The 72,089-nt window shown below is 38.5% G+C and overlaps 2 protein-coding genes across 3 annotated transcripts; one reads left to right on the top strand and one right to left on the bottom strand.

Moving 5' to 3' along the window:
- Positions 1–47,300: 47,300 nt before the first annotated feature.
- Positions 47,301–48,166, top strand: LOC136230903 (uncharacterized). The gene has a single exon (XM_066020102.1). It carries the CDS (start codon positions 47,310–47,312, stop codon positions 48,039–48,041), a length of 732 nt encoding a protein of 243 aa, XP_065876174.1. The 5' UTR covers positions 47,301–47,309; the 3' UTR covers positions 48,042–48,166.
- Positions 48,167–60,028: 11,862 nt separating this feature from the next.
- Positions 60,029–65,467, bottom strand: LOC136229179 (uncharacterized). 2 transcript variants are annotated; one of them, XM_066017776.1, is made up of 7 exons: positions 65,269–65,467; positions 64,526–64,801; positions 64,270–64,337; positions 63,078–64,185; positions 60,893–62,896; positions 60,528–60,582; positions 60,029–60,361 (listed from the first exon to the last, which is right to left on the bottom strand). In XM_066017776.1, the coding sequence occupies exons 2-7, from the start codon at positions 64,653–64,655 to the stop codon at positions 60,208–60,210; spliced, it is 3,519 nt and encodes a 1,172-aa protein (XP_065873848.1). In that variant the 5' UTR covers positions 64,656–64,801; positions 65,269–65,467; the 3' UTR covers positions 60,029–60,207. The 2 variants fall into 2 exon arrangements, with proteins under 2 accessions (XP_065873848.1, XP_065873847.1); XM_066017775.1 differs by having other exon boundaries at positions 64,526–64,713.
- Positions 65,468–72,089: the final 6,622 nt, after the last annotated feature.

The following is a 72,089-nucleotide window of genomic DNA, read 5'->3' as shown; positions in this document are numbered from 1 at the left end:
GGCGGACCGGGGGGTGGACAACCTCATGGCGACGTAAGCGGTGATTGGCGCCGAAAGCAACCAATCGTGGAATCAAGCTGCTCGGCAGGACCGGAGCTCGGAGATATGGAAGAGTCGCCACCCACGAATGGGAAAATGAACACCGATCCCTTGCGGGAGACCGGTGTGGGTTCGGGAAACTTAGGTACGAGCCGAGAAGGCTAGCTCCTTTCCGGAGAAAGGCTACTAGGCACCCCGACATCGCCCGGTTATGAACCACCGGCCTCCTACTCAGCATGTTAGGCGATAACGGACTAATCGTATACTTCTTTAAGTTTAAAATTCATTTGAAACCTTTTCTTTCTTTTTTCAGAAACCGTTTTGAGCATATATTATTGGAAAGCCATATTAGTAAAGAATCACCCATTTATATTATACATACACAGAGAAGGGGGAAGAAAGAAGTGATTTATTTACAACTTTATTTAAATGTCATGCCGTGTGTTTATTCTACACTAACTTATTTTCCCAAAACGAGTTTATTTACATGGTTCGCACCTTAATCACCGTTGGAACGATTTAAGTGCGTTTTAAAACCCCGATTAGTGAAGTTTACTCGAGTCGCCGTTGGAACGACTCAAGTGCTTTGGAAACGTTTGAGACAAAAACCTTTAGTTAAGAAAACGTGGTTAAACATACAAGTCAATTTTATTTTGTACAAATCCTTTAAGAAAATGATTCAAAAACTCTATTATTCACAAAGAAAGCGATTTTAATTACCATGTTCACTTAATCCGCCTTTGGAACGGATTAAGGTTTTAAAACGTGGTGTTTTGAGAAACGATTTTGAAATGTCAAGAAAACTCTATTTATTGAGATTAAGAACCTCTAAAAATTCATTAGTTTAAATAATTAAATTGAAAACTCCTTTGTGACTTATTTTCCCCTTTTCCTTAATGAATCTTTACTTGTCATAATTAAAACAATAAACCATTGAATCACAAGTCACTCCCAAATAAAGCCCATTTGAAATAGGGACCCATAAATGGTCCAAAAGAATAAAAGAAATAATATAAACATATATATATATATATATTTCAATCAAAAAGAGAATATGAAATAAAAGTTAATGGAAAAAGATTATATTATACATATATGAAAATACTAAACATAACACATTTATACTTTAAACATTTGAAAATAGTAACTAAAACTCTTAAATAAGAAAATAACATTTATCCCCAAAATAGTTTTTCTTAATAATAATTGATATAGCCCAAAATATCCCAAAACTATATATATACATAACTAATATAGTTTTAAATGTAAAAAATAATATATATTCACCCTAATATCTACTAATTATCCCCCAAAATGCCCAAGTAAATAACATTTAAAATAAAATCTAATATAACTCAAATGAATGAAAAAGAGAATATATATATACATATACTTATAATTAAAAATAGAATGAAAAGTGATATAAAAAATATCCTAAATAATTATACATACTAAATGTCTAAAATAATTTGAAAACATATATTACATAACTATACATATATGTATAAAGGATTAAAAGCTTGAAAGTTAAGAAAAATGGACTAAAATGGCATTTTCTACATTTTGGCAGATTTACCGACGGAAAATCCATCGGTAAACAACAATTAGTGACAGAAACGGCAAATTACAGCAGCACTCCAATTATTTCCAGATTTATTCAAAAGCTTTAAATTAAATCTAATTCAATCGTTTTGGATTTCCGAACTACCAAAAATGGATCATAGTCAATAACGGAAATTTCTAAAACGACGTTTTTATTTTAAAACGTTATTTGGAAGTTCTTTGAATTAAAACTTATAATTACAACGTTTTCAATACCCGAACTACCTTTTTATCGGATCACGGTTCGTATTGGGATATCAAAACAAGGTTTTTTATTTTAAAACAAAACCGAATTTTATTCAACACGAGACGAGAATTAAATAAATACGCTAATTAAATAAAACGTGATAAAATAAATGAATAACTAAATAAATAAAAACTATAACATAAAAAATAAATAGAAGAAGAAAATAAATAAAATAAAATAAAAGAGTCTAGTCCTCGGATAATACCTTAAATTCGGTATCTGACAGTTGAAGCCGATTGATTCCACGAGTCGTGATTTTCCGTTTTTTTTTTGTGTTTTTTAGTAAAAATTTAACTTTGGAAAATTTGAATTTTTTTGGGAAAAAAAATATTTTCTCCAAAAAAATTGACTTTCTCTCTCTAAAAATGTTTAGAGTGAGAAAGCTCCAAAAATTTCCCTCCTCTTTGCATTGGGATCCGTGCCCCTTATATAGGGAAACGGGTCCTGAAAACTTTGGGCGACGCCCGAGCAAAATTGAGCGTCACCCAAAGTCGTTGGGCGGCCGCCCAACATCATGTTGGGCTACCGCCCAACGATTGTTGGGCGATCGCCCAACGATTGTTGGGCGGTCGCCCAACAGCGTTGGGCGAGCGCCCAACGCGCGGTTGGGCAAGCGCGCCCAACTGCCGTTGGGCGTCCGCCCGACGCGGTTGGGCGCTCGCGCCCCCCCTACCTTTGGGTTTCCGGCCAACGCGATTGGGCACTCGCTCAACGGCCGCCGGGGCGCGCCTCGCGCCGTCGGGCGTGCACGCCCCGCGGCCGTCGAACTCGCGTTCCGCGTCGTCGGGCGTTCACGCGTTGTGACCGCCGAACGCGTGTTCCGCGCTGCCGGTTGCACACGTCCCGTGGCCGACGAGCGCGCGTCCCGTGCCGCCAAGCTCGTGCCTTGCTCGGACACCGAGTGCGTACTATTCATGGTTGGGTGCGTGCGTCCGACAGACGTCGAGCGCGTGCTTTGCGTCGTCGAGCGTGCATCCGACTGTCGTCGAATGCGCGCCGGCCGCCGCTAAGCACTCGCACCGTGCCGTTAAGCATTCGCGAGCTATCCGATCGACAACTGCGACCGACTGTAACTTATTTATTTTATTATTTTTGAAACTTTCGAAATCAATCGCTTCAATCGTCTTGTTTTTAGGTTTTCGTCACAGGTCCTCCGACTCGGTGTCTACAATAGGCTGGGCTATGTATGGATCGACAGATCCCTTGTATTTAAATTCAAACGTTCCTCATGTAATGGATCTGATGATTGTGGACATTTGGGAAAGTTCCTCGGATGAGGAGGATACTGATCGGAGGATTCCTATCAATATTTGGGATGAATCTGATGATGTGCCGGAAATCGCCGTCATGACAAGATCAGGTCGAGTGGCCGAGGGAAAGGCACCTGTGGTTGAGACTGAGATAGGGGAAGGATCGGCTCCCAAGCCAGATGACCAAGTCCTCGAGCAGTTGAAGAAAACACAAGCTAAGTCTACGGTGTGGGAAGTCCTATGCCATTCCAAGTACCACCGTGAAAATCTGATGAAAGAGCTGCAGAATTTGGTTATTTCTACCGATACTGAGCCGGCAGCATTAGTAGGGGCAATTATGGCCCGGAAGAAGACCGAAATCACGTTCATTGACGAAGATCTCCCAGAAGAGGGGAAGGCTCACAACAAGCCTTTGTACATCCGAGCTGAAATTAACGGGAAGAAGACTAGCTGTGTGATGGTTGATGATGGATCGGCCATTAATGTTTGCCCACTAAAACTTTTGTCCAAGTTGGGAGTAGAAAGAGGAGATTTGACTGCCTCGGAAATCATGATCAGGGCCTATGATGATAGTCGTAGGCACATTGAAGGAGTTTTTAAGGCTAAGCTGAAAGTGGGGCCGCATGAGGAAGAAACTGAATTCACGGTGCTGGATATACCGGTGACGTTTGCCGTGTTATTGGGACGTCCATGGTTCCATAAGTTGGGAGGTGTGCCCTCCACGCTCCACCAAATGATCAAATTCCCCTTCGGGGAGGAGATAGTAACGATCAGAGTTGAGAAATTGAGTTCGGTGGCGGCATTGGGAATTGAGCCTCAGCTTTTCTCCGGATTCCAAGTTTCTGGGATCTACGAGTCTAGCATGACCACCGATGTGGTGAAGATGATGAAAGGGGGTTTCATCCCCGGTATGGGCTTGGGAGCACACCATCAAGGGTTGCCAGAATTTCCGGACTTCAAGAGTCAGAAAACCCGAAGGGGCTTGGGGTATGAACTAGGAGGTCCGTCCAACACAGGTGGTGAAGGAAAGGTGGGCCTAAAGAAGTATTTTGTGAATGAGGGTCACGGGAAGGTTTATTCGGGGGCTCCTGAGTCATGGACTAGCACCGAAGGAAAGATTCTGCCAGGTTTCGAGATCTTCAATGATGTTACCGACTAGGGCAAAGGAAAGGCAAGCTGTTTCGTCGAGGAGATCATGATGTTAGATTTGAATGTCGAGGAGAAGGTCATCACTATGGAAGCCACTGTGGGAGCGGTGGATGAGCCCAGTACCTCCAAAGTTTATGAGAAACCCGAAAACCCTGTTGATGATAATTGTATTACTGCTTTATTTGAATCTGATGATGTACTCGCCAATACTATCAATGAAATGAATTCTGATTTTGCTTACTTGCTTGATGTTGATCGTGATCATTCCATACATTCTCATTCATATAACATGCCTACATTTGAAATCAATACAATAGAAATGTCAACTTTCAATCTTGGCACGGATGAAAATCCTAAACTTATACAAATTGCTCAAGAATTAACTATCGAAGAGAGGAAAGAATTTGAGAGAATAATTAAAAAATACGAAATAGTGTTTGCTTGGACATACGAAGACATGCCAGAAATCGATTAATCAATCGTAACTCACCGTATTCCAACATACCCCGAGGCTAAGCCCGTGAAATAGAAACTCCGACGCATGAGGCCGGAATGGGCAGATAAGATTAGAGAAGAAGTGAAGAAGCAGTTAGAAGCAGGGTTCATCGAAGTAATCGACTATCCTCCTTGGGTCGCAAATGTAGTGCCAATCGCGAAGAAGGATGGCAAAGTGAGAATGTGCGTCGATTATAGAGATCTTAACAAGGCGTGCCCCAAAGATGAATTTGTGTTGCCTCATATCGACGTGTTAATCGACAGTGCGGCATCGAGCGTCTTACACACGAATGTGGACGGTTTCATGGGTTACATGCAAGTTCATATGGCCGAGAAACACAAAGCAAAAACCTCGTTCACAACTGAATGGGGGTACTGTTATAGGGTGATGCCGTTTGGTTTGAAAAACGCCGGGGCAACTTACCAGCGAATGGCTACAGCATTGTTCCATGATATGATACATAAGGAAGTAGAGGTTTATGTGGATGACATGATGGTCAAGTCGGAGACGAGAGAAGGGCATTTCGCTGCACTCGAGAAGTTTTTGGCCCGAATTGCAGAATTCAAACTAAGGTTGAACCCGAAGAAGTGCTTCTTTAGCGTTTCATCGGGGAAAATCTTAGGCTATGTAATCGGTAATAAGGGAATTGAGGTAGATCCCGACAAAGTGAAGGCCATACGGGAAATGCCGGCACCAAAGAATGAGAAAGAGGTGAGAGGGTTTTTGGGGCAGGTTCAGTATATCAGTCGGTTCATAGCAAGACTCACTGCAATCTGCGAGCCGATCTTTAAGCTGCTATGGAAAGATCAACCCACGATTTGGAATGATAAGTGTCAGCAAGCCTTGGAGAAGGTCCGGGACTACTTATCTAATCCACCAGTCCTGAGACCGCCTAAACTTGGAAAACCGCTTCTCATCTATCTAGCAATCGAAGAGCGATCTATTGGGGCAATGCTGGCCCAGGAAGGGGACACTGGTGTGGAGCACGCAGTGTATTATCTGAGTAAAAAATTCTTGGAATATGAGCTTAAGTATAATATGATCGAAAAGACGTGCATGGCAGTAGTATGGCTAACGAAGAAACTACGGCACTATTTTCAGTCTTACAAAGTGATCATTATTTCTCGGATGGATCCTGTGAAGTATCTGTACCGAACTCCGTCTCTAACAGGGAAGCTAGCCCGATGGTTATTGCTCTTGTCCGAATTTGACATCGAATATGTAACAAAAAAGGTTATTAAGGGAAGAGCCGTAGCAGAATTTCTGGCCAATCAGCCTCTAAATGCGGAAGAGGAAGAGATAAACTATGATTTCCCCGATGAGCACTTGAACGCGATAGAAGTTATACCGTGGAAAATGTTCTTCGATGGAGCGGTTAACTCAAATGGAGCCGGAGTAGGAGTGCTACTTATCTCACCAGAAGGGGAAAGGGTCCCAATGGCAAAGAAGTTATCCTTCCCTCTCACCAATAATATGGCCAAATATGAAGCGTGCATCTATGAGTTGGAGTCGTTAGCGGCACTGGGAGCATCATATGTTGAAATCTGGGGCGACTCAAAACTGATTATCGAACAAGCGCATGGAAACTGGGAAGTAAGGGAGGAAAGGTTGCGTCCATACCCAGACCAGCTGGAAGGATTGGCGCAAAGATTCAGCGAGTGTCATTTTTATCACATTCCTCGAGCACAGAACCAGGTAGCGGATGCTTTGGCCACTTTGGTGTCAGTATGGGATAATCCTCGGAACCTTGCCTCGAAGCCTTTGGTGTTGAGAAGGTCTCACAAACCATGCTACGAAGATGTAATGCTGTTGGGGGCAGATGAAAAACCTTGGTATTTCGATATCGTAAACTTCATAAAGAGTGGAACATACCCGGCAGAATCAGAACTTAGGGATCAGGCTGTGATTAGAAGGTTAGCACAGCAGTTCGTCATCCATAACGACTTGCTTTACAAAAGGCACACCGATGGTTTACAACTGAGGTGCTTGGATGCGGGAGAAGCCCGTGAGGCAATGGAGTCAGTACACTCGGGAATTTGTGGAGCCCATATGGAAGGAGCAGTATTAGCAAAGAAAATCATAAGGCAAGGCTTCTATTGGCTCACCATGGAAAGAGATTGTAACGAATATGCGAAGAAATACCATGATTGTCAAATCCACGGAGATTACAATCATTTACCAGCTATGGAACTACACGTGTTAGCACCCATTTGGCCGTTTGCGGCTTGGGGCATTGATATCATCGGAGAGGTGAGGCCTAATGCTTCAAACGGGCACAAATTCATCGCAGTCGCTATTGATTACTTCACCAAGTGGGTAGAGGCAGAATCATTTAGCAAGTTGGGGTCTAAGCAGATGAGGAAGTTCATTGAAAAGCACTTAATCACCAGGTTCGGAGTGCCTCATCATATAATCACGGACAATGGGGTCCAGTTTCAGGGAGAGGTGAGAAGTCTTTTCCAAGAGTACGGTATTGAACATCATAGGTCTTCTCCATATCGTCCGTAAGCTAATGGCGCAGTAGAGGCGGCTAATAAGAACCTTAAAAGGATTCTCGTAAAGACAGTAAAATCGCACCGGAACTGGCACGAATAGCTTCCGCTCGCTTTATGGGCTTATCGCACGACAGTTAGAACATCAACTGGGGCAACGCCGTTCTCCTTGGTATACGGTGCGGAAGCCGTACTCCCGATTGAGATTGAAAAGCGATCGTTGAGAATCGCAGTAGAAGCAGAGATTCCCGAGACGGAATGGGTGAAGAAGCGATATGAGCAGTTGGCATTGGTGGATGAGAAAAGGATGGAGGCCCTTTACCATGTGCAGTTATATCAGAGAACGATGGCCCGAGCCTTCAACAAAAAGGTCAAGGCCAGCCCTATCAAAGAAGGAGACCTGGTGCTGAAACAGATCCGAGTGACGCACACCGACCCTAGGGGCAAGTTTAGGCCTAACTGGGAAGGACCGTTCTTCGTGAAGAAGATCCTAAGCAAAGGGGTGGTGAAGCTTACTACTATGGACGGCATGGAGTTCTCCGAACCTACCAATCTGGATAGGCTTAAGAAATACTTTTCGTAAAAAAAAAAAAAAAAGAAACGAGAATTCCCGATAGGTTGGAAACCCGCAAAGGGCGGCCTATGCAACAATAAGGGACATCCCAATGGGTGAAAACTCGAAAGGGCACTCATTTGAAAATTCCGGGATAGTAAAAGGAGAGATGAAAAATCGCTGGGATCTGAAAACCGAACAGGCGGGTCCTGGTAACGATAGTTATATCTTGAGCAATTATAAAAATAATGTATAAGCGGCTAAGTATTTTTATTGTTTGTAAATAAATAAAGGCATGAATATATTTGAAGAGTATGATTGGAATCATTACAATTTACTGAATGTATCGTAATATGAATCATGAGTTATACATTTCTTATCTCTCTTTTCACATAAAAAGCCTACGTACTATCCACCCCTCTCCCTATACACAAGCTATACATCGGGGTAATACTAACGAAAAACCTATAAATAATGAGCCTAATAAGGAGGAAGATCCCAGTAATCCTTAAAGTCCCTCAGACGGGAAGCCCGCTCCGCAGATAAGGCCTCCTCGGTAACTCGAAGTCTCTCCTCTGCGGCAAGGCGCCCTGCGGTCTCCACTCGCACCCTCTTCTCTGCAGCAAGACGCCCCTCGGTCTCCGCTCGCATCACCCCGGACCAATGATCATTTCTCTCCCGATAGACCTGGCCGACCCTGGCATCGGCATCCCGCTGCGACTCACTCCTCCTCTGCTCGTTTGCATGGAGATCGCTCTGTAAAAAAAAAAAAAAAGAACATTGAAACAAGGCAACAACAGAAGTCATACATACATATGTGCATACATTTCACTACACTAAAATAAAATAAGAATACTCACCAGGTGACTGGTACAGCGCAGGTGGAGCCGCTCTCTGAGATAACCGGACAACCCCACGTAGTCAGTGCACGTCTCCCTCGAAGTCTGGAGGGCATCCGGGGGATCAAACGGTATCCTCGATGTGAAAGCAGGAGGAGCTATCTCAACACCGGCATAGGCCACTCCGGACTCGTCGTAGTGAACTATTGAGAAGTCCCTCCCAAAGTCAGGGATAGGTACGCCTAAGGGGGGCCACTCCGGCCGGGCGGTGCCTGAGGACTCACCCGCATAATAGGAGGGCTCGCCCACAGGCGTTCGAGCCTGAGCACCATCAAAGAAGTCGGACATCCGGGCACTCCTCAAAGAACCCTCCTGCATATGAAGACACAATGAGTACCCCTAACCACTTCGCAAATAAAGAATGAAAAGGGTCAAGCACTCATCGGGAGCTCCTCCCTACCAAAAACCGCCGCGACGGCCTCGTCTGAAAACACGTCCGTCCTAGGATCCACCTCCATCGCAATCTCAGGAGCGTCCGTCGGGGTCAACAAGGTCGATAAATAGTGAGCACGACCCCCTGCATGGTCCCACACGTCTCGAGGGGCAAACTGGCGGGTCAGGTCGCGATGAATATCCGACAGAGGCATGGTCCTCACTGCAAACATGGACACTGGAATCTCGCCAGGTGTCCAGTGCGAGGAGCTAACCCCGGTAATGCCCTGATCGCCTAAGTACCATGCCCGCACGTAGGGGCCTGTAAGTACACACCGCTGCCCCTAGATGCGGGTAACATACGTGTAGTTGGGACCAAAGTCGAGGTCATCCCATCCGAATCGAATCTGAAAACAAAAAAGAAAAGTCAGGTCTGATCAAACAAAGATCTAGCGTAGTTAGAAGATGTTCACCTGCCCCAAAGTCCGCGATTCTATCCACGCTAGGAATTGCGCCACTGTCCGCCCCTCCTCAGCGCCCAGATCAAAATCACTCCACCGAGCCATAAGTGGAGGCCTAACCACCCGCGGCCTGCGCCGACGCGTGCATGGAAGAATCCGCCTCTCATAGGCCCAAACCTGCTCGCAGGAACGAAGGTTACTAACAGAAATCGCGAAAAGAATAAAGAAACAAGTTAAGGATGAAAGACGTACCAAGAGAGCAAAGGTGTAACCACCGAAGTCCTTGCGCTTCTGGCAAGTTAGATCCAAAAACTTGTACAGAAAAGCCAAGCCGGCTCCTGCCCAATCATAAGACGACACCGCGTCCAAATCACGGAAGGCCTGGATAAGACCCGCGTGTATCGTCCCGCTCTTGGTGCGAAAGATCGTCTCGCCCAAGGCATATAGAAGAAAGCTGCGGACGGCCCGATCCGTGTCGTCTAGCCCACAGGAGTCCCTGCGACTCAATAGTCCGGATGTGGCAATAAACTTCACCAGGGTGGACTTGACCCCCGTATAGACTCCTGGTCCAATCAGAGCAGCTAACTCGTCGCGGTCGACCCGGGGACGCACCATGTTGAAGAAGAGGGGAACCGGGATACCGCTCCCCCGCAACCCGGTCAGCAGGGAGAAGTCACGGGGCGAGATCGTCATCTCCCCAAACGAAAGGTGGAAGGTGTGGGTCGAGTCTACCCATCTCTCACATAAGGCGCGAAGGCCGAATCGATCACACACTCTGTTGGCGTGAGGCAACGCCAGGATAAAAGGCTCAAAGCCCAACTCTCGAACCCGGGCTTTAGCCGCCGGGCTCAGCATGGCATACTAGACATGAATCTCCTCAGTGGTCCCGGAAATACCAACGACCTGGAAGGAACAGAACGGGTAAGTTTAAATCTCGCTCCTAGGCTTGTGTCTAATAAAGGTTTGTTAACCTAGTTGTTCTTTCGGTCATGCTTAAGTCTAACCTAGAGACTCTTTGTCAATTAGGACCATCATTTGGTGGAATTTTGTTCTTAGGGTCGTTTGTATAAGATTTGACTAGTTCATTATTTGGTGTTCCACTCTCCCGCGTGTTGGCAAAGAGATTGATCCAATTTTAACATTTAATTTGGTCGTTTAGGCTTTTTCTACTATTCACGTGCACTATTCACGTTTTTACTATTCATGAGCACTATTCATGTTTTTACTATTCACGTTTTTACTATTCACGTGCGCTATTCACGTTTTCACTATTCATGTGCTATTCACGTTTCTACTGTTGACATGCATTGTTCGTGTTTTTACTATTCACATGCATATAATTCACATTCTTTCAAAAGATAAATAAAACGTTGCTTATGGGCGTAGAAATTCGTGTTTTCTAGCTAAAAGTCTTCTAAATGACTTAGAGGTTGGCATGCAAATCATGTTCAAAGTAGGGCTACTAAAGCCTAGAAGTCTAGTCAAAGGACGAGAGAATAGGAGAGTACTTACCTGGTTAGAGTGGGTCCGGCTCAGATGTGAAGCAGGATCCTGAAAAGGGGCCACCGTAGTCAGGTTCTCAAAACCCGCATCCATGCCTTTCGTACCATCGTATTTATCCAAATCCATCACGGGAATGCTCCAAATTAGAAGTTAGAGAGAGAGAAGAGAGAGAAGGTGTAGGGTTGGAATGAAACCCCACCACCTTATATAAGAAAAGGGAATGGCATTCCCGTAAATAGCGAAAAAGGTACGATGTGACATAAAGGTAAAAAGTAAATAATTAATTACCAGGTGCACAAACCTCCGATTTGCAGTCTGTTTCAGCTTGCGTTTCTGCCAGGCGGTGACCGATAACATCAAGATATGACTCCAGACGACAGCCAAATTTTACAGAACAGTGGTGCCAGTCAAAATACAGACAACAGTCAATAGAAAAATAATTGTTAGTCTAAATCGTTCCAGACGAAAAGATAAGGACGCTCTTATCAAGCAACTCAAATACCCGAGACGATAGCTCCAGTAAAGATACAGACGACAGCGCTTTAGAATTCAGAATTGTTAGAAAGAACCTTTTGCTATTGGGCCATCTTACCCGCGGTCGTGGACCAGGGTTGCTTTTGAGCCATTTTACCCACGGTCGTGGACCGGGGTTGCTTTTGAGCCATTTTCCCGCGGTCGTGGACCAGGGTTGCTTTTGAGCCATCTTACCCGCGGTCGTGGACCAGGGTTGCTTTTGAGCCCTTTTACCCGCGGTCGTGGACCAGGGTTGCTGTTGAGCCATTTTACCCGCGGTCGTAGACCAGGGTCGCTTTTGAGCCATTTTACCCGCGGTCGTGGACCAGGGTGGCTTTTGAGCCATTTTTACCCGTGATCGATTTAGAGACTAGGGTCGCTAGAAAGAGCTTTTTACCCGCAGTCAATTTAGGCTAGGGTCCTTAAGAAGAACATCCGTCAGCAGCCGATTCGAAGGCAAGGACGGAAAGGATCTAAGACGATGCTGGAGCGCGCAGCACAGAGATCAGGTATTCTTCCTCCTACTCTTTACGTGTCTTTTACATTAATATATTTACATTGCATGTGTTGCGTTAGCAAAAAAACGTTTTCAAAACACACACATCACTGTCAAAATAGGAAAGTAGGGGCAACTGTAGACACCAAGTCGGAGGACCTATGACGAAAACATGTAACAAGACGGTAGAAGCGGTTGGTTCCGGAAGTTTTAAAACAAAAATATATAATAAAAAGGGAAGAAGTTAGTGGGAGTCGCGGTCATCGAGTGGACGGCTCGCGAGTGCTCAGCGACGTGGTGCGAACGCCTAGCGGCAGCCGACGCGCGTCCGACGATAGTTGGACGCACGCCCGGCGGCGCGGGGTGCACGCTTGACGTCCGCTGGGCGCGCGCGTCCGACGGCCGTTGGGTGAGCGCCCAACGACGTGGGGCAAACACCCAGCGTAGGTGGGACGAGCGCCCGACGGCCGTTGGGCGGACGCCCAACGTCCGTTGGGCAAACGCCCAACGACGTTGGGCGAACGCCCAACCAGCGTTGGGCGAACGCCCAATGCCTGTTGGGCGCGCGCCCAACTAGGTTCGGCGTTCGCCCAACATAAGTTGGGCGTCCGCCCAACCTGCTTTGGGCGACGCCCAATCTTAATCGGGTGTCGCCCAAAGTCTCCGGGATCCGTGCCTATATAAGGCACGGATCCCCATGCATTTAGAGGAGGAAATTTTTGGAGCTTTCTCACTCTAGACATATTTAGAGAGAGAAAGTTAATTTTTTGGAGAAAATATTTTTTTTTCCAAAAAAAATCCAAATTTTCCAAAGTTGAATATTTTATCGAAAACACAAAAAAACGCCGGAAAATCATAACTCGTGGAATCAAACGACTTCGACTGTCAGATACCGATCTTAAGGTATTATCCGAGGACTAGACTCGTTTTATTTTATTTATCTTTCTTTATTTATTTTTTTATGTTATAGTTTTTTATTTATTTAGTCTTTTATTTATCACGTTTTATTTATTATTCCGTATTTATTTAATTTTTGTCACGTGTTAAATAAACGTACGGTTTTGTTTTGAAATAAAAACCTCGTTTTAATATCCCAATACGAACCGTGATCCGATTCAAAGGTAGTTCGGGAATTAAAAAAAACGTTGTAATTATAAGTTTTTGAAAATATTTCTAAATAATGTTTTAAAAATAAAACGTCGTTTTAGGGATCTCCGTTATAGACTATGATCCAATTTTGGTAGTTCGGGGACCCAAAATGATAGAATAGATCTAATCTAAAGCTTTGGAATAAATCTGGAAACTGTTGGACTAAGTCTGTAATTTCCCGTTTTCCGTCACTAAAGGCTGTTTACCGACGGATTTTCCGTCGATAAAGCTGCTGGAATGTAAAAAATGCTGTTTTGGTCCTCCTTTCGCAACTTTTAGACATTAGGTCCTTTATATATATAGGTATAGTTATGTAATATTTACTTTCAAGCTATTTTTAAATATTTTGTATATATATTACTCAATGTGTTTATATATTGTTTTCATTTAATTTGGTTTAATAAAGTTATATGTATATATATATAGATTTTGCCATTTAATTCATTTAAACTATACATATTTGTTATTTTGGGGTTATTAGGGGTTATTTTCTATACATATTCATCATAAACCATTTTGGGGGTTAAATTCTATTTTCTTGTTTATGAACCTTATTCATTTCCTTTACATGTTTTTAGTTAGAATAAAAACATATTATACCTAGTAGTATTTTCATCACTATTTTTTTTACTTATTAATGTGTATTATTTTCTCTATTTTATTTTAGTGGGTATTATTACTCACTTTTTGTACATATGTATATCTATGTATATTTATTCTATTTTCCTACTTATATATATACTCTTTCAAATGTATTTGATGTGGGTGAATTTGAGATTTAATTCATTACTTGTTGTCATTTTATTTACATAAAGGATAATTGAGTGAAAAAGGGGAAAATAAACCACAAAAAGAGAGTTTAATTTGTTTGTTTAAATTAAAGCTTTTCTAGATATTCCTAAAGTGTAAATAACGTTTTCTTGTCATTTTTAAACCATTTCCAAAATATCACGTGTTGAAACCTTAATTCGTTCCAACGACGGATTAAGCGAACCTTGTAATTAAAATCGTGTTGTTGTAAATAATAGAGTTTTGAATCGTTTTCTTATTCAAATGGATTTGTACAAAAATAAATGAACTTGTATGCTTAATCACGTTTTCGGTTAAGACTTCTTGTTCAAACGTTTTCAAACGCTCGAGTCGTTCCAACGGCGATTCGAGTCGATGTCATGTAAATTAACGGGGTTTTGAAACGTACCTAAATCGTTCCAACGGCGATTAAGGTACGAACCGTGTAAATAAACTCATTTTCAGGGAGTGAGATTAGCTTAGAGTTAGTGTATAGTCTAAAGCATAAAATCACACTGTGAATAAACCCATCCTCTCTTCTCTCCCTCTCTCTCCTATGTATTTTGAATTTGTGTAAATGGGTGATTCTTTACTAAAATGGCTTTCAATAATATATGCTCAAAACGGTTTTCAAAACGAGAAAGAAAAGGTTTCAAATGAATTTCAAACTTAAAGAAATATGCGATTAGTCCGTTATCGCCTAACACGCTGAGTAGGAGGCCGGTGGTTCATAACCGGGCGATGTCGGGGTGCCTAGTAGCCTTTCTCCGGAAAGGAGCTGGCCTTCTCGGCTCGTACCTAAGTTTCCCGAACCCTCACCGGTCTCCCGCAAGGGATCGGTGTTCATTTTCCCATTCGTAGGTGGCAACTCTTCCACACTCCGAGCTCCGGTCCTGCCGAGCAGCTTGATTCCATGATTGGTTACTTTCGGCGCCAATCACCGCTTACGTCGCCATGAGGTGTCCACCCCCCGGTCCGCCTGGGCGAGGCCGTTCGGCACCTTGTCTAACATCTGAGTGGAGAATCAACTAACAGATATAGGGATGTGGACTTGTAAGCTTTGCGTTTAAAACGCTTTTCAGAACTGACCGTGTTGGGTTGAGGTGAGAGATCAGCAGCAATTGAATCAAGAGACTCAGATGATGAAGTGAGCTCTAGGTCAGCATTCAAGTTTCTCTCAGCTTGAACTCTTTCTGTTGGGTCAGCTTGTGATTTAGTTGGCTCCGCATCAACTGACTTAGTGCGCTCAGCAGTACCCTTATCTTCCTTATTATTAACATTGGCTGTTTGCTTAGCATCAAACTGGCCTCCAAAATCTTCCAAATCATCTTCCTGTTCAGAGGGTGTCTTCTCAAGATCAATCTTTTGACTTCTCATGAAGTGGGAATCTTCAGAAACGACAAAGCCAAGAGGGGTAGCATCAATTGGACTCAGACCAGCAGGGCTCTTCTTCTTTCTCAGAGGCGTTTCTGGAATATCCTTAGTTTCTTCTTCCTCAACCACAACAGGCCTTTTCTCTGCTGACTTAGGTACCTGCTGTCCTTGCTCAGCATCCACTTTCTTAGCACCGGAGATTATTCTCAGCTTCTTAGGAATTGTGTTGATGTCCTTTGCTGACTGGTCAGCTTTTCTCTTTTTATCTTGCCTGGTGCGATCAGTACGGGGTTGCTCCACAACCTTCTTTCCCTTCTTGGTCGGTATAGCCTGTGTTTCTTCAACCGCTGCTCCTTTTCCTTTCTTTGGTACAATTGGTTGGTCATAAGCCAAGCCGAACAGAATACCTGCAGTAATCTCCGTACCCCAAACTTGAATTTCTTCTGCTAAGCTCACTCGGTGATCTTGAAGGATCCTTGTTATAAGGGACCCCAACCTGAGTGTCCCTGTGCTTCGCTGAAATCCATCGATAAGGAATACAGGCATGTTGAGTGGCTGGTAGGTCAGCATATGCCATATGAAGCATTGCTCGAAATTAGAAGCAGAGGATTGAGCATTGATCTTGGGATAGATGAAGTTGGTCAGGATGTAGTGAGCCATCTTTTGATTTTGACCCATACATGTACTGGCTATTTCTCCCTTGTGATCTTTTGGTTTACAGAACTCCACGGGATAGTCAATCTTGGTGGAATCGTTTGTGGTTCTGAGTTTGGCTCCTTCGTTCTTTAGATTTAGGAGTTTAGCGAGATAAAGAGGGTTAACAAAGATCCTTTTCCCTTTCACCTCAGTAACCATATAGTCACTGTCATCGTCAGCAGCTCGAAGGTTGGCATAGAATTCCCAAACTAACTCAGGATAGGTGGCTTCACGGATAGAGAACAGCTTAGTCCAGCCATTCTTAGAGATCCATTCGCAGAAGGGCTTCTCAGCTTCGACAAACCCATTAGAGAACTGATGCGCGTTTTACGTATACGTGCATGTGAAGGCAAGTGTACCTTAGTCGTGTATCAAGTAATAAAGTGAAAGTAGAGTATCGTTCCCACGAGGATGGTGATTATAAGTACTAATCTTTTTGCTCACTAGCTATTATTTAAACAATCGAAAAGTAGAGTTTGTTTGATAACCAAGTTAAGACTTAACCAAGAAAAGAAATAAAAATTATACAAATTAGGTGAGAGATTACTTATATTGAAACAAACTAAGGCTTCTAGCTTCACTTAACCTCTTTGCTTGGTAATAACACTTAACAACTTTTAAGTTGTTTTATCATTTTTAAGATGGTGATTTTTCTTATTAACTAATAGTTCTCGAGATTGGTTCTAAACTCTCGACTAATTACTTTCCCTTGGTCCGGCTCAAGTAATTAATCAAGAGAAGCATTAAGTTTTCTTATTTCCAAACCTTCGATTTATTACTTTCCCTTGTTCCGGCTCAAGTAATAAATCTAAGATTTGTAATAAGATTTAATCTAAACCTTTTTAACCTACTTTACCTTGGTCCGGCTAAAGTGATTACTTAAGATTCAAGAAAAACCCGCTCAAGTAATTAGTTCTAAACTTTCGATTAATTACTTTCCCTTGGTCCGGCTCAAGTAATTAATCCAAAGAAGCATTAAGTTTTCTTATTTCCAAACCTTCGATTTATTACTTTCCCTTGGTCCGGCTCAAGTAATAAATCTAAGATTTGCAATAAGATTCATGAAAAACCTTGGAAAACCAATAAGCCACACTAAATGATCATTAGGTCCAACTTATGAATTTCGATTAACCAATTTAATTACGGTTAATATAAACGATTAATTATATTCAAGTAGAGAGTTGGCCCATCTCCTACAAGCATTAAGAATCATAAGTTAGTTCTTAAAAAGGATAAAGATAACTTAAATAGGTTAAACATAATTACCACATAATTAAGGTTAAGATCCGCTTTTAGCCTTAGTTAAGGAGGTTTTAGCCCATGATTAGATTAAAACACACCTTAGAAAGATAGATAATGGAGTTCATAGTAATAAAAGAGATTGAAGTTTAGAAGAAACCGTAATGACGATTGTCGAATGAACTTCTTCGATAACTTAAAACTTACTTTTATTGAATGAACTCTTGCACAAACAACAACTTGAGCACAATAACAACAATTATAACAACACAAACAACTGATTTTTGAAGAGAAAAATCAGCAAAGTAACATTATAGAGGGAGAAGTTAAGCCTAAGCTTGGTGTGTCTTCAAATGGCACACAATGTCTCCTTTTATAGTAAAATGGCACACAAAATTCCAAAGACCAAGTCTCCTTATGGCCTCCCACTCCCTAATCTTCTGAATTTTGCATTTAAGAGAGGATGGTGGAAGACTTTGACAATTTAGGAGTTGAAATGTGTAAAGGTGGGAAAGGAATCATAGGCTTCAACATGTTCATCAACTTGGATAATTTTCTGGGCTTGATACACTTCGAATTTGGAGAAGTCATTATTAGTCACTTGTTCATCTTTCTCTTAGCTTTCCAACGCATTTTGAATCGCCTCAATCCGAGTCCGTATGAGTGAGATACGTTAAAAATACGAAAATGTGTCAAATCTGTCCTAATGTGAACAATTGGACTTTTATCTTACAGCACACATCCATGACGAGGTGTACGCTGCTGTCACTAAAACTCCTTGTTTCTGGTCCCTTTTACTCCCGAGTTGTCGCCTTAAGCCCCGACTTGGTTATTTGTACCGAAAACCTTGCGAAAGTGTCTAAAAAACACACAAAGTGGCTTAGATACATAAAATGAAGAAAATATACAAAAACCATTATTAAAATTTATTAAAATGGTACAAAATAGCTAGTAATTAAATACTAAAAATGCTCTAAATTACGACGATAACAAGAACCAGCGGGAGCGATCAATTTTCCATCCCCTAACGCTACCGAAAACTGGAGAGTAGGTTCTTTCTGGTTCTTTCTTTTCCTTCTTCTTCTTCCTTTTCGATGAGGTTGCGAGGTCAGCTTGGGGGCTCGACGTATTCCTGCTGAGCAGGAGATGGAGGGTTTTCATCGGAGTGATTCCCGTCATAATCAGCTCTGGAGATGTTTTGGGAATCCGACATGATTTTTGAGGATTCTTTGAGAGTATTTGAAGATCAGAGTTTTAGATAGAAATCCAATTTCCAGAGATTTCAAAGTGTAAAGAGATATGAGTGGGAATTCATCCACTATTTATAGAGTGTCGAATTGATCTGGAACGTTGAGGTAGTCATTTTACCTCGAGATGATCAACCAACAATAATCTGGCATTTATGACACGTTCGACGCATTTGTTTTCTTAATTATTGCGATCACATCATCCTAGGTGGCTATTTATGACGCGTGTGCTAGCTTTTAATGTTAGATGTGTTGGTCCCTTATAACGTAACAAGTTAGTTCCAAGGGGGGATAGGAACTATTTAAAATTTTAGTACGTTAAGGCTGACTTCTTTTTCTTTGAAAAAGGATTACACAGCGCGCTGAGTTAATTAAGACACTAGCTTAGTCAACTGGTGACTAAGTCATCTTCTTTCTTTGAGTCAGGAGATAGCACTTGAGTCTATTCCTGAACTCAGATACTCAATGCACACAACTCAGCGTGACCTCTTTACTTGGTCAGTTTTGTTTAAGCAAGCAATATATATATTAAGGAGTTTAAGGTTAGAAAGATGTTACTCAGCAGATTTATCCAGGTTCGGCCTCTAAGCCTACGTCCTGTCCCCGGAACACGTTCCGCATTTCGAATTCTCTACTGAGCTCTTTAACGGTAGAGCATCAAACCTTTTACAACTTAGAAGCTGAGTATAACAAGAGTACCTTCCTCTATACCTCTACTCACTCCTAATCTCTCGCTGAGTACTATAACCGAGTACTCAGCCTCTCCTTTCTAATCTCTAGAAATGATAAAGATTTGTCCTAAACAACAATTGCTAAGACACCTTAGATGATTGAATAATCACTCTAGACTTTTACACGAAAGATATAGAATTTGGTGTAAGTATTTGCTTTGCTTTTTCTCACAGAACTTTGAGTAGAATTTTGGTCAGCGTAATGGCTTGATAAAGTTCTGTGTTTAATGAAGCAACTGAAAGGCCCTATTTATAGAGACGTCTGAGGCATCAATCATTTAGAATTTCGAAATAACCATTGGAGGGAAACGGCTTCCTATCGTTGTCACTCAGTCCTGCTCAGTGCTCTTGGCCAATCACATTTAAGTATCTTCTGTCTTCAATCAGAGCTGGGCAGCTTTTAGTCAGTCCGTCAGAATGTCTCTCCATTTATGGTAAGGTCAACTAGACAGCTTTCTGTGTCTTCTGAACTTTACCCAAAGTAGAAATACTTTGTCTGGAAGTTGTTCTTGCTCAGCTGCTGTCTTGTACTCTTTGTCGATACAACTCAGCAGCTTCGTTCCGAAGTTGTTCAATGAAGGTCTTCTCGAACCTTCTCTCGCTGAGCTGCGTTTTATACACAACGGCAGCGTTTTGCACATGCGGGCCGAGTGGTCTTGATCTGTTTGACTTAGGCTTTGACTTCCATATTGGGCTTTAAGCCTTTTAGTCTTTATGTCTTATAAACAATTTAACTCAATATTGAACAAACACATTAATATAATAAATCAAAGCATTTAAACTTAGTGTGTTTAGAATATATTTAATTTTACTTAAATAATTTTGTCAAATCAAAATCATGTGGAAAGGTGTTTCAACAAGATGGATTTTACTCAGTATTTGGAATTCTAAACGTTTGAGATACTGAGTGCTCAGATTTACGTAAAGGAAATTCTCACACAGAAGTAACTCAGCCTATAGTGATCACTCAGCATGTATGTCTAGTCAGCATAGGGTGATTCTAGGTTATTCAGTTTAGCTCAGTTTAAGTAAGTTACTTAGCATGCATTAACTACACGGCATACAGTGTAATCACTCAATATTGATCAAGAATTTATTGCACAGGATTACACATACCGATAGCTTCCCTGAGTATGCTGAATTGCTCACGAGCCAAGGGCTTAGTTAAGATATCAGCAAACTGTTCATCTGTTGGTACGTAGGTCAGCTTGATCTCACCTTTGAGTACATGATCTCTGATGAAGTGATGCCTTATGCTGACATGTTTCATCCTGCTGTGTTGAATTGGATTCTTAGATAGGTCAATAGCGCTTTTGTTGTCGCATTTGACTTCAATTGTTTCTGTTTTGACACTGTAATCTTCAAGCTGTTGTTTAATCCATAGGACTTGGGCCACACAGCTTCCAGCAGCAATGTACTCAGCTTCAGTTGTAGACAGGGCAACTGATGACTGCTTCTTGCTGAACCAAGACACCAGACAGCTTCCAAGGAAGTGACATCCTCCAGAAGTGCTCTTATGCTCTAGCTTGTCCCGTCCATAGTCAGCATCAGTGTATCCAATGAGTGTGAAGTCATTTGAGTTTGGATACCACAAACCTGCATTAACTGAGCTCTGCAAATATCTAAAAATTCTTTTCACAGCTATAAGGTATGATTCTCTGGGGCCAGCTTGATATCTAGTGCAATAGCATACTGAGTACTGAATATCAGGTCTACTAGTAGTAAGATAGAGTAGAGAGTCAATCATACCTCGATATAACTTGCTGTCTACAGACTTACCTTTCTCGTCAGCACAAAGGACAATATCAGTACCCATTGGGGTTGATATGGGCTTACATTCTTCCATATCAAACTTCTTTAACACTTCTTTGGCGTACTTAGACTGACTAATAAAGATGTCGTTCTTACCTTGCTTGATTTGAAGTCCAAGGAAGAAGTTGAGTTCGCCCATCATAGACATCTCGAACTCAGTTTGCATCTGTTTACTAAATTCTTTGCACATAGATTCGTCAGTAGCACCAAATATTATATCATCTACGTAAATTTGTGCCAGCAGAGTATTTTTACCCTTTTTCTTAATGAATAAGGTTGTGTCAGCTTTGCCTCTGACATAGTTCCTGGTCAGCAGGAAATTGGTCAACCTCTCATACCAAGCACGAGGTGCTTGTTTCAGGCCGTACAGGGCCTTTTTGAGTTTATAAACGTGGTTTGGAAATTTTGGATCTTCAAACCCAGGAGGCTGACTAACATATACCTCTTCGTTTATAAATCCATTAAGAAAAGCACTTTTAACATCCATTTGATATAGTTTAGAATTCATATAACTAGCATATGCACACAGTATTCGTATAGCCTCTAACCTAGCAACGGGAGCAAAGGTCTCACCATAGTCAATGCCCTCTTGCTGACTATAGCCTTGGGCTACAAGTCGGGCTTTGTTTCTAACTACATTGCCTTGCTCATCTAGCTTATTTCTAAAGACCCACTTAGTTCCTATGGTCTTTTGATTCCTAGGTTTTGGTACTAAATCCCATACCTCATTTCTTTTGAACTGATCAAGCTCCTCTTGCATAGCATTGATCCAATGTTCGTCATGCTCAGCTTCAGCGAAATTCTTTGGCTCATGAACTGAGACGAATGCAACATTGCTGAGATACTTTCTGAGCTAGTCTCTTGTCATCAGCTTGTTATCGGCGGCATCAAGAATGGCCTTCTTTGAATGTCCTCTTGGAATTTTTATTTCTTTGGGTAATGTTGAGTTGTCTGGAATAGGTGTTTCTACAATGTTTACAGGAGTAGATTGGTCAGCAAAGGTAATTTCGGTTTTGTTTTTACCTTTGGTCAGCCCTTGTACTGATGACTCAGCGGCTCCTGTTTGGTCAGCGGAAGCTGAGGTCGGTTCATCTTCGGCGGACTGAGTTATCTTTCCTGCAGGGTCAGTTTCATCGAACTCTATATGGATAGACTCTTCTACAACTTGAGTTCGTTTATTATACACCCTATATGCTTTACTGTTAGTTGAGTACCCTAAAAAGATCGCTTCGTCAGCTTTAGCATCAAATTTTGCAAGGTTATCTTTTGTATTGAGTATAAAACATTTACACCCAAAGGCACGAAAGTAGCCAATGTTCGGCTTTCGTCCTTTCCAAAGTTCATATGGGGTTTTCTTAAGAATAGGTCTAACTAAAGCCCTATTGAGTATGTAGCATGCCAAAGTTCATATGGGGTTTTCTTAAGAATAGGTCTAACTAAAGCCCTATTGAGTATGTAGCATGCTGTGTGGACAGCTTCAGCCCAGAAATACTTTGGAAGCCTATTTTCGCTCAGCATTGTCCTAGCAATTTCAACTATTGTTCTGTTCTTCCTTTCAACAACCCCATTTTGTTGAGGTGTCCTAGGAGCATAAAAGTTATGGTCAATGCCACTGACTTCACAGAATTCATCAAACTGTTGGTTTTTGAATTCTCCGCCATTGTCACTTCTAATATGAGCTACTCTTAGGTCTTTATCATTTTCAAGCTTTTTAATCAATGTTATGAACATCTCAAAAGTTTCATCCTTGCTACTCAGCAAGATGATCCAAGTGTACCGAGAGAAATCGTCTACAATGACTAAGGAAAATTTCTTTCCTCCCAAGCTGAGTGGCTGGATAGGTCCGAAAAGATCCAAGTGTAGTAATTCCAATGGTCTCTTGGTTGAGACAATATTTTTACTTTGAAAAGACTTTTTCGTTTGTTTACCTTGCTGACAGGCATTACATAATTGATCTTTTTCAAACTTCAATTTGGGCAATCCCTCAACTAATTGCTTTCTAGCTAATTTGGCAAGGAGGTCCATGCTTACATGACCAAGTCTCCTATGCCATATCCAGGAGTTATCCTCTTTAGATACCAAGCATATATTTTTGGAAAACTGTTTTTCTAAACTTAACATATATACATTGTCAACACGAGGGGCAGTTAAAATCAAATTATTTGTTTTTCCCTCGAGTATCCGACACTGAGTAGCATCAAATATAACCTGTCTACCGCTATCACAAAGCTGAGCTACACTCAATAGGTTATATTTGAGACCTTTAACTAAGGAGACTGACTCAATGGTGGGGTTACCTCCGATAGTACCTGATCCTACTATCTTACCCTTCTTATTGTCTCTAAAGCTTACGTTTCCACCTCGTTTAAGCTCAAGTGTGATGAACTGAGTTTCATCACCAGTCATGTGCCTCGAGCATGCGCTATCAATATACCATAGTTTTGATTTTTCCACGCATCTCAGGCTCACCTGCATTTTAAATCATTCATCTTTAGGTACCCAATTCTTTTTAGGTCCTCGTGGGTTAGAATAAACAGAAGCAAAGTCATGTTTTAATTTGTGACGGCATACTTTTATGGTGTGGCCTTGTTTACCATAGAAGTCACAATGAGTTACCCTTTCAGGGTGACTTTGTTTTTGGTCAGCACCATTGTGCTGAGCATGCCAACATACCTTAGTGGTATGCCCTTTCTTTCCGTAGAAGTCACATTGAACAAACCGCTTATTGAACCAACACACATCTGTGGTGTGTCCCCTTTTCCCACAATAGTTACACTGAGTGAACTGTCTACGCTTACCAGTACCTGAATACTCAACATGATGATAGGGGTATTTTACCCCTATCTTTTAGCGTGATTTACGGGTTAATTTTAGAAGAAATAAATAAGTTTAATTACAAAAATAGATTGTTTTAATAAAATAACGAAATAAAAATAAATTCCATGCTTTCAGTTAATTTCCCTTGTTTTTGAAATAAAAACGTCAAGCTAACTCGGCTCTCGAGATTTGTCTTTCAGGTACGGGCAAGGAGTAAAAATCCATTCAAATACGCGAGGCGCCTCATTACACACGCGTGGCGTGAAACATGGTGTCAGAAATAATTGCCCTATCCGCAAGCACCATGTGGAATCTAGTCAGCATACGCGAGGCGTATGCCAACCTACGCGGGGCGTATGACACATGTCAGAAATAATTTGCCTAATCCTGAAAGTCAGACTGCATGGTCTCCCGGAGTCAACTATCAATACGCGGGACGTACCACCTTACACGCGGGGCGTGTATGGAAGTTCCTCAACGCAAAAAGATCAGAGACTCAAACACGCGAGGCGTATTCCAATCTACGCGGGGCGTGTTTGAGACAACAAAATCTGGAATTGGTCCACATGCAGGAGATTTCTGACGGAATGGGCACACATGCAGGGCGTACACCACCATACGCGGGGCGTATTATGGGATTTCTGCACAGAATTATGTCCCTCCATGCTTGCACCTTGTGGAATTACAATCTTGTCTCTAGCTTGATCTATAAATAAGAGTGTCTAGCACTCATTTTAGAGATAGACTTAGACCATAGACCATACACCTTACATCTTGTAATTCTTGCCATTTGTAGTTTAGATTTTGTTTTTAGGCTTTGTATAGCCAAACTCTTCCATCTTGAGAGCTTGTTCGTTGATTCCGGCATTCCATCAAAGTCTCGTTCCACTTTCGTGCACCAAGCTCGAAAGCTCCACCATCCAAGTCCTAAGAGACGGCTTTTGAGTCCGGTTAGCTAGTTCCGAGGGTGGATTCTTCCCTTTTACTTGCTAATTAGCTCGAACTCATCCTATGTACTAGGCTTAGTTGTAATTCATATTTACATTCTCCATATTTATAATTTATGATTCATAATCTTCTTTTCTATATATGTGTTGATGTTTTTTACTTGTTTTGATATTCATAATTGATTATTGTGTAGGAGAACGCGATTTCCGACGCCATTCGGGCTATCTTTAGGGATTCATATAGGTGTTGCCTTATCGGAAGTGACAAACCAGAAACCGTAGGAATTGACAAGCCACGGAACTTACGGGCCCTAATTTCTGGTCCCAAGCATCAGACACGCCTTGACTAGGAACCACGTAGTCTAAGTACTTCACGGGTCGGTTACACTACACGTAGTCGTCTTTGCAAGAGCAAACCATCAACCGTATAAACATTAGAAGTCGTTATTTGTCATAGTTATAACTTATCGCATCCATATCACTTCATAGAGTTTTGTTATATAAATTCGCCTCACCCGTAGTTAGGAGTAGTTTGTAGTTGGTTACCACATCAACCCCAAAGTATTCACCGCTTAAATAACGTATAAAACCGAGTCGTTTAATACTTGCAGTTATAAATCCCGTGGATTCGATACCTGGTCTTAACCGGATTATTACTTGATATGACGGGGTACACTTGCCCCTAAGTAGTGACGTCTAGTAAAGATAGAGCACTTAGAAAGATCACATCCATAGTCGTAACGCACTTATCATAACATACATTTCATCGTAAGAAATACGACCACTAGACGGAACTTACATCAAGTTTTTGGCGCCGTTGCCGGGGATTTATAATTTCTTGCAATATTAGACAAAAACGTTTTATTGTTAATTTAAGCATTTGTAAATATTATTTTCTATTTTTGTGAATAATTTATTTCATCATTACTAATGATTTTTTCCATGATATGATGCCATATACTCGTCATCTGTGGGACAACCACAAGGATGACGGATGCTCGTACCAATATTCAACCTCGCAATTCGATGCGGTAATCTCTATGCTTAAAGATATTCAAGTGAGATTATCTAACAATGAGGCATATTGCAGGGATTTGGAAAATCAAATCGCTAGATTGACGTCTCGTATCGATTCAACCGTGAACGAATCAATTAGAGGCGCCAATCCGGGTGATCAAAATGTAGAGCTCGAGTTAATTGAGCTCTCTCAAGAGGAGTCCCCAACTTGTGTAGGTTGTCTCAACTGCGAGGAACCAGAAATCCTAATCGATGAGCTGGTTACGTGCGGGCCCATGGAAATAAATCCAAAACTAGAAGAGTTTGAGGTTTATTCTAACTCGGAATATTTCACTCTTTTTGAACTGCCAAAAGAGTCAAAAAGGGAGCAAACTAAACTCTTCAATAATTTCTTTAAATATAGCTTTTGGTTTTCGTTAAATTTCTTTGAAACTAACAACCCGTTTTGTAGGTACGGATTGTTTATTCAAGAATTTGCATTTCTAACGTGAATGGAAGCATACACCTAAGAGGAAATTCTAAGTCGAGCTCACCGACTATAAAGTAGCGCTTCTTGGGAGGCAACCCAAGCTCGAATAAAGTTTAATTTTATGTCTTTAATTTACTTTTAAGTTTTTACACTTAAGTTATTATTGTGTGCTTAATTATTTTTTCTTACATTTTATTAGGTGTTCGTGTAATTTTGTGTCAATTCGGTGGGACGATCTGGAAGAGAATTGTAAGTATTGACGTTGCCAAAAAAAATAATAAAAAAATAAAAAAATAATAATAAAACAAAATAAAACAAAAAAAATGAAAAAATGAAAAAATTTATTTATTTATTTATTTTTTTTTGAATATATATAATATACATATGTTGATTAAAAAAAAAAAAGTGATGCTGGCCGCTGCGGCGCGCGCAGGCGCTGCCACAGCTCCAGGAGCTGCGGCACGCGGGGCGCGCGGCAGCACACTCCGCTCGCAGGAGCTGCGGAACGCGGGGCGTGCGGCAGCACACTCCGCGCGCAAGCGCCGCCACAGCTCCAGGAGCTGCGGCACGCGGGGCGCGCGGCAGCACGCTCCGCGTGCAGCGCTGCCCAGCGCCGGGCACCGCCGCTGTGCGACGCTCGCCGGCTGCAACGCGTTGCAATTTTATTTTTTTTTTTATTTTTTTTTTCTTTCTTTCTTCTCTAATTTTATTTTAATAAAAAAAATTATATATATATATATAATAAAAAAATCAAACAATAAATAAATTAATAAATTAATAAATTAATAAAAATATTTACATTAATAATCTTACACCCAATTTAAATTTTTAATTTTATATTTTAAATAAATGCCAACTAAGTTCGAGAATTGATACCTCGAATACTTCACAAGTCATTTCTTTCGGGAGCGGAGCATGTCATATCCACCACCATCGGAAGATGTTTGAGGGAGTTTTCTCTACCTTACTCTTTTTCTTTACACCTTGTGCTTCAAATTTATTTCGCAATGTTGGAACTTCTTGCGTTTTTTAGGTGTGATGAGGGATAGGCTATCTTTAGGGATTCATATAGGTGTTGCCTTACCGGAAGTGACAAACTGGAAACCGTAGGAATTGACAAGCCACGGAACTTACGGGTCCTAATTTCTGGTCCCAAGCATCAGACACGCCTTGACTAGGAACCACGTAGTCTAAGTACTTCACGGGTCGGTTACACTACACGTAGTCGTCTTTGCAAGAGCAAACCATCAACCGTATAAACATTAGAAGTCGTTATTTGTCATAGTTATAACTTATCGCATCCATATCACTTCATAGAGTTTTGTTATATAAATTCGCCTCACCCGTAGTTAGGAGTAGTTTGTAGTTGGTTACCACATCAACCCCAAAGTATTCACCGCTTAAATAACGTATAAAACCGAGTCGTTTAATACTTGCAGTTATAAATCCCGTGGATTCGATACCCGGTCTTAACCGGATTATTACTTGATACGACGGGGTACACTTGCCCCTAAGTAGTGACGTCTAGTAAAGATAGAGCACTTAGAAAGATCACATCCATAGTCGTAACGCACTTATCATAACATACATTTCATCATAAGAAATACGACCACTAGACGGAACTTACATCACATGGGATTTATTTGAACCTTTTATTTGGTTCTGTAGGTTTGTGACATCCTTTTTCAGTTTCTTTGAATCTGATTGGACTTCCGAGACAAACTTGTGCATGATTTCCATATTGTCATGCAAAGTTGAGTTGTCTTGGAGAAGATATCGAAGGTCACTCAGCTTGACCTCTTCAATCTCGTCACATCGCCTGCTGAGTGCTTTTATTTTCTTGTTACACTTTTTAGTCAGTGTATACAAATCACTCAGGGCGTTAACCATTTCATTTCTAAGCAAGAGTAGAGATGTTACCTCATTGGAGTGTTCCACTTGGTCAGAACCGTAAGAGAGGTCAGCTTACTCAAATTGAGTGTGGTCAGCAGCATCATCGGCCATGAAGCATATGTTTGCTGACTCGGTGGCATCACCTCAGATGATGTTGACTCATCGTTGTCACTCCATGTAGCCACCATTGCCTTTTTGCTTCCCTTCTTTTCTTTCTTTAAGTTGGGACAGCTTGACTTAATGTGCCCAATTTGATGGCACTCGAAGCATGTGACAGGCTTAGAGCTGTCCTTTATGTATCTGCTGTCACTGGACTCAGCTTTGTACCTGCCGCTTCTTTTGTATTGCCTCTTGCTATTCCTGTCGTTCTTTCTGAACAGCTTCTTCATTTTTCTTGTAAACATGGCCATCTCCTCATCATCTGATGAGTCAGCTTCGGTTGAGTCAGCTTTCATGACAAGTGATTTTTGTTTCTTGTCCTCTGACTTTTCTTTTGCTTCGAAGTTTTTCATAGAGATCTCATGGGTCAGCAGAGATCCGATCAGCTCGTCATATTTGTACGTGGTCAAGTCCTGAGCTTCTTCCACATCTGTCTTCTTGGCTTGCCAACTTTTGGGAAGACTTCTCAATATTTTCTTCACTTGTTCCTCTTCGGTGAAGTTCTTTCCGAGCCTCTTGAGCTCATTTATAATATTGGTGAACCTTGAGTTCATCTCTGAGATGTCTTCATTTTCATTCATCTCGAACAGCTCGTATAGTCTCATATGTTGGTTCACTTTGGACTCCTTGACCTTGCTTGTGCCTTCATAGGTCACCTCTAGCTTTTTCCATATCTCCTGAGCTGACTCGCAACCTGAAATCTTATTGTACTCTGCAGCATCTAGAGCACAGTGAAGCATATTGATAGCCGAAGCATTATTTTGTAATTTCTTAAGGTCATCTTCTGACCACTCAATTTCACTCTTAACGACTTTCTCATCGTTAAAAGTTTTATAAGGCACATATGGGCCTTGAACTATTGCAAGCCATACACTCATGTTTGTGGCTTGAATAAATTTCTTCAACCTATTCTTCTAGAATGTATAATTAGATCCAAAGAATAGGGGAGGCCGACTAATTGATAATCCCTCGGGGAGTATCTGTGTTGTTTGGTTCTCTGGAAGGAAACGAGTGCTGTTCTCAGCCATTTATCGGGATCAGCTCAAGATAGTTATATCTTTGAGTAGTGAGCTATTTGGCTCTGATACCACTTGTTGGTCCCGTGTGATTAGTTCTAGGGGGGTTAGGAACTAATATAATTTTTTCGTTTTAATTATACTAACTTAATATAATTCTTTGAGTTTTACAACTCAACTCTGGTCAGCACGGCCGAGTGAGGCGTAAGACAGTTTTAGTCAGATACTGACTAGAGCTGTTTTACTTGTGAGTTGAGAAATGACAATTTTATGGTCAGCTTCCAACTCAGCACTCTGATTTACTCAGTGTCAGCTTAAATAATTTATATACTGAGTAAATATAACAAGCAACACATACAGATATATATTGAGAGAGAGTTAGAAATTACTCAGCACGACTTATCCTGGTTCGGCCTCTCCGCCTACGTCCAGTCCCCAGAAACCCTCCGGGCTTTTTAAATCCAATACTGAGCTCTTTAAAGGTAGAGCATAAACCGTTTACAAGGCAGTTGAATATGCAAGAGTACCGTCCTCTATTCGTCTACTCAACTCCTACTAAGTGCTATAACCGAACACCTAGATTTCTCTACCACTGAGTACTTAAAACCGAGTACTCATCACAGCTCTCTCACTTTACAATTGATACAGAATTGTTCTTTTTCACACAAAGAACACTTTATATGATTACAAAAATCACTCTAGCTTTTACACAGAATTGGAAATTTGGTGTAAGATCTTTTTCTTGTTTTGATGTGCTTTTTATATGCTTGCTATCTCTTGTATTTCGGCAAAAGATCCAAGAAGTGTACTTGTCCTTTTATAGTTGAGGTCTGAAGCAGAAATGATTTGAATCCGGAATTATCCGTTGGATTCAAACGGCTTTTTCCTTACGACATGTTCTGGTCAGCTTCAGATTTGCAGGCCAATCCTGTCGTCTGAATTCCGCAGGCGCCAGGGTTGTCTTTTTCTCGCAGGTTTGTCTTCTTGTGCAGTTTTCGTCTTTTAGCCAGAGGACATTTGACCCATGCATCTCGAAATTAACTTTTGCGTAATTCCAAGGTTTCTATTATTGGTGCAGACAGTTGTCGGATCTTGTCTTTTAGTAAACGGATCATTGGTGCTGTCCTGAAATCATTCAGCATGACTTTGATAGCCGTTGTCTTTGATTGTTGCCAATTCTGATGCTGAGTTGCCTTTCACTCAGCTTCCATGGTCAGCTTCGTTCTGAAGAAGACTTCTCTTCTTTTATGTGGAGTTGCTTTTCACTCAGCTTCTACGGTCAGCTTCGTTCTGCAAGCTTCGGTCATGAAGAAGACTTTCCTTCTTTCGTACTGAGTCATTCTTTACTCAGCCTGTGCTATGTTATCATGTTGACTATGTTCTGTCTAACTTGATTCATGTTCTTATAAATATTTTTATACTTAACATTGAGCAAACACATTAGCACAATTAAATCAAAGCACTTAAATTTAATTGTCTTAATCATGGATTAACTTAAATAATTTTGTCAAATCAAAATCAAGTTGGAAAGGTGTTTCAACGAATATCATCCACATAACATAAAATGTACGTTTGTTGAGAACCTTTTTTGTATACAGAGAGCGAGTTGTCAGCTAGTGACATTTGAAACCTAAGAGAAATGAGAAATTTCCTCAATCTGGTGAACCATTCACGCGGTGCTTGTTTCAAACCATATAGACTCTTACGAAGGAGACAAACATAATCAGGTTTATCTGGATCTCGAAAGCCTTGAGGTTGCTCCATATAAATGGTTTCAGATAGATTTCCATGAAGAAAAGCATTGGAGACATCAAGTTGATTCACAAACCATCCATAAGCAGCAGCAAGAGCAAAGACAATGCAAATGGTAGTGGCTTTGACAACCGGGCTAAACGTCTCTTTATAGTCAATCCCGGATTTTTGTGAATCCCCTTACCACCAGACGCGCTTTGCAACGATCAACTGATCCATCAGTTTTCTTTTTAGTTCGAAATAGCCACTGTGATGTAATGATATACCGCCCGGGTGGTCGTGGAATAAGTGTCCATGTTCCGTTGTTGAGAAGCGCTTGAATTTCATCAGACATCGTTGTTCGCCATTCACCCAATTTCTATGCTTTGCTAAAACATGTCGGATCAACAGTGCCTCCAAGATGCGATGTATCTAACACCTCAAATCTACCACTGGAGTGTAATGTAGAATGGCGAAGCGTCATACCATGCCTACGGGGTGACGAAAAAACATGCACTATCGGTGCGACCGCCTGAAAACATAAGCCAATTGAGTCGGTGTTACCACGTATGACGGCAGGTTCGGGAGCGGATTTGCACAAACGAGAGGAGGATAGGTCGTGCACAAATCAGAGGTAGCAGCTGCAAAGGGTGTGTCGCAGGGAGGAGATGTAGTCGCCAAGGCCGAATTAGGCACGAGTTGTTGCAGACTTGCAGGTGCAGAGGGAGGCCCACACGAGACAATAGTGGGAGTTGAGGAGCAGCGCGTAAATGACGAAACAGACCGCTCCAATTGTTGCGCATAATTTGATGATTCTGAATCAGGGACATCAGTAGACCCGCTATTATCAGCGTTGCTGATTACAGTTTCAGGTGTGCAGATTTCAGAGATGACAGAAAATGGGGAATTTTGTTCCAAGTCGTGTTGTATTCCGTCCGTGAAAGGCAAATTATTTAGAGAATTTGGTAAGGATGCCGACGCCTCAGGGACAGGAGGCGAAACAACAGAAGACACAGAAACAGATAGTAGAGAGTTGGGGAAATTACATGGGTACGGTCCGAGTAGAGATGTCAGGTCATGGGTTGGTGCTTCCATCGTGATGCTAGTAGAGATAGAAGGTGGCGCAGGTTGTGTTGCCGGAAAAATATCCTTATTATAACGAAAAAAGCGACAGATATAAATTCGTCCGGTTGCAAAATCTAGACATAAATCACCCAAGTGATTAGGAGATGGACCCGAATAAATATAGAGTTTAGAGTGAAAATCAAACTTATGTTTATTGTATGGACGAAGTAAGGGATAAATGCCACTACCAAATACATGCAAGGAAGAATAAACAGGATTCTTTTTTTGAAATACACTAAAAGGGGACTTGTTATAAAGAGTTTTGGTAGGGAGATTGTTGATTAAACGCATGCTATTAATCATGGCATAATTCCAAAAAATGGAGAGGTAATGAGGCATTAGCAAGCAAAGTTAGGCACGCATCAACTACATGATGAATTTTTCTTTCAGCAATTCCATTTTGAGCATGAGTATAAAGACAAGCAATTTTGTGTAAAATTCCATTGGATTGGAGAAAAGGTTGAAGTATTTGGAGTTTACCTCCAAGATCAGAATAAATTTTTTTAACATGTGCATTATATTGATTTCTGATCATTGCTAAAAATGTGTGAAAAGTGGAGGAAACTTCATTTTTATTTTTTAAACAGAATAACCATCCAAAGTGGGTGAATTCATCAACAATAATAAAAAAATAACGATGTCCATTAAATGATAAAACATGAGCAGGGCCTCAAACATCCAAATGTAAACTTTCAAAACTAGAAGTACTAGAACGAATAATGGAAAGCAAAGAAGTTTTGGCTAATTTTCCTAAAGGATAAAAATGAAAACTACTGACTGGTGCTGAAGAAGATATATGATTTTCCTTCAAAATTTTGCTAACCGTTTGATTCTGATAGTGTCCCAAGCGTGCATGCCACCGTTCAAAAGACACCTTCTCTCCAACTAGCGCCTCTTCCAAATTAGGTGGAAGCACATAGAGCCCATCCTTACTCGGACCTTGTAACAGGATTTCCCCATTTGTTTGATCCTTCAGAAGAAAATGATTAGGCCAAAATTCAAAGAAGCAAGAATTATCACGGGAAAATTTTTGAACAGATAAAAGAGATTTAGTGAGTTTAGGCACAAGTAAAGCATCAGTAATATCGAGATTATTGATTTTAGATTGTCCAAAGTGAGAAATTTTCAAACCTTGCCCATTGCCAAATTGAACAATGTCATATCCCGGATATTGAGACATGCGCTGAAGCTGATGAGGATTGGCAGTCATGTGATTAGTGGCACCTGTGTCTGGGTACCATAGCTGAATAGGACCACTGAACAGATCCGAAGTGACATGCCACGCAACATATGCCTGTGGACCATTGCACGCCTGTGTTGCATAACCTTTTGGACGTTTGCATTTGTCTGCCCAGTGATCAAGTTCACCATAATTGAAGCACTTTCCACCCCTCCATTTTTTATTTCTATTGACAGCAGCATTAGGAAGAACAGTAGACACATTTGCCTCAAGGGAGTTGGTACTAGGTGTAGGTAGTAGAAACTCAGATTTTTTAGTTGACTGAACCAGACCTTCAACGTCTTCATATTACTCAATAGTTCATAAAAACCAATATGCATGCCTTTCTGAGTAATTAAATTTTGAATAGATGATTTGAATGCTTCACCAACGTTTTTATATAGCAGAAAAGGCAACAAATGCATGGGATATGGATTACCGGAAGTAGCAAGATCATCTGGAATAGTTTTCAGTTTTTGCACATATTCACTGATAGACATATCATTTTGTTCAAGTTCTTGTAATTCCAGACTCAATTGAAATTGCCTAGAGTCAGTAATAATACCATATGCTTGCTCTAAAGCCACCCAAATATCATGAGAATAGTGATAGCAAGTAATCAAAGGATAAATTTCCCCAGTAAGAGAATGTAGCAGAAGAAACAAAACAGTATTCTCAAGATCATCCCGAGCAGTAAAGACAGGATTAAGCATCATGTTATCATGGCCAGACAGAAAACTACTACGGGATAGAAATTTTAGAGGTGGTGGATTATTACTGATGATATGATCAAAGTAATGATGGGATTTCAGAGTGGACACAATGGCCATTCGCTAGACTTTGTCGTTATGAGGGGTTAATTTAATATGGGTAGGTGTATGAGAAGGAGCGGGGCGTGTTACATGAACATAATTTGTTGTGGAATTGGAATAAACAGGCGGTATGGATGAAGAAGGATGTTCATGATTGGGATGCAATGGGAAATTTGGACCAGGATGAGAAATAAAGGAGTTAGAAGCATGGGAGTGTAAAGAAGACGGTAATTGAGAACTGTGATATGAGGGTGGTGGGACAAAATTTGGTCTGATAATTGGCTGAGAATTATTACCTGGTGGAGGAAACAATTGTGGAGCAACATTAATTTGTCTGGTGCAAGGAATAGGTCCAGAATCCTTATTGTCAAAAAATAGCTTGATGTTACTGTTGATTGTTCAGGAGTGGTGAACGGAGACTCAAACCGCCATCCAGAAGACGGCTGCAGCAAAGAAGCAGAGGTTGTTGCAATCGTGAATTCAGTTCTGACATCAGAAGGCGGAACAGTGGCGGAAGATGGCAGAGATACCGCGGACATGGATACCGACCTGTCTGATTGTGCGGCGACAAACTCTGCAGGAAGGGAATCACCGAAAATTTGACCAACAATGAGGGACGGCTGCTGGGGAAGGGAACCCGCCGGACTGGAACTTGCTTGTGATACCATGTTGATATTGCGAAATAATTAGGGAGAGAGAGAGTTCGAGTGAGAGAGAGAGAGAGAGATTGAATGAATTAATTTCCTCAATTAGGGTTTCTATTAACCACAAGTATATATATCACAGGAGATATAAACCTACTAAATTACTTAGACTAGTAATACAAATATAACTCTATTTAGTCTAATAATATAAGTATAACTCTATTTAGAATAGGTTAGAATTATCCTGAAGATAATTAGAGATAATAGAGAATATTATCTCTAACAGATATAACTAATTTTAGAAACCTAGTGAACACAAGTTTTGAACAAAAACTTTATCAATCAATTATAATGTAAAATATATCGATGTTGTCTTCTAAAGTATCTCATCGATTTTAATTCACTGCTTGAGTTTAATGACACGTAATTTTCACCTTCCATAAATTCTAGGCTCTCTATATCACACCTATGGAGTTGGAATCAACTGGAAAATTTGATAGAAGGAGAAACAATGATGATCGAAAAAAGAAAACTTGATCGACAATGAAACCACAATGATCGGAAGAGAAAATTTGATCGAAAGAGAAATGACAGTGATCAGAATAAAAAAAATCTAATGTTGCTGCTTGATCGATAGAAAAGGCGACATGAGAAAGACGAAGATCGTTGTTGAAAGCAAGTAAATAGTTTAACCAGAGGAATAGAGAGAATCTAATTAACCAGGTTTTAATTCAAATAGTTAACAAACGTTAATAGGGTTTAAGGAGTTAATTGCTGACTGAGATTAAATTTACACATGTCAAAAAATTATAGGGGTACATGCAAAGGGACAGAAAGGTTGGGACAGAGGATTTCTACTAGCTTCATACTTCTAATTATGACTCGTTCATAATGATTCCGACTTTCAACCATTATGAAATTATCAAGTGTCTTAGTGTGCTTGGATGAAATTCTTCAACATATTAACCTTACTTTATGGCGAGACATTCGACCCAAATGAACTATTGCATTTTAATCACTTGAAACAATATTATCAACGTTCGTCGTCTCAGGTCAAAATCTCTAATAATAACTTTTATCTTAAATGTAATATAAAAATTTTCAGTAATATTGGTGGATTAACAAACAGTATCATTTAAGTATCAGTCTTTTTAGATGATTATAGCCTTTTTTGACAAAACAAATTCCTATACACTTATATATATATATATCATTTAAAAAAATTTCATAAGTCTTTACAAACAATAGCTTTATCTAGCTAAAACAATCACACAAATCAAGAAACATGTGGCCACCGACGATAAATCAAACTTATTGAAATTCAGGATATGTTATTGGTGCGACTTTTGACGGACCAATTAGCTTTAAAAGATAACGGAATTATACTATGCATGCTATTTCGGCCGTATTTGCCTAAATTGATCACAAAACGAGCCTAAACGACGAAAGGTAAATAGAACGTTTCCGATTTCTAACTAACTCACACAAAAGCATTTAAATGCGAGAATTGCTCGCTTATTAACTAAATAACTCTAAAACCCGTCCTAAAACCGTACCCAAAGATAGGGGTTTTTGACCCCTATCAAACCTCCTCGCACTTAAAACTTTACTTGTCCCCAAGTAAACTAAAAACTAAACCCGCCATCACAATCAAGCTAGAAAACCTCCCGGTTTGACTAGGTGCTTGACACAATTTCGAGCATCTGTAATTACATGCATTCGGAAATACAAAGTAGAGACACGATATCCAAAAGCCGCATTTCAATTATCATGGGTCATAGTTTTAAGCAAATGGACACATGTTCAATTAAACGAGTTTAAGGGGATCACTAAGTAAAACACCTCACCATAGGTAGTTCACTCATTTCACACAATTTTTGGTGGCTAAAGTGTTTACTCTCGGCTTATGTTCTTGCTTAGGATTACGTTGATTTTGCACGTTCATCCGCGTTCCTCTACTATGCTATATGATTCCGATGATATCAAAAACAGCCTCTAATCGGGGTTGTAATGTGGTTAGAGGGTTAAAGGTACAACAAGGGTTATTAGTTCTAGCGCTACAAAAACAAAGTTTAAATGGCTTTAGCAAATATAAAGTGACTGAGCTTTTTATTCATCCCTTATTATTTTCTTTTTGGGATGTTTTCTTCGAGACGTTTTTTTGATTTTTTCTAAGAACTGGGGAATGGAGTTCTTCCCTTTTGTTCGTCTCTTTTCTTTTCTTTTTCTTTTTCTGTTTTTCTCTTTCTTTTTCCCCCCCCTTTTTTTTGGGGTAGTGATGCTCATTCACTTTTTAGCCTTTTGGCTTGCTACTGAAATGCCATAAACAAAGATAAAGCGCTAGAAGAAAACAAAGGCTCTAATTGAGCTTTGTAAAAGAAATTGGGTTAAATAGCAAACCAAGTTGTGGTTTGCAAAAACAGGTTAGAACGAAAGAAAAATCTATAAACTACAAAAATGTAGACTCAAAGGGGCTTCCTAGAGTGGATGAAAAAGAAAAAAAATAAGGTAAAGAAAAGGGTTAATTCTAATGAAGCTGATTCATCGTTTATCATCTCAAACCATTGCATGTAGGTTCAACACAGTATTAGGTGCAAAATCTGTAATCTTCCACAAGTCAAAGCATTCACACAAAAATGTCAAGAAAAAGAGCTTTTTGATGTTCGCTCTTAGGCTCAAATTCAACTCACAATTCTTTGGGTTTCAATTTTGTGTTTACTAGTTTTCCCCAAACTCAAATTTAATGTCACATGCCTTCAATTCTTAAGTTATCTACCTAAGTAATGATTTTAGCATTTCTTCAAAAGTAGGGTCTAAATGCAAACTTTAGCTCATGCTTTTACAGATACAAGAGTTGTGTCCTACGCCTAAACTAGTTGTCATGCAATTTTAGATTCGGTTCTCAGCCCTCAAAGACAAATAACGAAGTTTAGATTCGAAGGAGGTTCACGGTTTTAGGTCCTAAACATGCAAAACATAAATAAAACCCAAAAACGCTAAACTAAACTAGACACGACGCAACAAAAATTAAAAATTTATACAATTTTTGTAAGTTTGTCTACCCCTCCTCCTCACACTAAAAATATGCAATAAGTTCCAACATTGCATCACAAATCATGAAGTACGAGTGTAAAGAGTTAGGGTGGAGAAGACAACTTACTGATCGGTCGGGGGGTATGGCCAAGGCATGTTGTAGCGCTCGCAGTAATCTGCCGCTACGTATTCAAGACCCGAAAGCCTTCGGTCCATATTCTGCTCAAAGTTGGTGAACCGTTGGTCCATCTGTTGAACAGTGTTAAAGGTCCGTAGGTTAAGATCTCGCATCTCTGCCATCATGGTATTGATGGCTTGGAACTGGGCCTCCGTCCCCGGCGCTTGGTGCTCCCTTTGGTCTCCTGCTGTCGCAGGTTCTTCTTCCTCAGGTCCCTCGTCCCTATGCTGTTGTGGAACTCGTGCTCTTTTCCTCCCCCCTCTGCTAGAGCTTGCTCCTCCGGTTGGGTTCCTGTTTAAGAATTCATGAAAAGTAGATTTCCCCAAAAACTTGGAGTTAAGCAAAGTAGGGTAAATAGCAATTTCGGGATTGTCCAAATTTTTGAATTGGCTCTCAAGCAGGTTGGTAACTAAGTGCCCAAGACCTAGGGAACCACGTTTCCTACTCATTTGGCTTGAGAAGCCTTCAAATATGGTCTTAACATTATTCACGTGTTTGTGGTTGGCCACACACCATAGTATGAGCAATTCTGTCTTTGAGACTTTATTGCTCTCGTTTTTGCCCAACAAGTTGTGGGCCACAAATTTGTGAACAAGATTGAGAAGTGGGTCTCGGAGAGCGACTGGGCTAGCAGTCTGGGAGTCAAAGTCTGATACGCCTGTCAATTGTTCCCAAGCCATATCTTTTGTTATAGGTTTCTCAAAATCTGAGATCGCCTCTGGGTGGTTATGGACTCCCATTAGGGCTGCTAGTGTGGTAGTATCAAGACGGTAAGGTTTACCGTTTAGCCTAAAAGAATGCTTCCCACCGCCCAAAGGTAGCTCTTTTTTCCAAGTGGTCAAGAATTCCATAGTAAAGTTGTGATAAACTGGAGTCTGTTTTGTGGCTAGTCTATACCAGCCGTGGAATTTGAGGATTTCATTGAAATCCTTCTTTAAGCCTAGACTCGATAAATAAGTTTGATCAACAACTATGTGTGTAGCAAGATCTTGCTTGGAAAATCTATCGTACAAAATTCTCTCACGTTCATCAATAAGACCAAAGGGTGGATCATACTTAGCTTGGAGGCTTTCGTCGAACTCGACCTTTGATTCGGCTTCATTCTCGACGACGACCTTAGCTTTGCCTTTCCGACCCATAGTTCCTGAGGAATAGACCAAAAATGGAACAGTTAGGACATATTTACAAGTTTCAACATAAACCCTCAAACAAACCATTCATAGGCATAAACCATAGCTTTAGGAACTTAGGGACTAAAACCTTAAGTATTTGGTCCCTAAGTGTTTTACCCGTAATTCACAAATTTATGCAAAGTTGGAGATACCCAATGACTAAAACATGGTAAGAATGCAATTCACAACTCTATTGACAAGTTTCTAACTATAATTTGAATAGTTGAACTTTGAGCTAAAATAGAGAATTTGCCCAAATTAAGCAATTTCTCCAAATATCCACAAATTGAGAATAGAAATCACACCCAAACTATAAATTAATCATTATGTCAACATAAATTGCAAGGAAATCAAGAATTTAAAAGCAAACAAGAGATTAATTTGAGAAAAGAGAGAGAAACCTAAAACTTAGGTTTTTTTTTCTTTAATCTCAAAAATTACCACCCTAAGCTAAAATCTAAGCCTAGAAACATGTTAGAAATCAAAAATAGGTAAAGATTCATACCTTATATCTTGAATTCGGGTTAGAATGGTGAATTTGGGGGGTTAGGTTTTTGAAGAAGCAAAAGGAGAAGGAGAAGGGAAGAAAGAAAGAATGGAATAAAAGAAAGAAGAGAGAAGGGAAGAAGAAGGTGGGGAAGGTGATGATGAGTCACCCCCTCTTTTTCTTATTCTTTTCTCTTTTTCTTTTATTTATTCTTTCTTCTTTCTTTCTCTTTTTTTTTTGTTCGGGATTTTTAAAACCCCGAATAGCCCGTGTCGGCCGAGCCGGCTGACTCGGCTGACCAACCTGGCGAGCTGGGCATTGCCTAACTCGCCCGGGTTGGGCGAAATTCGTTTTTTTTTTTAGAGTGCGGGGGAACAAAGTTTGACAGCGTAAATAAACAAATGAGATTAAAATTCAATTAACCAAAACAATAAAGAAAAGAAAGAATAAAAACAAAAAGAAAAGGGAATGCATAATCAAATTGTTCAAACTTTGAATTAAAAACCGAGGAGAACCTGATTTCTCCCCCTTACTCAATCCTTTCTCAGGATTTTTGGGTTCTTCTCCGTTGTGCTCGGGAGAGAACCTTGTGGCCTTTCCTGCCTGTCCCTATTGATCTGAGCTACCTGATTGCTCAAATCCTTGCAGAAGGCTTCGTTGTTGGCAAGCCTAGCCGAGATCTCCTTCAAAAGAGTGATCACCTCATCGGATTCTTTAGGAGGTTGCATTGGCCCTTGGTTCTGCTGTTGGTATGGGGGCATGCCAATCCCCTGCTCTCTATGCTCTTGAACAAATCCGCTAGGAGGTCGAAGCACATTCTGATTTGAATTCCCGTAAGAGAGGTTCGGGTGCTGAGGCCTCCTGTAGTTGCTATTGTTGTTGTTGTTGTTGTAGGAGTTGTAGTTGTTGGGGTTGGGGTTGGGGTTGTTATAGTTCTGATTGTATCTCGGTTGCCCCCCAACATAGTTGACCATCTCCACCCCATCTCCAGCGAAATGGCTACCTGCTTGACAATCCTTTCCATTGTGGTCGCCGCCACAGTGCACACAGGTGGGAGGTCGGCTAAGTGTAGCCAACAGTACGTCCATCTTCCTACTCAAATCCGCAACAACTGGATTTTGCTCCTGTTCTTCCACAGCAAATACCCGCTGCCTTGTGGGGCCGGCGAGCTTCTGTTCCTGCCATTGCACACTCTTTCTGGCCAGCTCGTTAATCATGTCATATGCCTCTGTTGCTGTCTTTCTAAACAAATCACCACCCGCTGCGGAGTCTACAATGGCTCTGTTGGTGGGTGTTAGTCCGTGATAGAAGACGCTTACTAACTGATGCTTGGGTATGTCATGATGAGGGCACATGCGCAGCATTTTTCTGAATCGAGTCCAAGATGTGTGGAGCGCCTCATGCTCGGGTTGGTGGAAGGATGTGATCTCACCCCTGAGCATTGCTGTCTTCGAGGGAGGGAAGTAGTAGGACAAGAATTCCTTCTCTAACCCTGCCCATGTCATGATTGAACCGGGCTCCAGTGTTCTCAGCCATTCCAAAGCTTGCCCAGTCAGAGAGAATGGGAACAGTTTCAGTCTAGCAGCATCTTGGGGGACCCATTGGTCCTTGCGGTGTCTGCGCACATTAGGAAGTGATCCAGATGATCATTCGGGCTCTCATGTGCTTCTCCTCCAAACAGTCCGGTCTGTTGGATCAAGTGAATTATACCAGACTTGATTTCGTATGTATTCGCCGGAATGTTTGGAGCAGCAATGTCGGACAGATGCTGGTGTCGGTGCGGTGCCAGGATCTCACTCATCAGACGAGTGTCATTTTCTGGTCCGGTGTTCTCAGCATCCCGCTCATTGTTCCGTTCATTATCAGTCATCTTGATAGGCTTGATAGGCTTGATGATCTCGTCTTGCTTCAGCTTTCCGATCTGTTTGCTCTTGCGAAGAGTACGTTCAAGTTCAGGGTTAAGAGGGACACACGGTATTTTCGCTGATCTCGTAGGCATACGCTGAGAAAAGATAAATACAGAAATAAATGAAAGCTGAAGAGGAATCATACACATCATACAATTTTGTACAAATATAAGAACGGTATAAATAAACACATACAGACACGTACAGATGCAGTTGATAACTATATGCTCGTACAAACAAATATGAACAAGTGTAAGTATAAACAAGAACGGTTATCATAAATGAGTATGTATAAACATGTGTATATAAACAAGTATGAACGGTATAGATTCGTATGAACAAGTATCATGATTATAAACACGTATATATGATATTAACAAAGGATATATTCACAAAGAATGCCTAAACTAACAAGTCGACCTTTGGTTCGATATTGCAGAAGAAATAAATCCCCGGCAACGGCGCCAAAAACTTGATGCGTCCTCGGTGAAGACTCACTAAGGGATCAGTGTACCCCGTCGTTATCAAGTAATAAATTTCTGGTTTAAGTCCAGGTTATCGTCCACAGGATTTATTTCTGCAAGTACCGAGCTACTCGATCTCGGATGTTATCTAGGCTTAGGGGGTTTTGAGTTTGTTTGATTAAACTAGTCTACTCCTAGGTTGAATTATACTAATCCTAGCTAAGTTATCTAATTCTAACTAAGTTATTCTACGCCTAACTAAGTTACTCTACCCCTAATTGATCTTTCATTAATGAAATTATCCGAAGGAACATGGTATGAACGATAATAATGAAGATAGATTATCAACTCTATTGAATAAAAACCTAATCTGAGTCACTTCTATTCGAGGCGATTAACCCTACTTACCCTCCTGAGGTTCCTAGCGCGTGATTCCCTAAGGCCGAAACTAGGTCTAAGGCTCAGTAAATTAGCGCTTAATCAACTAAGAGGTCGTCAATCTCCTAGGCTCTGACTAGGTCAGATTCAGCTCGCAATATGTGCCTACTAGATTTTGGGGCTTTTGAATGAGTTAAACCAATTGAATAAAGCGTAAGACAGAGATTAGACAAATAATCATAGAACAAAACAAGAGCTAAATTATTATTAAAGGCGAAGATAATTGTCACAAGATACAATAAGTCAAGTTCGGCAACTGTATCAAAGAGTACAAACAAGGAAAGATAAAAGGAGATACAAAAATCCCTTTCAGGGAACCTGTTTACTCTGCATCCGGCGACTTAATCTTAAGGACGGACCTTGATAATTCCTCGAGGAAAAGCTTTGAAGGAGCTTCAATGGAGGTTGAAGAAGATATGGAGAAGATGGAGAGGAATTACAAGGGGAAAGCTAAAATAATTTACAAAAACGAAAGATGTCTAAATTACAATGGAAAAATCCTATTTATAGACACGGCTCGGACCTCGTTTTGACCTATTTTCGTGTCCTTGTTGGTGTAGGAAGACGTGGGGTCAAACGTGGCTTCGTGGGGGCGGAATTGGTCTTTTTGACCAATTCCCGCAGGGTTGCTCGCCGAGCAGGGCGAGCTGCTCGGCGAGTAGGGCTGCTCGCGCCGAGCAGCCCCTGCTCGCCGAGCAGGCCTCTGGCGGCCTGCTCGGTGAGCAGGCATTGCCTGCTCGGCGAGCAGGCCTCCAGGGGCCTGCTCGGTGAGCAGAAATGGCCCACGGGGCCCTGCTCGCCGAGCGTTTTCGCCCGGAACGTGCTCGATGCGTGCCGAATCACCTCGATGTCCTTTTTCGCCCGAACTTACACCTGCGCACGTATAAAAACTCCAGATAACATTAGTCCAAAAGCTAAATTGATCCGTCAATCGCTTGTTTTGAGCAAACGCTTCGTTTGGTGCGACTTTTGACGGACCAATTAGCTTTAAAAGATAACAGAATTATACTATGCATGCTATTTCGGCCGTATTTGCCTAAATTGATCACAAAACGAGCCTAAACGACGAAAGGTAAATAGAACGTTTCCGATTTCTAACTAACTCACACAAAAGCATTTAAATGCGAGAATTGCTCGCTTATTAACTAAATAACTCTAAAACCCGTCCTAAAACCGTACCCAAAGATAGGGGTTTTTGACCCCTATCAATTATATCAATGTATGATATTTTATTCCATTTTACAATTTTAATTTTAATTTTCAAGGTTTGCACTTTAGCTAACTTTTAGAAAATGGAGCAATGCACGAAACTCGAATTAATTTTATAATTATTATAACAAATTATAAATAATTAATAAACATTGACGTACGTATAAAAGCATATTTTTCTCGATTTAAGTTTTACCAAAATTTCGGAAATTTTAAAAACATTTCTCATAATTTTGGGGTATTTAAAATATATTTTGTAATTTTAGGAGGCTGCTAGTGGAGTCAGGCAATCTCGAAGCAGTCAAGATGATTTCTGATAAAAAAAAAAGGCTATGTGTTTAGGGAGCCAGAATTTAGTTAAAGCAATTAGAAGGATTTGCTCCTCTTTCGATTCTATCAACTTTTACCATGTTTTCAGGGAGCAGAATCATGGCAGATCGGCTTGCTGCTGAGGGCCATGAGACGGCTTTGGGCGTCTCTATTTTCTCTTCTCCTCCTGATTTCTGTTATCTTTACTTTTTGAAGATATTGTGGGAGTTAGTTTTCCTAGACTAATCTCGGATTAATTTGTTGTGGTGTTTGTTTTGTCTTTACTTTCTTTTCCCTACCAAAAAAGAATATATTTTGTAATTTTAGAATATTTAGAAAATCAAAATAAATATTATATCTACCTTCATTTAAAAAAATATATATCTTGTCCACCTAAAAGTTAAAAACATATCTAGAAAATTAGAAAAATTGCAAAAACTTGAAAAAAAAAAATCAAGACCAAAACGATATCAAATACACCCTTCATGTGCCAACACGTACTTTCCACATGCCTAGTCAGTGGCCACTTGTCGCCTCGCCATTGGCACATGTATCTCAAGCGCAAAACAGGACATTAACTGACGTCATACATGCGAATCTCTGCACGATACGTGGCCTGACACTATAATCATGCCCAATAATAAAAAAAAATTAATACACATATTAATTATAACATGTAGATGCAGAGGCCATGTTGAGACTTTGTGCCATGCTCTTAGAGATTGCTCTAATAGTAAAGAGGTTTGGAGGAAAATTCTCCCACACCATATTTTCTCTTCCTTCATGGCACATTCTGAGGTCGACTGGTTCTCTGATGGTGTTAGAGGAAAGTTGCTTCCATACATGGAGCATGGTGACATTTTCTTTGCTATTATCTGTCACCAAGTTTGGAAATGGAGAAACGAGGAGATTTTTGGAGATAAAACTGTTTTTATGACAAACTTAGCTGATTTCTTCTCGAAAAAACTTTTCTCTATTATCGATAGTTTCAAAGGAGAGTCCCTTGCCAGAGCCTCTCAGTGTTGTGATGTCCATCTCGTGGGATGGAGCAGGCCAAGAGAGGGGGTTGTGAAGCTGAATACTGATGGTTCCTGCCTCAGTAACGGTAAGATTGCGGCTGGAGGTGTGCTTAGAGATGTAGGGGGCGTCTGGCTTTCTGGGTTCTCCCAGAATTTAGGGTTGGGTTCTTCCTTTTCTGCGGAGCTCTGGGCTATTCTTACTGGAATCAATCTTGCTAAAAGGCTGGGTGTTAAGAGGCTCTCTGTGGAGTCTGATAATTTGGAAGCAATCAAAATGATTTCTGAGAATCATTCTATGGGTCTTAACAGTCACAACCTCATCAAAGCTATTATAAGGCTTTGCTCCTCCTTTGAGTTCGTAGAGTTCAGACACATTTTTAGGGAGCAGAATCGTGTTGCTGATCGCTTGGCGGCGGCGGGCCATGAAGGGACGTTAGGCGTTACTATCCTTCCTGTTTCCCCTAGTTTCATCTCTCATCTTCTCTTAGAAGATAGGATTGGGGTTAGCTTCCCTAGGCTAATTCCTGGGTAGTTTGTTGTTATTCGTTTTTCTTTTCCTTTTCTACCAAAAAAAAAAAAAAAAAAAAAATTATAACATGTAGAAATTATGTATTTATTCATGTTTGTCCATCAAAACGACAGAGCACGTAAGCATATAGCACTGATATCAACGCATGGAATTATACATATATGAATGCATATATAATAATTGGTTTCAGGTTGCCTCTTGTAGTGTAGAAACCGTTAATTTAATAGCAATAGAATAACGAACCAAAATTGTATATCACGGATCACGATTCAATCACCGAAACACACCAAGAGAAGAGACGATCCACGAACTAAAAATGAATCCGACCGAGAAAAAAGGGAGCGACTGACTTTGAATGTGAGAGAGAGAGAGAGAGCGCCACTTTAGGGTTATGTCATTGTTAATTCAATAACCCACTTAATCATATATGATTCATATCCTTAAGGGACGGTCTATTTGGCCAAAGCCAAGGGCCGTCTTAAACATTTTTAGGGTCCTGTACTAAATGAAAAAAAAAGGCTCTATTCATTAAAAAATTTAATGCTTTCATATAATATAATGTTTCTACAAAATGAAACACCAAAATACTTTTAACTTGATTTTTAACATAATAAATATAATAAAAATAATTAAATTAGTTATTGTGTAATAATAATAATAAAAAGTGGGCCTTTTAAGACTCTTAGAGCGTTAATTTTCTAGATAAATTAACATTCACTTAATTTTTCACATAATAATTAATAATAATAATAATTTATTTACATTTGTATAATAAAAAAATTGTCCCCTTAAACTTGGGACCCTGAGCGGTAGAGCTCCTTGTACACTCATCTCCTACTCCCCTGCCAAAGCCAATATATCTAATAGTAGCTTATCCCTTATAAAGGTCACCTTGACGTTTTTAAAAGTGTAGATTTGACCTTAACGTGCAAAATGATGTAATTTTACCACTAACATTTTCAAGTGAGATCAGTTAATTTTACCATTATGTAATAGAAAATTTGAACGAACTCGTTTGACAGTTATATGACTATATCGGACATTCCAAACAAGTTTATCGATAAACTAAAGCATATTCGTATATTTTTTTTTATCTATTTGTAATTATATTAATAAGACAATAAACATTTAGATACTTTAATTAAAAAAAAATATTGATTAACTTATATTTCGCACACTTAGGTATTAGAATTTTAAAAAGATTTATTTTAACTGCGTTAGTAACAGATTAAGTATTTTAAACATATTTGATGTTTAGAAAATACAATGTGATAATTAACAACAGTGAGATTAACATTTTCAAATTTCGATGAAATAGAAATAAAATTGATTAAAATTGGAACCATACATTGATGTCTTCTATAATTACTTTGTTTTTGACAAAGTATCATTACTTGGTATGCTTTCACCATTGGGATGATGGAATATAAAATTAATCCAATGACAAAAACACACAAAGTAAACTTACTTTATCAAGTATGGCTTTTACCTTAAACATTTGGATGAAATTTGAAACTTGTCTCTTATTTAATTATCCACGTAAAGCACAAAAGAATTCTTATAAGTAGAGTTTGTAGAGCGAGAAAGTCGTTTTGCATGCAAAAACATGAAACTAAAACCACCTCTACTCAAATACTTCCTTCTCTCCCTTTTCATTTCATTCCCTCTCCTTCTCTTCTTCTTCCCTCTCAAAACAAACCCGCCACCGCAAAACCCACCGCCTTCCGCCGCTAAAGATTTAAAAATCCGGCGAGGCTTCACATCCTACGATTCCTACATACAACGTCAACTCAACAAAACTCTTAACCCTAAATTACGAAAGATTTGGACCACTCGCGATTGGGATCGTAAAGTTCAAGTCTTCGCCGGATTTTTCCAGAATTTGAAGCAAAGGAACCTCCTTTTCAACGATTCCAAGGCTCTAAGCATCGGAGCTAGAGTCGGACAGGAGGTGGAGGCGTTAAGACGCGTCGGAGTTAACGATTCCGTCGGTATTGACCTTGTGCCTTTTCCACCGTTGGTTATAAAAGGTGACTTCCATCATCAGCCGTTCGATGATGAGACTTTCGATTTTGAGTTTTCTAACGTGTTTGACCACGCGCTGTATCCGGATAAGTTTGTGGCGGAGATTGAACGGACGTTGAAACGTGGAGGGGTTTGCGTTCTACACGTGGCGATTTCTAGACGGTCGGATAAATATTCGGCGAATGATTTGTACAGTACTCAGCCGTTGATGGACTTGTTTAAGAAATCGGAGGTTGTTCATATCCGGAAAGTTGACGGGTTCGGGTTGGACACCGAGGTGGTTTTCAGAAAAAAGAAAAAAGAGCTGATTTAGTCCTCCTAAATATATATTTTTTATTTCTTAATTCTTTTACTTTTAGAAATTAAAAAGATATATTAATTTTATATTTTATCGTGTAAAATAATACAATTTTGCATCCGTTGTAAAAATTATTAACTCAATTTTAAATATCTAATTCAATTAAGTAAATTTTAATGAAAATAAACGAAATAATTTCTCATTATAATAATCGTGAATTTTATATTAATTTTAATGGATTAGGCTATGTTTACTTTGTTTTTAACAAAGTAAGTCTTACTTTGTTTTTCACACCATTAGATAATGATGAACTTGACAAAGTAAACTCATTCAAAGTTTTTTTTTTAATTTTTTTTTTTGTTTTACTTCTTTATTCATCTAATAAAAATATAAGTATTTCCGGAAAAAAGTTAAAAATTTATATTGTACATAATTTTGTATTATGAAAATGAATTTAGCTTTTTTATATTGATAATTTTTGAATTGGCTCATTGTTTTTTTCTATAATTTTATATTTTTTTCTGTTTGTTTGTTTAATTTGTTTTTATTATTAGGTTCTAACGTGAAGATCAATGAATTATGTTTTTTAGCTGGCTAATTGTTTTTTCTACAAATTTATTTTGTATTTATATTATTTTCATTTTTTTTATTGATATTTATATTATTTTCTGGTTGTTAGTTTAATTTGTTTTACTATTAGGTTCCAACATAAAGATAAATGGAAATAAGATATTTAAATCTTAGCACCCTTTTTATTTTATATAAATACCATTTGATTTAATTGCATTCTCAGAAGGGACAATTAATTTCTACAAGTATTTTTATGCCATACAATAATTAGTTAGGGTTTCCAAAATTAATAAGTTTCGAAATAAATGGTGATACTCTAAATATATTTGAGGAGGACCGATAATCGGTCTATGCTTGCATTCCGATGATGAGAGCATCCTTAACAGGAGGTTAAAGAATTAGAGAGAGTTTAATTAATTGATTTGAGCAGTAAGTAAAAGTGTCTAGTCGTTTAAGTTAGATCTCGGATCCAATTCTAAGAAATATTATTGAAAGAAGAGTCACCTAAGGTTTTAACTTCAATCCAATTAATTGGATTAATAATAATAATAATAAAAAACCTGTTTGGTATCTACCAATTATTTTAATGATGTATAAAAATGAGAGTATAATATAGGTATATAATAATCGATGATGGCTCTCGTAAGATTGGTTATTTGCAGGGCTGTAATCGAGTGGAGTCGAGCTTTGTCCTGCTCAAGCTCGGCTCATCAAAAAATTGATGAGCTCGAACTCCACATTCAGTTCACGAATTTGTTAACGAGCTTTGCTCGTGAACAGTTCATTAATTCAGTCCATGAACTTCACTCACGAACAACTCGTTAATTATGTTCATTAATTATATTGATTTGAATTTTTTTAACACAAAACTATAAAACTACATAGTTTTTGAAACCTACTAAACTTAATTTTACACAAAACTATGTTATTTCACATTTTCCTTTTTATAGAAATATTATTATTAAAATAATAATCGAATCAAACTTGCTCACAAACGTGTTCATGAACATTATAATCGAACTTGCTCATGAACAGTGGCGGAGACAGTGAGGGGTCCGGGCCCCTCCGGCCGCCGGAACCACCATGGTCACGAGTAGTTTCGGCTCCCCTAATATTAGTCTATATAGATTTTATGCAGTAATATTTCATTGTTTAAGGTAGATGAGATGGTTAAAAGCACTTGCTTCTTTTTAAAAAGTCCTAGGTTGAATTCCCCAGTTTCAATTTATTTTAAAAATATTTATTTATTTAAATTTTATTTTTCAATAATTATAAAACTATGTTACCATTATTGATTTATTTTTTTAAAAAAAAATTTTTGCGCACAATGTAATGAAGAAAGAAAAATCCTCACCGGACATGGATGTGATTCGAACCCATAACCTCCATAGTCATAGGTAAGCTCTCAACCACTAGGCTAAAAGCTTAATTTTTATTTATTTTTTTAACACTTTTGAAATCATTTTTATTATGTCTTTTCAATTAAAACAAATTAATTTCTTATTTTTGAGACACAAACAATATTTTTTTTTATGCAAGACTCAAACAACTTAATTTATAAATTAAATTTTAAAACTAAAAATAAAAAAAATGTAAAAATGTTATAAATTTTTTTTAGAAACTAGCATTGAACTAATAAAAAAATTAAATATATCAAATTACGTGTTAGGCTTGTCCAAAATTCAATATTTTTTTATCTATTAGGTACTCTCTAAATCCAAATTTCTGATTTTTTTGGCCTCTTAGGCCTCCTTAAATTCAAATTATTAAAAAAAAAAATTGCCTGGTAGACAATCTGAAATCAAATTTTCTAATTTTTATATATTCAGCCCTCCCTAAATCCAATTTTTTTTACATGTTAGGACTATTAAACGAAATCTAGTTTAATTTTGAGAAATTGTATATTAATACTTATTGGTTCTGGATCATTCAAATTATAACACGCATATATACAAAAAAAAAAAAAAATTAAGCAAGTTCGATTTAACAAAAAACAAAATTTTCCGAATGCACGTGTAAAATCGGCCCCCTCAACCGAGTAATCCTATATTCACCACTGCTCATGAGTTTATTCATGAATCTATAATCGAGTTTGCTCGCGAGCTTTTGAGCCAAGCTTCGTTATGCTCAAATTCGACTCGTTTATAAATCGAGCCGAACATGAGTTATCGAGTCGAACACCGTACCGCTCATGAGAAACTCGACTCATTTATAACCTCAGTTATTTTATAGAGTTTAATTATTAAAGAACATATATTTATTATGTTAACGATGTATCAATAATGTGACATGAGTATTAAACTCTTTATAGTATAAAAGAATCAACGGTGATAAGTAGCTTGTTTTTTCAAGAAAAAAAGGCAAATTATTAGAAGAATCCAGTTCTTCATGTCATTCGGAGGACCTTCCATATATATTTTGACATGTGTAACATGAACCCACACATATTATAAAAGGTCTCACTATTTTAATTATTACGTGGGATCACAATATACGTGTCCAAATGTAAATTAGGAGTTCTCCGAGTGATATAGAAAACCGGATACTTAATATAAGAATTCGAAAAAAACACGTCATTGTTCCACGTGTCTGGAGGAGATCCCTAGCCTAGAAAAATGGAGAAGAATTTCTTGATGTCACGTCCGTGTCCAAATTTCTAGAATTTATACCTAGATATTAATATATATTATTATTATGGGGTATGTGATTTTTATTTGGTGTTATAGGCAAAATTTGGAGTTAATTCGATGGGTTTAGGTGTAAATTAAAAGTTTAGGGTAATTATTAAAAGATTATATAAAGATGGATGACCAAAAGGGATATTTGATAAATTTGGGATATAAATCCCAAATTGTTCCAGACTCTCGACATCATCTCCTTTCCTTCCTTTTCTTCTCTGTTCCTTTTTCTTTTTCTCAAACCGTTCTTCGACCGTTTCTCCACCGTTTCTTTGATTTGCGGAGATTCGACCGTCCAAATCACTTGAAACTTAAACTATAGCATCCTTAGGCATAGATCTAAATCCTAATCGAAGAGTTTCTGAATTTCGGAAGTGTTTGGAGGGGAAACGTCTTAGACTGATTTAGCGGAGAATTGAACGGGTGTATTTTCTTCAATTCATAGCTCAGGTAAGTCACTATCAACTATAGTTTGAGTTTTATGTATAGAGATATATATATAATCAAAGAATTTCTAGAAATTGATATTTTAGGGTTATGCCGGAACTTTGTAAAATTGAGGTTTTTCACAATCTTGCTTTTATTGTGAAATTATAGTTCAAATTAACTATTAACTATGTTTAAATGTGAAGTACAGATTTTACTGGGTTATATTGATTTGAGGTTTCATTGGTTGATTAATTTTGGAAATTTTATTTGATTAAGGATTGATATTTTGGAGAATTGAACACTTGTGAATTTGATTATGATCAAGTGAAATATATACATATATACATATATGTTTTTGGTTTCAATCTATATATATATATGGAAGTAAATGTTTGGTGTCCATTGAGAGTAGTCCGGTATGGTGGATTTAATTTTCAAAGACCATGTTTAGTGAGAAATATGGCCTGTGTACACAGTTTGAAGACCTATTGGGTATGGCAGAGAAGTGTTGGGTAAGACCATATGGGATAGGCAATGTTAAGAGACGTCTCGTATATATTGTGAATTGTGATTTGAATTATAAGGGGATGAACTCAAGAATGGATACAAGATTATATATTTTTGGTTTTTGGTTTCATACCTTGATCCTATTATGAACTTTAGTTTGGAGTATATTTTACACGGTGTTGATTAAATCCTTTATAAACGGATATATATGTAGTTATATTAAGTAAAGTTGATTTTTATAGCTGATAGTTTCTTATTGAGATTTTTGTCTCATGTTTTCCAAATGTTTTTAATGTTTTGTTTTAGGCGAAGAAGTGCAAGGTACCGAGAGGGGTACTCGATCTTAGGGCGAGGTTCGGTTACAGCTACGAGGTGCAAGTCGTCTCTAGGGTATTGCATCCATTTTGTCCATGTACATATATGCGGATAGTATAAGGACACTTGTATAACTTGTTTTTGGTGGTGTCCTTTGTTTGGTTTGTATTATCTACAGGTATATATATAATTAGTTGAAGTTGAGAAGTTGTGGAATAGTGTGATATCGGTTATGATTAAGTCATAACTTTGAGCTAGATATAATAAAGAATTGTCTATATAGGTGATGCGGAAGAATTAGATTCATATCAGAATCTTGTAATGCATTTTTCGGCCAGATATAGGCTGAATCTGTCATGGAATCCTAAATGAAAGTTCTTTATTATTATCTTACGTTTCCAGGGGTTTTTGAATCGTCTTAATCGGACTCCGTAGGAAAAAGTTATGCTGGAAATGACATATGTTGGTCATTTTAGCTTCAAACCAGAATTTGGTTTTTGTTTTGATTTTTCTTCTTATTTGAGAGATACTGCTACTGGTTTATATAATAAGTCAGTGGTAATGTCTCACCGTCTTATCTGATCTTCTTTTAGGTCGGGTTTGACACTTGAGGCATAAAAAACAAAAAAGTGGTCCAAATATGGAGAGAAATGTAGAAGTTGATAAGTAGACAGTAGGAAAAATGAAAATCTTTGATAAATGTCAACTTGATAATGCAAAATCTGAACCAATTAAGTAAATTTATATGGAAGCCATCATTGGCTTTGTTGAACTCATGCTTGCAAGAAATAATAATGGAATTCATGCTTTATATAGTGAGTTATTCGGAAAATTATTAGAATCACTTGATTCTTTATGTTAAATAGAAAACATTCTATACATATTTTATTGTGTGTAATATAGGCGCATACTTATTATAAGAGACCTTACTATTTTAATTATTAAGTGGAGTCACAATATACGTATCCAAATGTAAATTGAGGGTCCTCCAAGTAACATGGAAGACCGGAGATTTAATATAAAAACTCGAGTTAATCAATATATTAAATTCAATTCAATTCATTAAAAAAAATTTAATAAACAGTAATTGTATATAGTATACTAATCCATTGTATTCGGTTAACCACTAAACGATTAACTGATTATTTCGACCAATTAACATTTATTTTGGTTTTTAACTATTAATAAATAATCAGGTAACGAACTACAGTGGCCCGATAAGCTCTTCGACGCCTTGGGTCCTTCGAGTATCGTTCCTGTGCGGGGATCGGTCCCTGCGGATACTCCGACGATCAAGAAAGTTAGTTGTTCAAAGGTTTTAGCTAAGCATTTATTCGAAGAACAAGTGTGAGAGCATCATCCTTTACCTTAATTCAATGAGCGTATTTATAGGCCTTTGTTAGTGGGCTTGGGCTTCCACCAGTACTCTTGGTGGGTTTAAATACGCTTGTTTCACATACCTTATCAATAAATATACAAACAAATAAGTTATATTATGTAATTTTATGAGGCATTCGACATCAAATTATGAATTTTATGAAAAGATGCATTTAAGTAACCTAGGAGTGAAAATGAGTATGTAGATTATTGATTCTAGTACAATGGACTATATAACAAATGATCGAGATTCCTTCGTCCAATTCTCACTTATGAAAGTTAAATCTATATGGACATACGTAAACTACAACTCAAGAGAAGTTCGGGAGATGGTAGACTTGTAGATTAACTCTACATAGTGGCCGTACTCTCCTCCGACATAATACTTTATTTTTTTCGAGATTATAAAGAATTTAAATTCAGAATCTAGAGGGGTCATATTTATTCATACGCTTCAGTTCACGGTAGAAAATCATAGTCAAACTCAATCTGATCCAAGCCAATTAAGCAGGATGAGGTTGGTTTGATCTCCATCACACTTATACCTGGGCATGGGCCGGGCCGGACCTGCCGGGCTTTTAATAAAGCATGACGAGCCCAAGCCCAGCCCAGCCCGTAAGAAATTTAGTCGGGCTCGGGCCTAAAATATGAATCACAAGTCCGTCCGTCCAAGCTCATCTGTATATTAAAAAAATATATATATATATATATTATAATTTTTATATATATAATATACTAAATTGGTATTAAATATGTTTTTGAATAGACACATGGCCCTCAACTAAAACGATTTTTTTCCTACAAATACTGATGAATTTCATATGATTTGTAGCATAAATAACTGCCTGGCCACGATTGGTTATTACCCAAAAAAATTCACGCTCTTGCTCTCTTAATCTGACAAAAGGAATATATAAGATTTTAGTTTTTGATAAAACAAAAAACACCACTTTAATTAATTGTAAATTTAAATTAATACTTGATGTTTGTGTAAATTCCTCTATATTATATAGTATATCGGGCCGGACCGATGTAAAATTCATAAAGCCCAAGCCCGTCCAGTTTTTGACGGGCTTGGACCGGACCGGACCTGACATCATTTTCATGTGTCCAAACCCGGTTAAACGAGCTTGGACCTGGGCGGGCCGGACGGGCTCGCGGGCCCATGCCCAGGTCTAATCACACTTGTAAAATCAAAAAGAGCAATTTAAATATAAGCCCCAAAAAATAGAGAAATATAATAAACAATAAAGACAGACATGCCACCGAAGCAACCTCAATGTCTTGCCATAGTCACTTCAATAGACTTCAATTCATACAAGTCCCCTAAAGTCAAGCCTCAACCAGCCAAATATTTTTGCATTCCGTTCAACTTTCACCCCTCCAAATATCGTCTGCCACGACGAATAAATGAACCAACCATATCTAGGAATTTCTTGATCAATATCTCAATATCCCTCTTCTCGAATTTGGAAATCCCTCACATCTACAGGGCCGGTCCTGATAATTTAAGGGCCCTAAATAAAATAAGTAATAAGGACCCCTTAAAGTGTAAAAGTTGGACATGTCTTTTAAAAAAAAATATCAACGGGCCTTCAAAAGTAAATAGGCCCTCCTATATAATTTTTCACTATTTATATTATAAAAAAATTAATTTTCATATAAACCTATAAGGCTAGAAAATTTTTTTGGGCCCCTCCAGCCCTGGGCCCTAGGCCGTCGCACCTCGGGCCTATGCCCAGGGGGCCTGCACATCTAGTCAACCGTTTTGGCCTATCTCGGAGTCAACTCCCTTTCAACCAACCACGTACTTGAGCAAGTAAGCTTTTGATTCCAGTTCACATGAAAGGAAAAAGACAAATCAATAGTAGACACCTTTATCCTTGAAATTCCCCAAAATGTTAAACTTCATATGCTTCCAACTCACATGCCTCGACTAATCCATTTGTGAAGGCTAAAAGAACTTGTGGAACACTAATCTCGTCAAACACACGTACATCCCTGCCACTATTCTCCCACCATTATTCTTCATCAGTTCCCCATAATTTCCTATGAGCCAAGTTGAACTCCTTTAGCATTTCAAAAAAAAAAATGGAAGCAGGGGCAGCTGCATGATGACATCAAGTTGGTCCTCATAAATCATCATCTCGTTTTGGGGCATCGGGTCATCAGCTCTCTCTTTTTCCGACAGCTGCATGCCAACATCAAGCAGGCCCCTTCAAAATGGAGTCTCGAATAATAGGCCCCCTCAACACCGATTGAGACCCGCCAACCACTTCGGACATACTTTCGCTCAAACAACTCAAAAAAATTGTCTCAACACCAACACAATCCCCCCCCCCCCCCCCCGGAAACATACTTTCGCTCAAGCAACTAAAAAAAAATTGCCTAGAGCCCATCCAACACCTAGACCTGGACATGGGTCATGCCTGTCAGGCTTTTAATAAAGCCTGACGAGCCCAAACCCAGCCCAGGCCGTAGGAAATTTAGTCGGGCTCGGACCTAAGATATAAATCTCAAGTCCGTCCGTCCAAGCCCATCTATGTATTAAAAAAATACAATTAAAATATATTCTAATTTATTACAATTAAAATCCCTACCAAAAAAATACAATTAAAATATATTATAAATTTATACTTTATTGATTAAAAAAAATTATAATTTATTAAACTTAAAGTTTGTTGTAACACATCAGCAAACTTTAAGTATATAAATAATTTATATTTATAAAAATATATTATAATTATAATTTATATAATATAATTGATAATTTATATATATATTTTATATATATAGTATATCGAGTCAGGTCGGTCCGATGTAAAATTCGTAAAGTCTAAGTCCGTCCAGTTTACTAAAGTTTACATTTTTTTCACACTTTGGTACCCTGACTTCAATTTTGCACAATGAAATATTGTCGTGGTGGATCATGTTCTAATGTGGGAAGAAATTGTTTTAGAGAGAATAAGAAAATTAGAGATGGAAAGGAAGAGCTAAATTGTCTTTACAATTTAAGTGGGTTCCAAATTTAAGTAAAAAAACTTCTCAAACTATGCATCTTGTGTAAAAATAAAGTTTAGGTATCCGAATGTGAAATAAGTTAAAGTTACCATAGTTGTAATTTATCAATATTTTTAATGGCTAACATGTCAATAGGTACTATACTGTCCAGTCATCTTAAGTTCGGGTATTGTTTTATGACAAAATAGAAACTAGGTACGAAAGTATGAAAGTAGATAAAATTCAGGTACTATGATTATAATTTACCCTTTAATCTAGCCATTACATCGCATGTTGTGCCATAATGAATTCACTATGACGCCACATGCATCGTGCTAGGGAAAAAAATTTAAAGAGCCCTTTTTATTCATGGGAAAATTATAAAACTGGGTCAAATGGGAGGCTCATTTATATATTTAATACATTTACTCAACCTACTACATATCTAGACTGATTTTGTATGACTTTCCCATAATACCCCTAACCTTCCCACTTCCCACACATCGCGAATGGCCGCTCGCTCCCCCTATCTCCTTGGTTACGCGAAAAGTTGCTCATGCATTAATGATTTGAAGACTTTTGATCTTCCTTTCTTCCTTTAAATTGCACGAAATCTGCACCATTTCGTCAAAATCACAATGAATTTCTCTTTTTCCTCTCTTCATCTCTTGATTCTGCAACTTTCTAACCCTAGAAAACGGAGCCATGGTTTTTCATCTTCCTGTTCGTTGCTTGGTTTCTTTCTTCTTGTTACAATCAAAGAAATGGTTTTTCTACGATATTTCGTTCGTTCTTCCCATGTTATCATATTGTTATCGTCGCTTTTGGGGGTGAAAGGGGCGAAAAATGTAAGTATCTGTTGTTTTTTCTGCGTTTTTTCATGAATACACTTCGTGAATCAATGGTTTCGCGAAGCTTTGCGAAGAGAAAGAGCCTGAAAAGTGACAATCTGCTTCGTTAATCGATGATTTCGCAAAGATATGCGAAGAGAAAGAGTCTGAAACGTATGGATCTACCTCGCGAATCGATTAGGTCACGAAGTCTGCGGATAGATCCTCACGTTTCAGACCTTGTAGACTTCACGAAAGCATCGATATGCGACGTAGATAGTCACGTTTCAAACATCGCAGACTTCGCGAAACAAACGATTAGCGAAGTAAAATCACCTCTTTCCCTGCACATTTACATTCGCATGCTTCGCTAATCTTCATTTCGCGAAGCCAAAATCGTCTTTTTCCCTGTCTAACACGATTAATTTTTTCTGTAGGTGGTTGAATACGTAACATCCCTTTCTGGAAGGCGGCCTACTGGGCTGCAGGGGAGATGATTTTCCTTCCTGTATAGGAATGAACTTCCCCAAGATTGACACATTCACTCCTAAAATGGTTCGTTAGGAGAGATTGTGCCAATCTTGGGGTGCACCATGGGACACGTCCATCCCATGGTGCCAATCTTCAAAGTGAACCTAACTAATCTGGTACCAATTTTAAATCGGATGAGTAATCTTGGTGTGCACCGTGGGACATGTCCATCCCAAAAGGTCTGAAAGTCCAGACCTTTTGGGATGAGAAATGGAAGTCCAGACCTTTTGGGATGGATGTGTCTCATGGTGCACACCAAGAATACTCATCCGCTTCAAAATTAGTATCGGATTAGTTCGATTAACTTTGAAGTAATTTGCTAGGAGTTTATTGGGGCAATCTTGTTGTAAATTTTGATAATGTTATGATTTGAATGTTGTCATTGTGGCAATCTTGTTGTAAATTTTGATAATGTTATGATTTGAATGTTGTCATTGTGGCAATCTTGTTATCACATGATTTTAATGTTAGAATCCGTTGTTTGCCATTTTTTTGTTATATACCACTTCGCGAATTAGCTTCAAAACATATCCAGCTTTCGCATATGCAAAACATATATATTAAAATATCAAGTCAACAATTCAATAATGAAAAGAATGACCAAAATTAAAAATAACTATTTTTGTGCTTTAACCCAACCCAAATTTGACAAGATCCATATAAACTAGTGCCTAATTCTGGGAAACAAACATCCAAATAAAAAGAAGAAATATTTGGGATTCAAAACTTGGACATGTATGTGATAAACAATGTAAAAAGAACAAAAACATCCTCCTCCAGTGGTTCGCTTTCTTTCTAGAACACCACCAACAATGTCTGGGACAAAATCAAGAGGCAGCAGGGCATGCTTGACTGTCCAGGACACATATGGTTAAGAGGCTTTCTGGGTCTTCAGTGCAAGGTGCAGGCATGTATGCAATACTAAATTCTATGATGCAGTAAAAGATAGATATTAGCAACTTCCAATGTGTACTAACCGGATTCTCCGCTGATCTGCCAAAAGCAGAAAAGGTTCTTCTAGTTGTTGAAAGAGTCTTAGGATTGCAAGCGATAAGGGACTCTTTAGTATAGTAGGGACTTTGGAAAAGAGAGGAATTTCTGGGCTTGAAATATTAGACAAACCTACCTCTGGTTTGGACAGCTCATCATCCGTGAAGCTCTAGAAGGAGTAAACATATATATGTATGGTTGTACACCAGCCTAGGTAAGGTAATGATTGTTCATAATGGCTTCTACTAAATGTACATAATCTACATGAAAACGAAAAAATGAATACTAATTCATAATATCTATATTATTCAGGATTTGATTACTTCATTGACATTTTAGAAGGAATAGTAAAACCAAGCTCAGGGGTCATGAACTATAAGAGATTTGGACAAATTATTGCAAATTTAAGAGACTAATAGATCATTTAAATGGCCAATAAAACACTTGAGCACATTTAGAAGGCCAATGTGTATTAACTAGTGAGATATTTCTAAAGTTTAAGGGACCAAATAGATAATCTAGAAAATTGACACTTAATACATAAAAACCACAAAATGAAAATGTTAAAGTTCAAATTTAAGTGGCAGTATTAATAATATTTTATTAAAATATCAAGTCAACAATTCAATAATAAAAAGAATGACCAAAATTAGAAATAACTATTTTTGTGCTTTAACCCAACCCAAATTTGACAAGATCCATATAAACTAGAAGACAGCAGCATCCTTAAACAGTCTATCAGATGCCTAATTATTCTGAGAAACAAACATCCAAATAAAAAGAAGAAATATTTGGGATTCAAAACTTGGACATGTATGTGATAAACAATGTAAAAAGAACCAAAAACATCCTCCAGTGGCTCATTTTCTTTCTGAACCCAAAACAATCCAGGGGCCTAGAACACCACCAACAAAACTCAGAATAACTTACATAGCTTGAATGTCTGGGACAAAATCAACAGGCAGCAGCGCATGCTTGACCGTCCGGGCCAAAATCAAGAGGCAGCAGGCTTTCTGGGTCTTCAAGTTGTGATTGAGATGCTGTTAGCTTGGCCTTCTTGTAACTCCTTGAACTTTTTAGAATTTCATCCAGCGTCATGCCAGAAGGGCTGCTTAAGTCAGAAAAAAGTACACAATTAACCGATAGTGATCATGAGGGAAAAGTATAGAAATAAACTTCCATGTAAAATGAAGCAGATTAAAGATTATCTAAGTCTAGAGTCCGCTCCGAGCAAGCAGCAGTAAGAAGGAAGTCATCATTCTTTTCTCACTTACATAGGTTTCGTAAGACTTTTTCTACCCCCCTCTTCTCTTTTCCAGCTGCAAGATCCTGTGACAGTTTCAATTCATATTAGAGAGAGATACACTAATAGAGAGAAATAAACTTCAGCATAAGAGCCAATGAAATAGAGAGAGATATGTTAATAGAGCCATACGCTATCAGTTCAAAGCAATTCGTGTTTCAAGGAGTCCTTTGAACCCGATGTACCAACAAATAACAGTTTTAAGATATTGGAATGAATATGCACACAACCATTCATATATGACAAGACATGAGAATACAAAAGCAAAATGATCAAAAAGTGATGTCACTTTTCATCCATCCGAATAGTCAGGAGATAATAAATTTTTAAATTTACCACTTTGTGATGAGTCATAATCTGCATTGCTTTCTCCATCCGAATAGTCAGAAGACAATGAAGCATCTGATGGGGTTCTGGTGCTGGCATCTGAATTACTATATTCATTAGAAGAAGCCTCACCACTACTATCATCCTTGAATATCGAACCTGATACTCCGAACAAGCTCCTTACTTGTTTCGAGCTATTCACAACTTCCCCATTCTTAATTGCAGAAGCTTTTCTGCCGACTTTATGATTGTGGTCTTCAAGTGAATGACGCCCATTAACTCTTGTTCTTAGTACCCGTATGTTTTTAGAGCTTTCCAGATTCAGTTCAGCCTTTTTACTGTTTAAACCATTGACAGCTCCAGCAGGCTTGGCATCATTGGATCGAAGAGCTTCTTCAGGGACAGAATAATCCTTGTGAGACTTGCTAGACACCATAGGTTTTGCCCCTGTATCAGAAACTTCTGAAGGCTCTTTGTTCGGCTGAAGTGTTGTTTTTCCAGAATTTGCTTTTGTAAATGAAACTTGAACTTCTACAGGGCTAGAGTTTCCAGTATGAGGCTTTGCTCCTAAACCATGATTGCTATTTAACATCAGATGAGTTTTTGAGTCAGATGGAGGACTATCAGAATGTGCATCATGACCATCAGAATATGCACCATGCTTCTTATTCTTCTTCCTGTTCTTAGCTTTCACTGTACCATTATCAACATTTGTTTTAGTTGCTTCATCAACAAGCACCTCAGCAGAACCTACAGTGTCAAGATCTTGCTTTCTAGGCGCAAAATAATCATTAAAGTTGACACCCTTACTTTGGCAGGGAACATCCACATTGTCGGTAACTTCATTTCCACCACCACTTATAGAGGGGCTCCCGCTGATAACAGCTTCAGGGCACCTCTTCTTACTGTTGCTTTCCAGTTTTTGTGCTAGAACTTCCGCAGATTGAATGCCTCCGTCATTTTCAGCTGTAGTATCTTTTCCATAGTCCAAAAATGATCCAATTAAATGATTTGTGCTGCCTGTATTTGCCAGAGAAGCTTGTTTTGTCACTTCAGATGATGAATACAACATATCCCCTACGTTATTCTTACCAGTATTCTCATTTTGTTCCAATGATTGTGGAAGTTTTACATCTGAATTTTGCTTCTTTCTTGATTTTTTTCTTGATTTCCCATGCATACTATCAGTATCCACTTGATCTTTTACCATCTGCTGGACCGATTCCACCACATTCTGAATCACACCATTAATTTCCTCATCAGTGGCCACCACATTCTGAATCACATCATTAATTGCCTCATCAGTGGCCACCACATTCAGAATCACATCATTAATTTCCTCATTAGTGGCCAGAGAAGTACTAATTGTATCCGTCTCTTTCCGTACCTCCTGAAGCCTAGTGCTCTCCTCTTTACAAAAAGTATCACTGAGGTGATCTCCATTCGCAATTTTCTGAGCTTTGGTAGGAGATATGCTGCTTATAAAGCCTTTCACATGTTCAGTAGCAGATGTCGGTGGTGTTACACTCACTAAATCCTTTGTGTTTTTCGACCTCTTTCTTTTCTTGGATAACTTTGGTGGATCCACAGTTTCACTAGTTTCAAGCAATTTTGAACCCACAATCGCTTCTTTAGCTTTTGAGCATAGATCATACTGAGCATATATTTCGTATTTTTCTGATGATGCAGTTTTAGAAGAAATCTCCACTGAAAATTCTCTCTCTTCAACTCTGTCATTCTGACCAGAAACATGACTTTGGTGTTCTGCTCCATCATTCTGATTAGAAGCATGATTTTGTTTATCTTTATGGATCTCATTCTCATGCCTTGAAATTTTGTTCTCTTTCTCAGCCTTATTAGATGCTTGGACCTTGATACAAGAATTTTTCTCTGCAAAAATAGCAGGACGATTCTTTGAAGCTCTCTTTCTATTGATATTTGATGCAATTACTGCTCCAGAGGCTTCATGACCACCTTCCACATTACCAGCCTCTTTGTTCCTCGTACCAATTTCTATAAAAATAAAAAATATAAATAAATAACAAACAAAATCAAGAATAGATGCTCCTTGTTACTAATTTTTGCTTTCCATTCATAGTAATGATGGAAAATGGATAGGAAGGAAGAAAACAATAATCTGATACAAGAACAGAGCATGTAAGGTTGTGTTTTCAATACCATCCACTGCACTTACCTAGTGAAGAGGGTCTTAAGTTTATTTCTTGGGCAGGATTGCCCTGCTTATCTTTTGGATAGATTGCATCAGGCTCAGGCTCAGAACTCAGAACATCTTGAATATGTTGTCCAGATGCAACTGCTGCAGCAGGATTTTCACCCAAATAGGACGAGTTATTATGCGTCCCAAAATGCTCAATCCCAACATTTGTCATAGTACAAGGAACTACAGAAGTTTCTTGATTAAAAGTTTTTGCTGATTTCTTTTCCCCTTTCCTGTTCTCATTGCTTGGACTAACCGATTGCAAATGAACAGCCTTTGGAGCACCAATGGATGAACCATCTAAAGTGGCATTTCTAGTATGCTGTTTGTCAAATGGAGATTTCTGAGGGATTGTTGAATGTTCAAGCATCAATCTATTAGATTCAGCAACCAATGTTCCATCATCTTTCAGTAAATCTTCATCACCTTTTTCTGCCAGCTTAATTTTACGCCTTCTCTTCGCTGCAGGTTCTGATTTTGGATTGTCTTCCAATGATTGATCTCGTAGCACATCAACACTATTTTCCATTGATTTAGCATCGTTGAGTTCAACATGCTTTTCTAGCTCTTTAGTCCTCTCACTCTGAACAGTAGACCTTTGCACAATGGTGGTGCCTCCTCCCTTATTAGCTTCAAGGAATGAATTGATGCCCGGTGCCTTAGTCTCCTTTTGTGATCTGTGTTCGGTTCCTTGATCAACACAGTTCGATTTAGTTTTAGTTCTAGCTATCCATTTCTTCTTTTTAGCAGGTATAACTCTACGTCTCTTCTTTTTAGAAGGTATAGTTCCTGAAGCTCTTTCTTCTGATGGTTTGTCACAAGAAACAATCTGCTTCTGAAGCTGGTTATCATCAACATTAGTAGGATAAATAGCAGGCAATGACAAATCATCCAAAGCAATATTCTTCGTACGCACTAGATTTAACAGGCTATTAGAACAGGGATTAAGAAAGTTCCTATTCCCATTATGATCCTCCAAACTAGAGGCATCAACAAAAATGAACCAACTTTTAGTCACCCCATAGAATGCACTACTCACTAACATGGATTCCGGCAAACAATAAAACTTTCCTCTGCGCTTTACCTGCCAAAAGTTATGAGAACCTTTCATAAATGCACACGACCATATTTAACACATTGTTACTACAGTCATAATCAAATACAATACCTTTAAACCGTGAATTTTAATACCCCCAATACAAGGAAAGACCAGAACGTGTTCGTGCAACACCTTCTCTGCATTAGAAAACAACAAAAATATACTTTACAAACAAAAATTGAAACCGGTTCATTGAATCAATAAACGATTCAGATAGATTAGCGCATTATAATTGAAGTGAAGCCTTCATGAGATAATCAAAGGCGATGATGCTATTTCAGTTAAAACGTAAAAATATCATTAAGCTAAAAGGATAGACGATTACTCTTAAGATCAGAAACGGTTTCGGAGGAGGTGACGGCGGTGACATAGTGAGTGCCGAGGCTGGTGTCTATGAAGACGGTATTGCAATCTGGTGTTCCATCGGAACCGGAGGTGGAAGACTGTCTCACCATCGATTTGAGCAGACAGATCTCAGGCGAAGGCAGAGAGTCGCTAGTAGTAGAGTTTTAGCTGCCTCGCCATTGATTTTGATCGATTAGATTAGATAGCAGCTATATATATACATAATGTAGCTTCTTTAAAGCATCCTACAAACAAACTAAGGACCACTTTCTTCACTCAATTTGCATAGAGATTTTGCTCAGCAGCAACAACCACTGCTTCAACTCATATCATACATATATATGCATCAATGCTATTTATTGCCTTTTAAATTAAACCAGTAGCCTTTTAAAATACAATTAATCAAGGCTTTTCCTCATTATTAAGTGGCACATATTGCTAATAATATATTCAAAATTACCCAGAAATCTTTACCTATCAGATCATTTGCATTTCAGACAACTTGGACTATCAGATTTTCACGCCTAGGTCTATATGTGCTACACTAGTCATACAATTTTACTTATTGGATAAACTGTTTTATCTAATGAACTTGAAAATATCCATATATGCATAATGTTTTTGAATTGGTAATTCTTTCTATTAAAGTTTTCGGTGCATATTAGGAACCCAACTCGAGACTAGGCATGGCAATGTAAATCCATTAAAGTTTTCGGTGCATACCTTTCACGATGAGTCGAAGAAGTAACAACCGAGGCCCCCGACGACGAGATGATGGCGGCACGGCGGTGATGGTTGATGGCGCCGGCAGTGAGAAAATCAATGGAGAAGTGGAGGAGAGGCGGTGAGGGAGAAGAGCAATGGAGAAGTGGAGGAGAGGCTCAGAGACGGAAGAAGCTTGAGAGATTGAGGAGAGAAGAGAACAAACGATCTGGTGGCTGTAATTTTAGGTTTTGTTTTATATAAATAAGGCCTAATACACAAATAACCCCTGAACTTATCCAAATATTGCAACTGCCCCCCTCAACTTTCAATTGTAACAACTTACCCTCTAAATTTGTCCAATTGTAAAACATAACCCTAAATTGAGAATTTTTGTACCCCGTATTTGAAGCAACCATAAAAAAGTTTTCCCGGATTCGTATCACGCCAAAGATCTGATTATCATACTCCACGAGCATTGCAGATTTTGTATTTCACGTGTTTCTTCAATTGCAGTCTATGTCAGTAATTTGAGGTTGTGTTTTATAATTGGACAAGTTTAAGGGGTAAGTTGTTATGAGGGGTAAGTTGTTATAATTGAAAGTTGGAGGGGGCAGTTGCAACATTTGGACAAGTTCAAAGGGTTATTTATGTATTAGGTCTATAAATAATAACTAAATTAATATAATATAACAATTACAGTTTAAATGTAAACAATAATGGTGAAGTGGTAATGCTCATTTCTTACAATTAAGAGAGCATGGGTTCGAGACTCGTGTATGTATGTCTAACATATTTTTTTTATATAAGGGTAATGGGTAATGGGTAGCGGGTAACGGGTACCCGTCAGATATACTTGTTTGGTTATATGGGTATCTCAAAATAGGAAGGTAATATATTTTTTTATATAAGGGAAATGGGTAGCGGGTAACGAGTACCGGGGGGTATTCCCATAGAATACCTGTGACGGGTAGTATTTTTAATCCCATACTCGTCTCATACCCTCTAAAACAGAGTTCGGGTAGTCCCATTAGGGTCGGATAGTGTCGGGTACCCGCGGGCACACTACCCGTTGCCATCCCTATTTGTGTAGCGACAAACAAGCAGTTTGGTTATATGGGTATCTCGAAATAGGAAGGAAATACAAGATCGAATAATAAACTGAAACGACATCGTTTTCATGATGTTCCTTTTTTCACTCTAATTTAGAGCAAATTTGACCGGGTGCTACCCGTCAGATATATATCGGGTACCGGGTACCCGGGGGGTATTCTCATACCCATGACGGGTAGTATTTTTAATCCCATACCCGTTCCATACCCTCTAAAACAGGGTTCGGGTAGTCCCATTAGGGTCGGGTAGTGTCGGGTACCCGCGAGTACACTACCTGTTGCCATCCCTATTTGTGTAGCGACAAACAAGCAAGTTTGGTTATATGGGTATCTCGAAATAGGAAGGAAATACAAGATCGAAATACAAATTCGACCGGGTTAAGGTGCAAAAATACCTCTAACGTTTTGGGTTAGGAGCAATTTTACCTTTAACGTCTAAAATGGTGCAGTTTTACCCCTAATGTTTGTAGTCAAGAGCAATTTTACTCCTAACGTTGATAAATTGGATCAATTTCAGACACTATTATAAGATACAATCATTTTTTCTTTATTTTGCACCAATTGCATATCAATTTGTTCTAAAAAAAATAATATGATTTTTTTATAATTTAATAATAAAATTGGAGATTAATATTTATAAATTCGGAGAATTTTTTGAATTTTTGTTGTCTAATTCGTACAAAAGACAGTATATTTTTAATATTTTTTTCTTATTTTTTTCACATCCCAACATATATTTGTGATTTGTTACTGATAAAATAACGCATGTGTAAAGTGTAGATGACAAGATTCATGACCGAGAAGACAGTTTGATGAATTATTTCTCAAATTGACCCAGTTTATCAACGTTAGGGGTAAATTTGCTCTTGGCTTCCAACATTAGGGATAAAATTGCACCATTTTAGACGTTAGGGGATAAAATTGCTCTTGACCCAAAATGTTAACGGGGCGGTTGGTATTCTATTGGGATAGGGATAGGGATAAATGTTGGGATATGGATAGGGATAAATGGTTGGGATAAGAATAAAAATATGATAGTCAAGAATTATTATTCAATGTTTGGTATGTGTGATAGGGATGGGGTTAAAATAATACATTTTACTATTTTAACCATATTTAAACTACATAACATTAATTTGAGAGATAAAATTGACTTTTCCATCATATTAAAATCGCAGGAGATTATCTCACCTCCTTATACCACCCCCTCCTGGTAGGGCTGTAAATGAACAGAGCCGCTCATGAGCGGCTCGGTGATCGGCTCGATAAAAGCTCGGCTCGACTCGGATCGATTTGTAAACGAGCCGCTCGTGAACACGATTTACTGGCTCGGTTCGTAAACGAGCCAAGCTTGAGCATGCCAAAGCTCGGCTCGAAAGCTCGCGAGCAGGCTCGATTAGAACATTTATGAACAAATTTTAGTTTTGTAGAAAACTATATAGTTTTGTGTTAGTTCACAAATATCTAAACTTAATATTATTTCATTTGCTATTAGATGAGTTCGTTCACAAACATAATAAATGAGTAATAGACAAACTATTTGTAAGCATCTTGTTTATTTATTCACGAACTTTGCTTGTGAGCTTGTTTATGTACACAATATAAAGAGTTATTTGCGAGCAAACTTCACAAATATAATTAACAATTTACTCAGAAACAATTCATGGTTAGATAATTTTCTTAATGAACTAAGTCTAAAAGAGGATTTTGGGCTCGAAACAAGCTCGAAGCTCGGCTCAAGCTCGTTGAGCAAGCCAAAGCTCGGCTCGGGCTCGGCTCGTTAATTTTATATCAAGCTCGGCTCGGACTTGAGCTCGTTAATTTTATAGTGAACCGAACTTGAACAAGCCAAAGCTCGGTTCGGCTCGGCTCGATTACAGCCCTACCTCCTGGGTATAGGATTTGAGGGATAAGAAGCTTATCCCTCATCCGTCTCACTCTTCTATCTCCCAAACAAACACGGGATAACTTATCTCGTATTTTTTATCCCTATCCCACCTCCTATATCCCTTCTAACAAACATCTCGTAAGGGTATTTTTGCACCTTAACCCAATTTGACCTTAAAAATGCAGATTTGTTTAACATACGAAATGGTACGAAACTAATTCTAATATTTCCAAGTAAGATAGATTTTATTCTTATGTTACCGAAATTTTGAAAAATTAGTTTGACTGTTATTTAATTGTTATATCAGATCTTCCAAACAAGTTTATTGATAAACTGAAACAGTTTCGTACATTTTTAGTGAGTTATTTGCAATTATATTAGTAACTCACTAAATATTGTAGACATTTTGATAAAAAAAAATTACAAATAATTATGAATAAAAAATATATTTTTTTACTGTATTACTAATATAGTTCCAAATAATTAACCAAAGATATATGAAACTATTTCAATTTATCCACAAACTTGTTGGAAGGTTTGATGTGACAGTTAAATAACACTGAAACCAGTTTTTTTAATTTTCAGAAACATAAGGATCTTGCTTGAAAACGTCATGGTTAAATTTATAATTTCAAACTATAAAAACTGTAATTCAAACTATAATGTGACTATAAAGAAACGGTAAAAAATCCTAATTTAAACTGCAAAAAAAAAATATAGTTTCAAACTCACATTTAAAAGAATAAAACATTTTTAACTGAATTGAATATTAACTACAAACTAATTTAGCAAAGAAAAATTTAATTAATGAGTTAAAAAATAAATAGTTTTTTTTTTGAAGGATTAAAAAATAAATAGTTAAAAATGAAAGTTAAGTTAAAATTTTAAAAGCATGAACACTCGAGCGATTTTCATTATATACTGAAATCGGTAGACTAGAGTTGAATTTAGAGAAAAAAATTATGAAACCGGTAGTTAATCTACCGGTTTCTTTACCAAATGAAACCGGTAAAAAAAACTACCGGTTTCGCCCTTAGTAGAGACCTACAGTGGATAAAATGCTAAATTAGGACGCTTATGAAAATTAAATCCTCATAGAAGCCCTAAATAGGGGTAAAATCTCATATTGTTATGGAGAATATCCATTACTATTACAAACTATATTAATTTATATGCATTGAGCAACATGAAGCACCAATAGTTCGGTGGTAGAATAGTACCATGTCACGGTATAAACCCAGGTACGATACTTGCCTGGTGCAGCTCTATTGTGATGAGGGGTTCACCACAATCATTTGGTTTGCACGATTAGAATAAGTGTAGCTAAACTCTTTTTTTTACTTATTATTCGGTTATATTGGACTCATGAACTATCCCGACCGAAGCTCATGAAGCAACCGTGATCTAGTGGTAGAATAGTATTATTCGGTTATATTTGACTCATGAACTATCCTGATTGGAGCTCATGAAGCACCAGTGGTCTAGCGGTAGAATAGTATCCTGCCATGGTACAGACCCGGGTTCGGTTATATAAAGAAAGTGAGTTTTTTGTTGTCAAAACGTGGATAGTGCTTGTCGATATTTGCAAAATCGAGGACTTTTGGATTGATATTGTCAATTTAACCGTTAACAATCTCAAAATGAAAATTTTCAAGAAGTTGATAATATTCTAAACAACTTTAAATTTTCAACTTTCTAGTTTTAAGGTCATTTATGTGTTGTTTGGTGAGCAGAGCAAGTTAATATTTAGAGAAATAAAGCTCCAAAATTAATGATTTTGAAAAATAAAAAATGTGGTTCCATAGTAAATGTGATACTAAAAACTTTGATTTTTGAAAATTTTCACTTGAGGTTGTTAACAGCCAAATTGGTAATGTTAACCAAAAGTTATTGATTTTGCAATTTTTGACAAGCATAGTTCTCGTTTTGACAACAAAAAATCACAGTCTCTCATATACAAACTAGTGTAACCACGTGTTTTTTTATAATTAATCCTTAAAAAGGTAAAATACATTATAGTAACTAAAATGTCAGATAAAAGCATTTTAAACTAGGTAACCTACAATACATTAAAGGAGCTTTTGGTTCATTTTGTGGTCGTTAACAGCCAACTTGGTAATGTTAACCTAAAAATTCTCGATTTTACAAATCTTGACAAGCACAATTCTCGTTTTGACAACAAAAAAATCACAGTCTTTCATATACAAATTAGTGTAAAATATTAGTATTTGAATTAATTTAATGCGTAATTGCACTTCCAAACTAATACATATGAAAAAAGAGTAATAAAAGATTATCAGTAAAATGCGTTATAATAACTAAAATGTCGTATAAAAGCATTTTAAACGAGGTAACCTACAATACATTAGGGAGCATTTGGTTCGTGCATGGGTAACAAAAATGAATTCAAAAAGAGCTTAAGGAGAAAGAAAGAGAATGAATGATTCTGACTTTCTCTATCTGTTTGGTTTGATTCCATAAAAGGAATTCGTTTGTGCATGTTTGGTTCAAACGACATAATCTACTAGAATTGTGAATTCGTTTTAACAACTATTTTTATACCTACATGTTTTGAATTAATAAATGGGTAAATTCTAAAAAACCCGCGTACTTTCATTTTTTTTATCAAATTGTTAGTTGGGTCGAACAAGAACGAGGCCTAAATCAAAAAATCCTTTTACTTTCTCTTAATTTAAAATTGTGTGCAAGAGGTCCGAATAAGCCAACTTATTAGGTATGTGATAGATTTTTAAAATCAACTATAAGTGTGATATGTTATTTAAAAAATTCAAGGTGCCAATAGTCAAAACTTGACAAGTTTTAAGGGTGTAATATGTATTAAGCCTTTTATATTCGTTCTTCTCTGCTTGTCCCCATCTGTTATAAACCCCAATTCCTATTTCTCAAAATCTCTTCGTCCCCCGCTGCCACGTCTTCCGCTGAATCACCACTGATCTCCACCTGCTTAACGATCTTCAAGGTATGATTTAGATTTCGATTACCAAAAAATAAACAACCGAGTTGTCCTCAAGTGTTCATATCAGGTCTGCAAGAACAATAACATTCTTCTGTTTTAAAGTCCGGAAAAAGATTTCATAGAGAGATAAATCTAGCAATTGATTATCCTTGTATTCTGATTGTTTATTCTTCTATGTATCAGATAATACAATCTCCCTTGATTTCAATAAACCTTGAAGTGTAGTAATAGACCGAATACTGATGAAGATTGCATCTCATTTGAAATATTTCATTGAAATATTTTTCATGGAAAAGCAAGAGGATAGCCAAAAGGAATTTGGTCCATTACTATATTATTTATGCAAAGAATGGTCTCTATTGGATTGCTTCGCTGTTTAACGAAGAAGAAGATGAGCACATCGACTGTATAATATATTTTGATTTGACGGAAGAAAGTCTGGATTATATGAATTTGTCTTCAAAAAGTTTGGATTGTTCAGCCTTGATGAATTACAATGAGTCTATAGCAATTACAGGTTAGCTCTTGCTGGCATTGATGAATTACAAGAGTCTATAGCAATTACAGGTTAGCTTTTGCTGGCATTCAGAGTCTATAGTTTCCTTGTAATTCATCATAGCAAGAATTATAGGAAGCATTCTTACTACTCCTTGCATGCATCTCCAACAAAGTTGCAGTAGGTAAGAAAACTAGCTACTTGGCATTTTCTAATGGTGAAAGACTAAAACATAGCAATACAATTCTTTCTTTATTGTTGTTATTTTAAGTTTGATCTAGGCGATATTCTTAAGTAATTTAACTCGTGTTTTCATAAAATATTTATAAACAAATCTGATATTTTTCATGAAAACTTTGTTGAACACTT

Source organism: Euphorbia lathyris, chromosome 5 (genome assembly GCF_963576675.1).
Source record: "Euphorbia lathyris chromosome 5, ddEupLath1.1, whole genome shotgun sequence".
Lineage (NCBI taxonomy): Eukaryota > Viridiplantae > Streptophyta > Magnoliopsida > Malpighiales > Euphorbiaceae > Euphorbia > Euphorbia lathyris.
The sequence above is the reverse complement of the archived record's forward strand: the minus strand, read 5'-3'. Positions and strand labels throughout refer to the sequence as shown.

Excerpts from the sequence above, each read along its gene's own strand:
- LOC136229179 (XM_066017776.1), bottom strand. The coding sequence starts at position 64,655 with ATGGTGAGACAGTCTTCCACCTCCGGTTCCGATGGAACACCAGATTGC. Across the intron at positions 62,897-63,077 it reads CTTAAGACCCTCTTCACTAG|AAATTGGTACGAGGAACAAA; the intron begins GTAAGTGCAGTG and ends TTATTTTTATAG. Across the intron at positions 60,362-60,527 it reads AAAAGTCTTACGAAACCTAT|CCCTTCTGGCATGACGCTGG; the intron begins GTAAGTGAGAAA and ends TGACTTAAGCAG.
- LOC136230903 (XM_066020102.1), top strand. The coding sequence starts at position 47,310 with ATGAAACTAAAACCACCTCTACTCAAATACTTCCTTCTCTCCCTTTTC.